This window comes from Nannobrachium achirus, assembly GCF_963921795.1.
Source record: "Nannobrachium achirus genome assembly, chromosome: 19".
Lineage (NCBI taxonomy): Eukaryota > Metazoa > Chordata > Actinopteri > Myctophiformes > Myctophidae > Nannobrachium > Nannobrachium achirus.
In genome coordinates, this window is record NC_137826.1 from 54,147,831 (window position 1) to 54,219,919 (window position 72,089).

Genomic DNA, 72,089 nt, shown 5'->3' on the forward strand with positions numbered 1-72,089 from the left:
TCAGCAGGGAGTGTCTGGCTCTGGCGGGAGGAGTAGGACGAAGGTTCTACACCATCCTGGTGGGGGCTCCTCACTGCCATGTGAGTCAGAGTCAGTAGGATACAACAGCAGTGACACAGAGAAATGTGTTTGGGTGGACATATGAATGGTTAGTGAGCCCACCTAGGACTCCGGAGGTCCCAGGTACGATTCCAGCTCAGTCAGCAATGTGTCGAAGTGTCCCTGAGCAAGACACCTCCGTGCTCCTCTGTGGGCAGCACTCAGCTGGGTTAAGCTGAAAACAGAAGTTCCCCCGTGGGATAAGCTAGGTGTGTAAACAAATGAATAAACCGACTTAAGGACTAAAGGTCACAGCATAAATGACATACAGACATTTGGTGGTTGCTCCAACAGTTACCGGTAAATATTTCTCACCACATTTTGAGAATGAGCCAATTAAGTTATTGTTTTACTCTCGTAATGATGACATAATATCCCATGTGATTGCTATTGACTACCTTGCTATAGATAAATGTGTACTGTACACATGGTTTTTACAAATGCCTTCAGCTCTGTAAAAGGCTGTTCACACCAATAACAACTATATAACAACAAATATAAATGTATTGTTTTAAAAATCATTCTAACTGAAGTGGATGGCAGAGTCCACATCACAACTATAAGAACAGTGAAATTAATCATGAAACACTGACAGCAAATTAAAATCCATCCCAATTTACAGGATGTCACATTCAACAGAACATTATAATGCTTGTCAGAATTCACACTGATGAATGATAGCTATAATTATACAGTACATATGAATGGTGTGATCAACCCTTGCCTTAACAACTTGAACACTAGTTTCCCTATTGTGGACATGTCATAATTGGCAAACATTCTGCCAAAATGTGTGAACGTTTGCCAAAGATATCCGATATAAGCTTCTAGATCGGCTATTATTGTCAAAGGGCCAAAGCCCATGTTGGACCTTGGTCAATGAAGTATATATGGGTTTAAGTGGTTATTGGAGTTCCGCTTCTTAAATCACTATACATTATGGTTTATGAACAGTTTGCATGGCAAATGTACCTGCAGTTATTTCCCCACAGGTTCACTGTATCAAGCAGAGTTTAGATCCCATAACCCAGAGGGACATTGAAATTGACTCAGTTGTCATAACAACCACTGACAATGGTGTAAAGGAGAAGTAACATTCAGTAAACGCTTAGATGACATGACAATGTTGTTGATCAAAGTGACACATGAGGTGTTGATGAAATGACTTTTTATGGTTCTCAGCAGCATTAGCTCTGCAGCTGTTCTACATGAAGATAGAATCTTAAGAGCTGTTCCTGCTAATAAATAGAGCATTCACCTCCACAGTACAGTATGTTGATTCAAGTGAAGTTTCAGCTGTCCATTTTTCATTATGAGGCTTGTATTGATCATAGATATTTGCGCCACCTCCTGGTAGCTGAATAAAGAGGTTGACTTGATCAGTTCATAAAGTTGAAAAAAAGAAAATAACAAGTAGGATTTCTCAAGTGGAAACATACAGTATGAAGCAGTCTACCTGTCTTTTCAGTATGTGGTATTTTCTCATTATGTTTCAATGGAACCAATACATCGTAGCATTCATTTATAAGTGTAAACTATATAATAAGCTACATTAAACAGTGGATGCTGGTATTAAAGTATTCACTGTCCACATATCCACACACAGACTGTGTCCAACCTCACTCAATAGTCTATAGAAACAGTCAGCATTCATTAGCGTTCGATGAAGGCCTGAGTAGCTGAACTGCGTGTTTGTCAGAGACTGCTGCTGTGGAATGAAATAAATTCACCTTGTGAGTGTGGACTGTTTCTATAGACTGTCCACTGAGAGTCTGCACTCCTCTATCCTTCTCTAAAACTATTGACAGTGACACTATAAGCTCAGACTTCTGACCCCTAGAATTGTATCTAACTAAACTCGCACATACAGTACGGTAGTCCACTGTACAAACGCTTTCTCACTGCCCAAAGTGTTGACTGGACTGTACTGTAAGTGTTTCCATTTGATGCTGCTATATACCAGTGGTGGAAAAAAGTAGCAATACTGCGATATATATTGAAATACTCTTGCAATTAAAAGTTGAACAACTAAATGATTTTGTAACCCATTTTTCAGCCCCAAACTAAGCTCATGCTTCCTTCCACATGCAAATTCCACACAGAAAGGAGGCCCTTTCACCAACACCGTCCCCAGAGAGTTGTGATATCACAACCCCAGCTGGGGACTGTAATGTTATTAAAGGACACATTTTCACCAATTTATATGACTCATCAAATCACTGTGTGGATACACTGAAAATTGTGAAAGTGTATATTGTGACTTCTTGTTGTCTTCTCTTCGCCATTATGTTTTCTTCATTTACCAACTTGGAATAAAACAACATCATACAACTTTAAAAAGTCAAACCCAAACACACTGTCACTGACTGACCAGTGGCGTCAGTTCAGAAAATGCTAAGGTATGGCAACATGACTGGTGTCTTGCACGCGGACCTTCGCGCGAGTGCAAGACACCAGTCATGTTGCCACCAGTCATGTTGCCATACCTTAGCAACAGGCATGATACATTTTTTTAAGAAGTTCATTTTATTTCATTTTTATTTTTTCGGTTGTTCAAGTGCAGCTAAACTTGGCATGTTAGTAAACTTGCCACAATTAACAATAATGCATTGCACCTGTGCAGCTGACCTGCGGAACCTGGGAATATACCCTATTGTCAAGATGGGGAGAATACAAGTGTGGAGAATATAATTATAATACCTTGTTAAAGTGACCATTTTGTTACATTTTTCATTTGTAGGTATATTTTACTGTAATTTAACAACATAATAACCAGCACAGATAGACACAGAGACATTCATGGATTTATATTTAAAAGTAACATTTATCTTCCCCCTTGGACCCAGGTTATGGCAGCTGCATACTGCCATAGCTGCCATACCCAATTGACGCCCCTGTGACTGACACCATAGCCGTGGGAACTCATTTGAGGCAGGAGGGGCTGTCGATCGTGTCACGCGCGCGTGCGTGACACGATCCCCGTGCGCGCGCGCAAAATTGCGGTTATTTGCGGATTTTAATTGTGTTTTATAACCTTTTTTGCAGGTTTTATTCGGGTTTCCGAGGTTTATTTTTTAGCTAAATGTAACAAAATTGGGAACTGCACACTAAACTTTCCCTTTGCCTCTCCAAACGGGCTGTGGACAGTGCGGAGACATATAAAAAATGCGCACACAGTGGCCATATGCCACTGATCTGATTGCAGCCAGCAGGATATTATTAGATGCTATATTGTCCGCCGCATCGGTCCAGACCCCAGTGTTAGGAAACAGCTGGTCAACTTCTGGTACACCATAGCCATTAGCCACTAGCTAGCCCAAACATTAGCCTAGCCAGGCAGCACAGCAGCATAACATAGCATTCATCATTACAAGTCTTTAGCCACGACTCACCAGTGAGGACGCCAGGGCTAGCAGAGGGCGATGTTTAATGCCTTCATAGCCTAGGTTGTGTTGTCTTGGTGTTCTGTATATTCCTTTTATGCCCGTATTGTTATAATTCACCGAGTCCATGACGCATATGTTACGCACGGAGAGACAGACGCTTAGACAAGTTAAAAGGGAAGTCCTTTGAAAGCCATTTCCTGTCTAAACATTGCCCAGAAGCACATTTCAAAACAAGAGCCTTTCTTTTTTTTTTTTGTCTATACAATCGATCATTCAACACATGTTTATTTTGAAATTGTACTGGAAATAGAAGTAGCCAATAGCTCCTACTTCACGCCACTGATGTCAGAGCCTCTACTTGCCGATCGGCAATATTTTTCCCCCAACCCCCCTTTAGGGGGTGCGGTGGGGGGTGCGGTGGGACGTGGGGGAGGGGGTGCGGCCGCATCCCCAGCACCCCTACTTCCCTCGGGCATGACTGACACTGACATTATTGTCTGGCACAAATATGTAAATTCCATAACTTCACACTATAGGCTACATTAGATAATGCGATTGTGTGGCTGCTCCCAGCAGTAACATTTCCAGAGATACCTAGAGACAACTCCCACTTTGAAAATCCTCATTTGCATACACATGTGTTATCATGAAGTACAGTATATGCTACTGTATCAGACACTTGAGAGCTTTTGATTAATAGATGGTGATGCCACCTGCTGGTAAAGGACACTATAGGTTGACTTAATCAGTTCAGTTCATGTTATTGTAAACTTTCCCTTTAAAATAACACTTTTGATCATGTTTTATTATGAGACAAACACCTATAATTGGTTAGTTGAATAAGTTAATTATGACAACAATCACACTATCAATTATTGTAAAATATGAGTTGTGGTATAACTACTGACTGTTCAAATGATGTTACATAAATGACACTGTTCTTGGTGGCATAAGAGATGTGGAAGGAGTTTACACAACATCAGTGTGAAAACAAGCTTGTTTATTGAACTGAAAATACAAACAGAGATCTGACACCTTGTTCACATTCAAAGATGATTCATACAGTAAGTATGACATGTTGTCAATTAATGAAAGCTAAATTAATTCTGAAAGTAAAAACGTAAACAAGACATCAATGTATTGACCACATATTATGTAAATAAAATAAGTACGCATAAAAACGTTATTTAAACATTATGTTGAAGAAAGGACGAGTAAAAACATTAGATTATTGGTTTGAGATGAATAGACAACCAAAATATATAGACACATTAATAGTTTAAAGCGGCACTTTGTCACTTTTTTTAATGAATAAAATGTAATTTGTCCAATCTGTAGAGTATGTTGTCTCCCTGCTCAAAGGTCATGTCTCACCTGGACACAGGATCTGACATGAACTTTGACCTGAATGTCAAGATCCAATTTATCCCCTGAGCAAGCAGGCAGGCTCTATTAGCTCAACGGTAAAACAATTCAGCACTTGAGCAGGAAAGTAAAGTTACACATAGTCCAGCTTTAATATCTTCTGTAAAATCAAATACCTTTTGATCATTTTGAAGCTAATCATCCTTTTTAGCCTATATACAGTTAACAAAACCTAGTTCTGTATGAAATCTGCAAATATTAAAGTTCAAAATAGATTTTAAAATCTTTCAACACAGAAAACATTTATTTTAAAATGAATATATATTACAAGTTGTTGATCTACAATGATCAATAATTTTCCAAGTGTGTGTGTGTGTGTGTGTGTGTGTGTGTGTGTGTGTGTGTGTGTGTGTGTGTGTGTGTGTGTGTGTGTGTGTGTGTGTGTGTGTGTGTGTGTGCTCGCGCGCATGAAAGAGAGAGAGAGAGAGAGAGAGAGAGAGCATGTGTGTGTGTGTTACAAATATCAACCCTGCATGCATTGGTGAAGGTCCATCTGGTCCACTTCATCCACAGGTGTCATGTCGGTTAGTCTTATACGTCTGTATAAAACACAGTTACAGTAAACATGTTGGTTAGTCTTATACGTCTGTATAAAACACAGTTACAGTAAACATTTAAAACATGTGAGGAAGGGGGTGAACACCTGATCAAAGTGCCCATGAGCAAGCCAGGCCCCAAACCCCCAACTGCTCAGTGGCCAACAGTATAAGACTGGGATTGGAGTATTGTACTGGTCAGTTCCAGGTTGCTACGTGCGTGCGTGCGTGCGTGGGAGAATGCTATCTTAAACATTCAGCAAAATTATATTTTTGTATAATCCTGTGCTCACACAGGAGTAGGCACTAAAACATTTAATTCATCTGAATCACTCCAAAATGACCAAATGAAGACTAAATTAGATATTTATAATGGTACTGTACTGTACCATTTTCATAGTCATCAGAGTCCTGGATAACTCCATGGACACTGGTGTCACCTAAAGGGCACACATAATCATTAATGTGGTGCTAAGGTACATTTACTTCATACATGTTTCACATTCATTATTCTGCTAATTATGGGGAACACAGACTGACTACCGAAATACATTCATTGATGAATGGATGAAGATTTATTTTACATTATTCATTTATTCAAATTAGAAGCAGTTGTCAGAAGTGTCCCTGACCGACATGATTGGTTCACAGACTGACCGTGTTGCAGTGGGCGGTGCACATCATCAGGAGCCCCACTTTGATTGGTCATCGCTGGTTCTGTAGCTGAGTCCTGATTGGTTCCCTGAACTGGTCTGTAATGAGAAGATAAATGTTTAATATAAATAAAGGATGAAACAAGGTGGAATGAAAGAACTGCTGTCATGTTGAGGAATAGACAGAGATATTAATATTGTACAGGCTGCTTACCTGACATCATTTGGATCTGTAAATGAAAATAAAATAAATACCATAAATAACAAATCAAATAATACTTCTGAACCTGAATTTTTCATTAGTGATCAACATAGGGAAGACTCCTACGGTCCACACATAAGACAAGACCTTCAGAAATACCAATAATAATAATAATATTGCACAATTAAAACCAAATGAAGTCAGAATAAAATCATTAGATCTTTAATACTCTACCATTTTCATAGTCATCGTGGTGGCTGATGTTGACGTAGATGTCTGTGTTGCCTAGAAGTAAAATATGCATCGGTGTTTATTCTTATTAATACAAACATGGGTTCACTTTGGGGGAGCGTGTCGCTGTTACTACATGTCATCTTTTCGACACCCGACTCTAACCCTCACCCTAACCTTAACCTCCGTGGAGTGAGTCTCTAACCCTCACCCTAACCTTAACCTCCGTGGAGTGAGTCGCTAACCCTCCGGTCGAAATGATGGGCGATCGCAAAAGTGAGATTTTCCCCACTTTGGTCCTTGGACCTGTGGCTTCTACCAGGGACAATAAGTGACATGACTCTTTGTTCTTTGCTCTTCCTCGTGGATCTACTTGTGGATTCTACCTTACATGGATTCTCTCATGTACTGAGCACTGATTGTTGTCTATCAAGTATATCAAGATAAGTATAGCATGCACAGTCTGCATCTGCTATTTGTTCACACACCTTTATACCTTATCTCAAGTCATGTATAAATATCCTACTAATAAACGTCTGAATGTCTGTCTGTCGGATTGTAGATAATTAGTTTCTTTTTCTTGTTTTTAATCTCCTTCCCCCCCCCCTCCCCTCCTCTTCTTCCCTTTTTTCAATGGGAATACCAATATGATGGAACTATGCACAAAGACACATTTCACCCACTTTTTTACTTCTGTAAACCTGTGATGGGACAATGAACTGATTTGGATTCTGGTCAACTTTGCTTAATTATTTTTGCCAATTAGGAGAAAAACACACAGGCCCTCATTTATCAATGGAGTGTAAAAAATGGTCTATTTTTTTCACCAAATTTTGTGTAGGGCAACGTGTGCACAGCATTTATCAATGCTTCCTAAACAGACACACCTGGCGTACATTTGATCCCAGCGTTGATAAATGCGCAGGCTGAAATTTAAATAACACGCCCTTAATTATTCTCGAAACGCCCCGATTTTACGACCAGAACAACCCGAATACGACCTAACAACCAAAGAAAAGCCATGTCCGAGTCCCACACAGACCACGCACACATGCACGCACACACCTACACACGCAACTAGGCTACTTGGAACAGCAGCATTTTGGTTTACACAGCAGTCTTTGACAGTGGAAACGTGGGATTAACCAACCGTACAATCTTTGACAAGGAGGCTATAGCACCGCAGCCGACATGAATGACACAAGTCACTGGTCACTGCCATGAATACTTTTGGATATTAATTTAAACCATTGCCTACCCGTGCCGTGCGTGCGCAGACAGAGCGCGTTCATTTGGTTACAAGCAATCATATTCCCCATGGCCATGATCTCAAGGCTCGCCACGTCGGGTTTCATCATTAACTCCAGCATAGTGTACAGTATCTACTGTATAAATTGAGAGACCCCACGGTTACGTTTTGGATATTAATTTAACCCAATTTCGGCGACGAGCGCAATGCACGTTAAAGTGCTTGAACTAGCGATCATGTACCGTTCCTGCGCGGGCTGGTCTTCTCCCAGGTGGGCCGTGGACCCCCAAATAAATCATCCGCAGCGTGCGTGCGCGGGGCTGGGCACAGCCAGGTTTGGAGCTTCGGGTTTTATCCATATTTAAAAGGACTCGCGTCACTGTATAAATTGGAGGCTCACGCCTCACGGTAGATCACAGCGGCGCCGCACTGGTCCCGAAAATGCTCTTGCATGCGTTCGTAGGCTATAATGTGCTTGTTCTGAGCCAGGTCTGCAATCTTAAAATATAGACTGTTAAAGCACTTAACAGTAGATTGCTTCCATGTTGCTAGATTTTGATTGCTTGTCATTGTAACTTGGAAATAAAATCGGCGTGCATGTGATGTAGCTGGCTATAATATATATATAATATTTTCACAGGATTATTTATTATTGTGTTGGATATACATTTTCGAGTGGATACATGTGTCCATTGCCTGTCAAATAGTTACACAATGCTGCTCCGCACGTCTACAATGGAACAAAGTGGTGTAGGATGAATCCTACACCACCTCTGGACTTGACGTGAGATTTGATCCTACCCTACGCCAACGTCAAAGTCAAGTTGAAATGATAAATGTCGAGACTTCCCTAAATTTCGGTGTACACCCAAATTTTGATCTGCACCACGTTGATAAATGAGGGCCACAAAGATCAGGCAGACTTTGGGCCTACTTCACTTCCGAAAAGTACATGCATTGTGTATTCAATGAAAGAGATGCATTTTTTATTTAACGTTATTCATTAATTTGGATTCAAATAAGACCAGTTGTCAGAATTGTCCTTAAAATGATTGGTTCACAGACTGACCGTGTTGCAGTGGGCAGTTACAGTACACATCATCAGGAGCATCACTCTGATTGGTCGGGTCGTCTTCAGCCGAGTCTTGATTGGTTCCCTGAGATTGAATTGGTCTGTAATTAAATTAGATTAATTAGAAATAAAAAATCAAACCTCGGTTCGAAGTGGAGCGTTGAATTTGAGCAGCTGTACCCTATGTGAGTGAGTGAGTGAGTGAGTGAGTGAGTGAGTGAGTGAGTGAGTGAGTGAGTGAGTGAGTAAACTGTGCCTGTGAGTGAGTGGTGAGTGGGCCTGGCCTGCACAAAACAGCGCCCCTCCTTTAACTAGTGTGTTGTGTGTGTCCACTCAAGGTATTGCCAGGCTACGGACATGGCCAGCCAGCCACCCAGCCAGCCAGCCAGCCACCCACCCACATACCCACGGACATACCTGTCTATTGGGAGCGCTTTCACCGCTCCAAAAAGAAAACAAGATTGTACTGCTGTGATGTTGAATAGTCATATATTAATACTGTACTTACCTGACATTACCTGGATCTGTAAATTAAAAACAATAAGTTGCACGGTAAATATTTGAACCAAATACAAAGGAATAAAGCATCACGTTTGGTCAGTTTGTACTCCATAAGTTAGTGTGTTCGGGGGGCACAAATATTTAACACATTTAATAATACGTCTGAACCTGAAAATAAATGGCAGTGCTATAATTATTGCTGTTGTTTATCGTTTATTATGGATCCTTATTAGTCATCACTGTAGACTCCTGTGGTCCTCACTAAAGACAAGACATTCAGTAATACAAACAATAATATTCCATGATAAAAAAATAAAAAAAAATAAACAACTAATGAAGTGAGATTAAAATCATTGGATTATATCTTTAAAAAGTTAATACTGCACCATTTTCATAGTCAGGGTGGCTGATTACGCTGTAGATGTTTGGGTCGACTAAAAAGGTAAACAAATAAGCGCTGTTAATACCAACATAGTTTCACTTTAGTTAATTATTCTGATAATTAGGAAACCAAAACGGTGAGACAGAACTTCTAAAAAGGACATTCATTGTTTAATCGACGAAAGAGCTTATTTTTAAAGTTCTACATTAATTTAGATTCAATTAAGAGTTAAGTGACCAGAATTGTCCTTAAAGGGCCACTTCACCTCTGGTACAACCAGATCTTATTTTATTGTTGTTTGGGACACAATCAACACAATCCTGATTTATTCTTTGTGTTCAATCTGTGTTTTAAGATATTTTAGTATTTCAGCTGTGCTAGTGATGTGTTTTGCATCATATGATGCAGCATGATGATGCTGCAAAATGCATCATATGATGCAAAATGCATCACTAGCACAGCTGAAATACTAAAATATCTCAAAACACAGATTGAATACAAAAAATAACTCAGGATTGTGTTGATTGTGTCCCAAACAACAATACAATTGTTTTCCCAGAGGTGAAGTGGCCCTTTAAATTGATTGGTTCATAGACTGACCGTGTTGCAGTGGGCAGTACACATCATCAGGAGCATCACTTTGATTGGTCCTCTGGTTTAGAACTGAGCCCTGATTGGTTCCCTGAGACTGAACCGTTCTGTAATTAAGTGGAATATACAGTATATTTAACAGACATAGAAAACAAGATGCTGATCTACTGCTATCATGTGTATGAATAGAGAGTTAATACTGTACTTACCTGGCACAACAAGGAGCTGTAAATAAAAGGCACATACAGTAAATGGTACTACAATCATTGATCCTGAATTCCTCAGAGATTGTAATCTGTTATACATCTAATGTAGTATTTCTCACCTTTAGATGTTGTGCATCGACACAGCAGGAGCAGAAGGATGGTCAGTAGAATCCCAGCAACAAGTCCTACAATAAACCCCCCTACGTGTGGAGAACTCTGTTCCACAGGTACAGTCACTGGAGGTTGAGGAGATCCAGTCACTGGAGGATGAGGAGATGCAGTCACTGGAGGTTGAGTAGATCCAGACACTGGAGGATGAGACAATATAACAACAATAGAAATATCATTCAACATTAATAGATTAGTATTATAACAATATTCATTTGAGCATTTATGCTGCAATGCTTTAAAACAAAATGTGTTTCAACTACTGCTATAAACCTGGGAGACCACTGCCTTTTATTGTGTGCAAGTTTACAAAAAAGCTTGATTTTGTGTTTCTTCCTCTAAGTAATTGAGATCTGTATAACTTACTAACTCTTACAGTCAAGAGATGAAACGTGCATTTGATACTAAGCGCCAATCAGCAGAAAGAGTGTTTTGTTTTCCTACCATAAATGTAAGAATGAATTATGACAAAGAAAAGTAAAACATGAATGTGTACTGTACCTCTCACTGTCATCCAGCTCTGTGGTGTCTCTCCTCCAGAATATGTACACTTGTAGAATCCCTCATCAGACTTAGATACAGCAGGTATGATCATCTCTCCATTGGTTTTAGTTTGGACCAGTTGTCCATTTCTATAAAAGTCCACGTTGGAGAGAGACGAGTCTGTTCTGTGTTTGCATTGCAGAGAGACAGAATGTCCCTCAGTCACAGGGTGAACAGGACTCACCAGGATGACAGGACCATCTGGAAAACAGTTAACAGAAAAAATAAAAAGTCATGTGATTCATCCTGAATAATACAAAAGCATGTTCTTAAGTGATGGAATGCTGCAGTATTGTTAGGATGTGAATAAAGTAACTGGACTCACCATGTACTGAGATGTTGACAGCATTGCTGTACTCTCCCTGTTCAGACTCACACCAGTACACTTTGGTAGTAGTAGTTAGTAGGCCTATGTATTGATTACCATAGATCCTCACTCTGCTAGAGGACTTTCCCTCACAGCTCACTGAGTAAGACTCAGAAAGATCCTCAGAGAGGAAGTGTTGAGTTCTGCTAGGACTCACTGTGAGAGAAACTGAAGAATGAACATCTAAAACACAACACAGGATCAGACGTCAAGCGAAGAGCAATGTTAAAATTATGTAGTGAACACTAAACAAAAAAAACAAAAAAAGATCATAGAATATATCTATATTCTATGATCTTTTTTTATGTAAGATACCTTTATTATCCCAAGGTGGGAAATCAGTTGCCCAGAGGCAGCACAGCAGTATAAGGTTATTTATAAAGTTACAGAGAAGTAAGAAGAAAAAAATAAAAGAAACAAGAACAGAGCTACAGTAAAGAGCAAGGTACATCAAGAGAGAGAACGAATAATATATAAAAATATATGTATACATAAAGTGAGAGAAAATAGACAATTAGACAAAGCATAGCCTACTGACTGAAGTGCAGCTGTCTAGAAACAAATCATTTTCTCAACAAATAAAACTGTCCTCAAATTGAAACATAAGTGCATATTTAACAATCATTAAAAAAAAAAAAATATATATATATATATATATATATATATATATATATATATATATATATATATATATATATTAAGGCTGGGACTTTAACTGATTAATTGCGATTAATTAATTACAGAAAATTAACGCGATTAAAAAAAATTACGCATTTTAATCACACTTAGTTTTTGCACCACAGAACCTTCAGTTTCGGGCATACCGATCATTAGCGATGCACCAACCAAAAAGAGACAACAAACGCAAATGGAGAAGTAGCCGATCAGAGCGCTTTGCTTGGCCCAGTGGATGCGAAATTTAGATTTAAAAAACTCACTCATTGATTCACTCGTAAGAAAATGTGTTTTACTTGAAAATAAATGCTTCTCAGGTCAAATATCGATGTGCGATTAAAATGCGATTAATTGCGATTAATTAATCACAGAGCCTGTAATTAATTAGACTAGAAGCTCGGCCGCCCTTCGGGCGGCCGAGCGTCTAGTCGGCGACCTGGCCAACTCGGGAACAATGTAAATAGGGAATGAATGCCCCGCCCTTTAATGCAAACCGCATTATATCTGTTGTCATAGGATCCGTTTTGACCATCTGTTTGGCCGTGTGTCCTTTTATGCCCATATATGGAGATACCTGTCTGTCTACGTCCATTTCATGCCCATATATGGAGATCTCTGTAGGACCCGTTTTGACCATCTGTTTGCCTGTGTCCATTTATACCCATATATGGAGTTATCTGTCTGTCAGCGTCCATTTTATGCCCATATATGGAGATCTCTGTAGGACCCGTTTTGACCATCTGTTTGCCTTTGTCCACTTATACCCATATATGGAGATCTCTGTAGACACAGTACCGGTTCCGGCCCTACCCTTTAATTCAAACCCCATTATACCTGTTGTCATAGGACCCGTTTTGACCATCAGTTTGCCTTTGTCCACTTATGCCCATATATGGAGATCTCTGCAGACACAGTACCGGTTCCGGCCCTACCCTTTAATGCAAACCCCATTATACCTGTTGTCATAGGACCCGTTTTGACCATCTGTTTGCCTTTGTCCACTTATGCCCATATATGGAGATCTCTGCAGACACAGCACCCCTTACTTTACTTACAGATTGCCCCGGAGTTCCCTAGCCTCTGGGCTCCTTATTCCTCTTTATTATTTAAGTTTAGCGTGAGATGAGAGGGAACTGCCCGGGCTTATCCACATTATTCACCTGGTTCTCTTAAAGGCACAGCCCGCTAATTCCCCTGAACCCAACCGCTCTGAAGAGCACCCTGAACTTTGCTCACCTCGAAGTGAGAGGAAGAAGGACTTTAGTTTATGCCACACTCAGAGAGATTATTAGTTGACTCATCTAGCGTATGTGATGTCAGAGCCTTTTATGAAGTGATGTCACAATGAGTCAGCGCTTGCTCCGGAACAGCTCGATGTCAGTCATCTCCGCATACGGAGATTCCAAATCTTTCGTGCCGGATCCGAAAAACTGTGTATCGGGTCAGGTCGAGGCCTAGCTAAGAACGTAGGCAAAGGTCTGAGCTGTCTGTGTGCTAAATTTGGAGTCTGTAGCACCAACCATGTGCTGTCAGGGCTCATCCATGCGATTCGGGCCATTCGGATTCGGCGTCCATTGGCTTCAATTAGTAGTCAGGACTCTGCATAATTATGGAGATTCCAAACCTTTAGCGTTGGTTCTGGAAAACCGCATATCGGGTCGGGTCGAGGCCTAGCTAAGAACGTAGGCAAAGGTCTGAGCTATCTGCGTGCGAAATTTTGAGTCTGTAGCACCAACCATGTGCTGTCAGGGCTCATCCATGCGATTCGGCCCAATTCGGCCTCGGCTTCAATTAGTAGTCACGATTAAAAATTTTAATCGCATCCCAGCCCTAATATATATATGTGTGTGTGTGTGTGTGTGTGTGTGTGTGTGTGTGTGTGTGTGTGTGTGTGTGTGTGTGTGTGTGTGTGTGTGTGTGTGTGGGTTAGGGTTAGGGTTAGGGTTAGGGTTAGGTTAGGGTTAGAATCAAATCAAATGTTGTGTAAAATCAAATCAAATGTGTAATTAACACTTCTGTAAAAATGTATACACACACGCATGAACACACTCGCAAGCACGCACATTTATTTATTTATGTATATAAACATCACACTCACCACCAGACCACACATATTCAGGTTGACTGAAAGTAGTAGTGTAGTAAACTGGGTCTCCTCTCCCAGCTGCACACACATATCCTGCTGTGCCTGCAGGATCATGAATGATGTAGGAACCTTCTACAGTTCCATGGAGGCTACCAGGTAAGAGCTCAGCAGTGTAGGAGTACTGTGATGAAGATGATGATGGTAGATCAGGAACAGCTCTGTACCAGTAGAACCTCCAGTCTGCAGATGATTCTTTAACCTCACAGCTCAGAGTCACTGAGGCTCCAGGACTCAACCATGGAGGAGACACTCGGAGAACAGGTTGTTGAGGAGTGTCTGTTTTATAAACACATTGATCTGGATTAAAAAACATTGTTTTTTGTACCAGCATGACATACTGTAAGATATTATTATTTCATGCAATGCCCGGCTCAAAATATAATGACTGCACTGCCATTCAAATTGTTCATTCGTTCTCTCTAGAAGATAAAGCCTACTGGTTTTGATGAAAGCTTGGCTGTGTTCACACTAGCTGACAAAAAGATAGGTAAAGAAGGTAAAAGCAACTTAGCATATCTGACACTGAGTCGCTAGTGCTAATCAACGTGTTTGTTGGCGTTCAAGAGCAAGAAAAATGTAAAAAGGAAAATATTAAGAAGAACACGGAACAAACTGATGGAAACAATACCTTGCTGAAAAGACGTTTGTGCCCTCAATTTATTGAGGGCACAAAGGCCAAATGCCAGGGCAGGATGCCATCAAATATAACCTTATCTGCAATAAACTAGATAAATTATGGTATTTACAATCTGATCCATGCTCAGCCATGCACCAATCAAAGTCACTGGATTGGTTTAAAGATGGGGACTCAGAGGAGTTAAGATTTCAGAATATCAACAAAATACACTGTCTACATGAAAAGAAAGAGACACCGGTGTCTACTGTTTACATATTGACAAGAAGGAGACAGAGGAGAAAGTGGTACAGTCAGCTGGGTCATTAAGGCCACTGTGGCCTCAGGTCATGCCATTGTTTTGGGGGGCACAAGGTCAAACTGAGGGGCAACGGAGGCCATGGTCTTCATGGCCTCCATGAAATTCCTGCCCTGCTTGCCATTACAAGGACAAATTGTACGAAGAGAGAAGGTGAGTGTAAATGGTTAAACAACACTTGGTTGGTGGTTTTGTTGCGTTTGTATTTGTAGCTACAGCCAGCTCAACAAGGATTGTAGCTTGGAAGGTTTTACATTGGCCATCACTTTGTATCTGACTTCCATTGATAATGAATGGTAGCCTGTACTGTATCTCTGTAGTTGGCAATGTGAACACCGCATTAGGCCAAAAGGTGCAGTTTCATCAAAGTTATCTCAAAGTGTAATTGACAAATTCCATGAAATCTCATGTTCCCTGAAATACTAATATTTTAGTGACAGCGTGGCTTATAATGCCAACCTTAGGCTAAAATATATCTAAAAATAAAGCACACAGATCATCACACAGACAAACATTATGAATTTGCATATTAAGGCCACAAGGTGGCAGCCAAAGACTTGTGATACTAAATCTAATATGATGAACTGTGTACATCATACTGTCATATAGGGAGAGTGTTTTCTGCTGTTGTTTCAGTCCGAGTGTATCAAAGGGTGCGTTCAGAAATGCACACCGGGTGTGGTTAGGGTTAATGGATAGGGTTAGGTTTAGGCATTTTACTAAGGTTAAGGTAGGGTTAGGGTTGAGTTTAGGCATAGTTTTACTGAGGTTAGGGTCAGGATTAGGGTTAGGTTTAGGACCTCACTACACTGAGCACACACCCGGTGCGCATTTCCCAACTCACCCTTTGATACACTCGGACTGAAACACCAGCAGAAAACACTCCCCTGTCATATACTCAACATAAAGTAGTAGGCATAGTATTATGACAGATATGTAAATAATGATAATTGACTGAGTGAATACAGAGAATAGATATTAAATGTATCTTCACCTTGACTGTGTCCATAGGAGAGGAAGATACTCAGCACTGAAACACATTTCATGAGACAATATATAAATATCTTAATTCTTACTTTTCAAAATAAACACAACATTAACATGTAGACACTTAAGTTCAATATAAACAAACTACAAAAAAATGTAAATGAGCTATTCTGCTTTTCTTTTAATGAATACAAATGATTACATGTGTCCACTCTGGTAGTAGAGGAGTAGTGGAGTATGTTGATACAAGAAACAACGTATACAATTAGGGTGGTTGTATTTGGTCTCCCTGCTCTTCTAGAGACATTTAGATCCTGTGTCTAGGTGAGACATGACCTTTGACACCATCCTGTTCATTAAATAAAATAAACAATAAAAACGTTGACATGGAAAAATCATATAGCATACCAGTATGTAAAAAGTAAGGTGGCTAAAAGTATTTTTATTTTGAATAAGGTAAAATAGACCGGACTATATTGAGGATATTGTATTGCACACTGGTTTTACCATATTTTGTTTATTGCCTTGAAGTATGGGGCAATACATATAGGAGTAATATCATTCCCTTGATAATGTTACAAAAAAGAGCTTTAAGAATTGTTCACAAAGAAGATTTCAGAGCGCATACTAATAGACTCTTTATGTTATCAGGGTTGTTGAAAATTATGGATTTGGTTGAACTTTGGACATTATTAGATGTGTATAAAGCGAAAAATAGAGAAATTACCAAAACAGCTGCAACCATTATTTGAGTTTAGTTCAGAAGATGAGGACCATAGAAGAAGATATGATTTCAAACACTTGTTTGCGCGGACAACATTAAAACAAATGTGTATTTCTGTTACAGGTATAAATTTGAAGGAGTTGAAGAGTTGTACATCAATGTTTCAGTTTAAGAAAGTGTTTAAGGGGGAAAATGAGAAATTATGAATTAGATGGTTATTATGCTTCTTGCCTTGTTTTCTTTTTTAATTGTGTGTGTGTGTGTGTGTGTGTGTGTGTGTGTGTGTGTGTGTGTGTGTGTGTGTGTGTGTGTGTGTGTGTGTGTGTGTGTGTGTGTGTGTGTGTGTGTATATATATATTTATATATTTATATTTATATTCATATTTTCTTTTGGTTTTTGTTTGTTAGTCCTTGATTGTGTTTGGTTTTCTTATTCCTTGTACTGTACATCCTTGATGTACTGTATAATGCAGAGGCCATAATAAGGGTGTTAAAATGTTTTTAACTTGACGACAGGGGCAGGCTTAGATTAGATTAATCTTTTGCCTGCTCCCTTTCAGTTCATTTATGGATAATGTATGAATAAAATAAAAATAAAAAGTAAATTGTATATAATGTAAAAAAAAACATGAATGAAATGAAATAAATAAAATGAAATGAAAATGAAATTAAATGGTTTGACAAAAATATGGACCACCGGTCAAGATTCAATTTATCCTCTGAGCAAGCAGACTGGCTCAGTGTCAAAATGTCAGCACTTAACGTCTATTGGCTTTGGTGAGCACCCTGGACAGTTTGTTTATTAGCTTGATTCAGTATTTATTTAGATATTTGATATTCATTTTGAGTATCTCACAAAGTGTTCACAAAAGGCAGAGTAGACTTTAAAATGACACCAAACAAGTTTGAAAGTGAAATATAAATTTAAGACCTCCAATTTCTCTCCAAATCACCATAATAAACTCTAAAAAAAAATAAAAAGGATGTTGCAGGTAAGATCCCCAGACCTGCTATATCGGTTGTGCTCAGAAAATTTCACGTCAAGGATCCCAAAAAGATATGCTATTTATATATTAAAATTCTCTGATATATGCTTTTTGGCTGCGGACCCCATCTCAAATTATCTTCCAGGGACACCAAGAAGCAAAGTTTTGAGTTAAAAATGTTAGCTTTAGGACCGAACATAGCTGGCGCAGTGGTCCGTGCACCTGACAGCCTTTGCTACGTGTCACCCCCATCGCTCTCCCTGTTTCTACCTACTGTACTATCAATAAAGGCATAAAGAAATAATACAATGACAATAAAATAATGCTAAATATAATAATATAAAAATGTATAATAATAATACTCACAGAGGAGAGCATGAGCCATCCTATCCTGTGATGAACGACCCCAAAAGACCCTCTAGTTTCTATTAACTACTGATGAGACACAGAGAGAGAGAGAGAGAGAGAGAGAGAGAGAGAGAGAGAGAGAGAGAGAGAGAGAGAGGAGAGAGGAGAGAGACAGAGACAGAGAGACAGAGAGACAGAGAGAGACAGACAGAGAGAGAGAGAGAGAGAGAGAGAGAGAGAGAGAGATAGAGAGCTGACAATGAGCTCAGCATTGTTTCTTTGCATGTTTTTCTTTTTTTTTCATGTGGTCTTCCTCTTTTTTGAATAAAAGCTTAGATACAGATTATGATCTCATTCAATGCAGGTCTAAATAGTTTGATCTTGTTTGATTCTTTTTTGAAAGACAGTAAACAATATTATGAGTGAAAACAGCAATGTAAACTATATACTACATAAAACAGTGAAGAAAGACTGGCTGGCATTAAAGTCCACAAAGGAAACCGTTTGTGGGTCAAACCACACTCACACAAACATCCTCCATCACAGTGGAGCTTCCGTTGTCATGTTTCCATTTGATGCTATTCTGGCACAAGTTTCATGTTTATAGGTGTTTATCAGGGGTGTAGTAACCATAACTCTATGGTAGTAATAGTGACATGTTCTGTTTCTGTATTAATCCTGTTCACCCTAAACCTACCTTTTACTCATAGACTATATTGGGATGTACACTATTACCATAATCAGTGGCCTGCTGAGGTTAACTGCAGTAAATGTTTCACCAGTGATAGATGTTATATTGCTCATTACATTCACTCTAGATTGGACTGTACATTGTACACTGTATTTATTCTTATCCCAACTTTATAGTTGGCTGACACTTCATACAGTATCAGCCACAATTTACAATGTGACTTCCTATATGAAAGGGCCGGTTTGGGACCCGAGGATTCTGATTGGACTGTGGGCGGGGCGGGACCAGTGCCATCAAGTCACTTAATTCCTTTCCTACTGTGATTCGTTGAGCACTATCCAATCATAAAGGACGGGTCTATACGTAATAGGTGACGTGCAGAAATCAGGTTCAAATAGATGCCCAACGTCCGTCTGTCTGTCTGTCTGTCTGTCTGTCTGTCTGTCTGTCTGTCTGTCTGTCTGTCTGTCTGTCTGTCTGTCTGTCTGTCTGTCTGTCTGGGTGTTTGCGTGTGCATTACCAGGGGCGTCACAAGGGGTAGGAAAGTGGGACTGAGTTACCAGGGCCCCATGGTGGAGGGGCCCTAGTAACTTTAGCTATTGAAAAATAGCAGATATACAAGCTCACAGCGCGGCACCGAGTGCCGCGCTGCGAGCTTGTAGATCTGCTATTTTTGAAGTTGTGAAAATGTGCGCAAATCTTTGAATATATGTATTTTTTAAGTGAACATTTGTAACTCAAATTTTGCTTCTGGGGGTCCCTGGAACTAAATATTTTGAGATGCGGGTCTGTGACCAAATACATGTCATTTTGGGGGTCCTTCACATGAAAACGTTTGAGCACCACTGACATAGAAACATAAGTTTCTTGCGCACATTTTCGATTTACGATTTTTCCAAAAATAGCAGATCTACAAGCTTGCAGCGCGGCACTCGGTGCCGCGCTGTGAGCTTGTATATCTGCTATTTTTCAATAGTTAACATTCATGGGGGGCCCACAGTGAATCCTTGTACCCAGGGCCCAGAATTTGGTGTGACGCCCCTGTGCATTACTACCAGCCACAGAGTGGATGGCACAGGAAATGTATCTCTTTGAAACCACATGACACAGGAAACTGCCTTTCTACTCAGTCCTGCACACATTTTAACCAGTAAGACTCCCTACTAGTAAGACACCTCAGGGTGACTTGCGACCTCAGGGTGACTTGCGACCTCAGGGTGACATGCGACCTCGAGGTCGTGCCAATTCTTGGCCATCTGGCCAACCACAGCGTTTCTCTGACGATTCTAGTTGTTGTCATTCTGGGGGGAGTTTGTTCATGTTTTTGTGAGGGTATCAACCCTAGGAGTCACGGGGAGAACACTGCAAACTCCACACAGAAAGGCCCTATCGCCAACCCCACCTAGGTTGGGTTAGGAGGGAGGAACACGCCGCCCATATATGTCCTTAATATTGATAACATAATATCCTTAACTCACTAAATGCCCACGTGGTGTCAACGCGTCAAACTCACGACGCGTTTGACGCGTTAACTGTATTTACAGTAACAATATTAAATCTTACCGTAAGGTCGGGGGAACCCGTGGATATTGCAAACAATTGCTAATAGGCTACACTAGCCCATACAGGGTGGAAGACAACAACATCCTGACTACGGCCCTAAAACTGCTCACACAGCTCCAGTTTAATTATGCAATATTACACAAGAGGGTGTGCTGTACCTTCATTATTGGCTCATCACCGTAGTTCCAATAATCGCTGGTTTTGACGACATTAGGGATCTGTACGATGATGACAACAAGTATAGGCTACAACAGGTACAGTATTGCATATTGCAACGGTGGAGCATGCATTCCAACTTGCATCATTCCAGAATATGTCAGTGCCCATTTATAAATAACCCACTGATTGTAATATCTTACACATTATTAGTACTGCAACAGGTAGGCAGGTAGGCCTACTGCACTCTGTAAAAGGTACAATGGGTATTGCATAACTGGGCGGTGCATGCATTCCCAATTTGCATATTTGCGTGGTACCCGTTGTACCCCAAGTCATGGTCCCATTTAGACCTAGACAACTGAGAGATTATGATTACAACAATAACAATAAGTAAAATGTGAAAGATGAGTTGTATGATACAATGTAGTCTACTGTAGCTATAACCAGTGCATGAGGAAGAACATGCTCATCCAATCCAAACAAGGCAGGTGCTGAGCTGAAGAAAACAAACTGTAGAATGAATAAAAAAACTTGCTCACACACTGATGGGTTCCAGTTTAATCAATAGTTTATTGAAGTTTGGAGCTGCATGCTCCTCATCTTCATTACACCATACATGAAAGCCAGAAGCCACCATCGTAAATACAGAGAATCACAGAACAACACACATTGCACCTGTTGACATTTTGACATGAATCAGATAATCAATCACATCTAATACATTTGATATGTGCAATACAACTGGTGATGTGAAAATACCAGGGTAAATAGCTCTATATTCTGATAGTAGTCATTGTTATTATAACAACTCTGACGGTGTTATGTAAAGAACGAGGCACCATGCATGTGCGGGTAAAAACTTTTTACTGTTCATTCAAAGTCAGGCATGTGTACAGAACGGCCACCGGCTAGAACAGTGTAATAACAATCACAACTAAAACTATTTCCTTTTTCCCTCTCTCTCTCTCTTCTCCTCCTCTTCCCCTTTCTCTCGCTCTACTGCTCCCCCTGACTCCCAGGCAGACCCAGCTTTTCCCTCTTACATTCACTCCCCCTCCCCGAAAGGAAATGTCCACATTTCAAAAAAAATAAATAATCTTAGCCGTGCAAACACAATCAAATGCAAAAACAATTTCCTTTTTCCCTCTCTCTCTCTCTCTCTCTCTCTCTCTTTCTCTTCTCCTCCTCTTCCCCTTTCTCTCGCTCTACTGCTCCCCCTGGCTCCCAGGCAGACCCAGCTTTTCCCTCTTACATTATGAAGTGTATTTTTAGTAACAGGGGTCTCCCTGTCCAAACCTGCTATTTAGCTATAGAAAAAGCATTTCAGGTCAGGATACCGATTTCATCCAATCAGGAGAGAGACAGGATGCAGATTAAACAAGTGAAATTGAAAGTGATGACACAAATACGTTTGGAGACATAAATGGAGGCCTACTCTCCTTGTTTGGCTGAACTTGGCAACCCACCTGAACATGTATGATCTGTTAACTAGAGAGCAGGAGAGACAGGGAGACCCCTGTTACTAGGAGGAGGCACTCTATAACAATGATTACTATCACGAGCATACACTTTCTATCAAGACTTGTTGTTTTAAACCACAAATATTACTTACCCTACTTTTAATGCACACATCATCACGACCACAAGTGAGAGATAGTGACAGTGAATGGTTTATACACAATTTTCACATTAATATATGTTAGGAGACACCTAAAAAAAGCAGCGCAAGCAATAGAAAAACTCAAAATAATAAAACTGTACACATGAGAAATCTCATTATCTCAATAGTGTGACACACCACCATCAGGGTTTAAAGCCATCATTAAGAGTGAACACAGACTAAAGAGGACCTCTAATCATCTACAAAAGGTTCAATATTAAAAGAGAGACAGAGAGCCCATAAAGACAACAGAATAAGGGACCAAAAATGAACAAGTGTCACAGAAAGGGGTGAATGTGCCTTTCCTCATTGATGCCTTTTAGTCACATGGTGTTAAGTGTAGATCCTGTCAGCAGGCCTGTTTGTATGACAATAACATTGATATGAATATCATTGTGAAAGCGAGAATGACCTCTGTTGTCTCTGCTTCTCTTCTCCATGTGTCCCTGACATCTTCATTTATCTACCGGGAATAAAACAACACACAACTTTTAAAAAGTAAAACCCAAACACACTTACTGGCATTGAATAAGATATTACAGTCTGGCGATTTCTATTTAACTGCCACAAGGTCAAGGTATATGCATACTGTACATAATATACAGAGATTATGTGGCTGCTGCCGACAGTTAAAATACTCAAAGTTTAACACACTTTAAGAGTCAAGATATTGTTCTAATAACAGCCTGACTATAAACTCTTTCACCTTCACTTCATCAAAGCATCTCTCACTGCTCCTCTCCCTTGCTAAAGGTCACACACGTGGACACAATATGTGTGTACTTTCAGCTCTGTGTAATAATAATACATATTAATATATTGTTTTAAAAATCATAGTGGATAGCCGAGTTCACAACACAATGACAGTGATGAATGATAGCGTTGGGATCAAATTCACAACGATTGATCAATAGAAAACCTGACAGCCAATCAAAAAAAAAAAACCTCACTGCTTAACTCTTCATTCTGGCTTCTCTCCTGGCTCTGCTGCTGCTACCCGCTGTCTGCTGCTGCTGATGTTTTGCAATCCTACCACCTCCCTGGCATCCTCCTGTAGGCTTTGTTTCTACATCTCCTTTGGGGGTCTTAATTCATTCCCTGTAATTCTATTTGGTATATAACTTAACTAAAATGTTGATGCTTGCAGGGAACGAATAGAGACAGAGCCCTGATGCCAAACTATGCTTCATATATCTATGCTCAATAAATATGTATTCTAATTTCAATCCAAGAGTTGTCTGACTGAAATCAAATATGACAGTTTATGTACAGATTGCCTGATAGATGTATCTGCATTTTACAAGCATCAATGCCACTGCTAAACTGAGTTTAGATCCCATAACACAGAGGGACAGTGAAATTGACTTTTTAGTTGTCATAAATATCACTGTAACATGAGGTGTTGATGAAATGACCATGTATGGTCATCAGCAGCATTAGCTCTGCAGCTGTTCTACATGAAGATAGAATCTTACCAAGAGATGTTCCTGCTTTGACCTGAGAATAAACTGGATCTTCACTTTGCTCTGGAGCTGCTGATTCTGTCAATGGAAAACACACAGAACATGTTAACAGAAATTATAAGTAGGCTAGGCTCTAGAGCAGGGGTCTTCTTCAACGTTTTCAGGCCAAGGACCCCTTAGTTGAGAGAGAGATGAAGCAGGGACCCCCTAAACCTTTTCAGAGATTACCATTTAATTGTTTGACAGCACAATCATCAGTTTATTTTGGATTCATGACAATTTGTATTTTCAGATATGTAACCACTTGAAACGTCAATACTTACTAAACTTGACCTTTCACTCTACTTCTGTACTTAGTCTGCTCTTTTTTCCCCTCCACACTAAACCTCTTTGTTGAAAATAGCCGATCTACAGGCTGCAATGTGTTGTGAGCTTGTAGATCTGCTACTTTTAGCTAAAGTTCTCAGAATATGGACAGTAGGGTTTAAGTGGTTAATATAAAAAAGGAGAACAAGGAAGATCACACAAAGATTTGCAGGACCCCCTGTAGTAACTCTTAGGACCCCCTAGGGGTCCCGCCGTCCCGGACCCTCTGTTGAAGACCCTTGCTCTAGAGCATTTTAAATTAAAATGAAAAAGACTGAAACTTCACTTGAATCAACATACTGTGGATGGTCGTTAACCATTATGAAGCTGTCTTCATGTCTTTTCTGAATCTAGTGGCATTTTCTCATTATGTCTATAGCATATTGTGTATTGATTGTGTACATACTGTATACAGTAGGTGGATTATACATTTCACCTACCTTTAGTATTCTTTGTTTTGTTTTGGTAGTTAACCTGGGCGTAGGTCACATCTGCTTCTACAACACAACACACAAGTCAGAGCAAAATAGTCTTTATAAAGTATTTTTAGAACTTTAAGTTGATCACCTGAATCAGTCAGCTTCATTATCCTTACAGTTTGGCTAAAAATATAAATGTAGTTCTAATTTCTGCTGTTATTCGAGTTAAGTAATGAACTTGAACAAAGAGGAGCAATAATAAATGACACCTTCAGATGAATAATTTAAAGAGAAAATATTAAACCTTGTTCACCTGTGTGTGATCCAGTGTTCACTTGAGAATACAAAGAACTCTCAGATGGATCAGCAGCTTTCTCTGTGGAGGAAACTCTCTGTTAGGAACTCTTGTGTTCATGTTTAACTGATACTTAATGATTATACACTGTTATGAACACATGTATTATTTGATTGGGTTGAAGGTGAAGTCCATAAACTTCACCATAAACATATTTCATGCACATTTGATTTTTCTCACCCTTCCTTTTCTTGCCAAGATGTTTCAGTTCAATCTGTGAATATGTCACATCACTGGAGTCAGCTGCAGGATCATCTGAAAGAAGGAACCATAGACACACACAAATATACAAACAAAAACAGACAAACAAATAAACACATAAATACTAAATTAATAGGCCTACATGAATTAATAAAATAATTAATTAATACATGCAGCATGTATGACAAATCTGTATTTCTGGATCTCCCTCTTTGAAACCCAACATTTGATGAATTATAGTATTATGCTAATCTAGCATTTTCAGTTTTGAGAGTCTTGGATTTATTCATTGATGTTGGCACCACCTGCTGGTAATGCAAAACAGATATGTTGACATGATCACTTCATGTTACTGTGAATCAGAAGTGTTGGTTAAATCTGTAAAAATGTCCTTTTGATTGATTGATTGCTTGATTGATTGATTGATTGATTGATTGATTGATTGATTGATTGGTTGATTGATTGATTGATTGATTGGCTGACCATGCTGAAGTGGGGAGTGGCCATCATCTGGACGTCCTCTCTGGTTGTTCCTCTGGTCTGCTGCTGAGTCCTGATTGGTTCCCTGGTCCTCGACAGATCTATTTCAAGATAAATATTCAGCATCATAAAGTAGTGAATAAGATCTACTGGGATTGTGTGTGGGACTATAAAAATGGGACCCAATGCCTCCCTGCTTGGCACTCAGCATCAAAGGCTGGACTCGGGTAAAGTTCCTAAACTTCCTATGACATGACATATGCATCATGTCCAGGAAGGCTCAGAAAGGCTACTTAAATATCACCTGCAAATGTAAGCTTCCAATTGACTAAGGAATGACATTTATTATCAGGAATAGTCCTAGAAACATAGATCAGTACATACCTGATACAACATAGAGCTGTAATAAAAAGAGTAAAATATGTTAGTGTTTTACACTGCAAGTCATTCCTCTGTGTTCAGTGTGACAACATACTGTAGGAGGGAGTTATAAACCATTGAGTGGTTCTTACCTTTAGATGTTGTGTATCGACACAACAGGAGCAGAAGGATGGTCAGTAGAATCACAGCAACAAGTCCTACAATCAACCACACTACATGTGGAGAACTCTGTTCCACAGGTACAGTCACTGGAGGTTGAGTAGATCCAGACACTGAAGGTTGGGACACTATAACAACAATAAAAATATAATTCGACATGAATAGATCAGTATTCATTTGACCATTTATGCTGCAGTGCTTAAAAATGTGATTCAACTACTGCTATAAACCTGGGAGACCACTGCCTTTTATTGTGTGCAAGTTTACAAAAAAGCTTGATTGTGTTGTTCTTCCTCTAGGTCTAAGTAATTGAGATTCGTATAACTTATTATCTACAGTCAAGAGATGAAAACTTGCATGAATTTGATAATAAGTGCCGTTCAGCAGAAAGACCCCTCTTTCTGTAACAGTGAATTTAATATGACTAAGAAAGTAAAACATGAATGGGTTCACAGTACCTCTCACTGCCATCCAGCTCTGTGGTGTCTCACCTCCAGCATATGTACACTTGTAGAATCCCTCATCAGACTTAGATACAGCAGGTATGATCATCTCTCCATTGGTTTGAGTTTGGACCAGTTGTTCATTTCTATAAAAGTCCACGTTGGAGAGAGACGAGTCTGTTTCGTGTTTGCATTGCAGAGAGACAGAATGTCCCTCAGTCACAGGGTGGACAGGACTCACCAGGATGACAGGACCATCTGGAAAACAGTCCACATGTGATTCACACTGAACTAATACAAAAGTATGTTTTTAATGAAGTGATGGAATGCTGCCGTATTGTTAGTGAATGAAGTAACTGTGTGGACTCACTATGTACTGTGATGTTGACAGCATTGCTGTACTCTCCTAATCCAGACACACACCAGTACACTCTGGTGACACTTTCACCTCGTTTCAAGTATACATTGTCGTAGAAACTCATTCTCAAAGTAGTAGATGTTCCCTCACAGCTCAGTGGGAGAGGATACAACTCAGAGAGGAAGAGTTGAGTTCTGTTAGAACTCACTGTGAGAGAAACTGAAGAATGAACATCTAAAACACAACACAGGATCAGAGGACAAACAAAGAGCAGTGTTATAATGACATAGTGAACTAAACTCAAGAACAGAGAGAAGTAGCTGTCTAAAAACAACCTCAAACATATTCTATTAAGACTGGAGTAACACTCACCACCAGACCACACATATTGACGTTGACTGTATCCAGTGTAGTAAACCGGGTCTGCTCTCACAGCTAAACACACATATCCTCCTGTGCCTCTAGGATCATGAATGATGTAGGAACCTTCTGCAGTTCCATTGATGCTAGCAGGTAAGAGCTCATACGTGTAGAAGTTGTGTGGTTTAGGAACAGCTCTGAACCAGTAGAACCTCCAGTCTGCAGATGATGCTTCAAACTCCAACACAAACTCACAGCTCAGAGTCACAGAGGCTCCAGGACTCAACCATTTTGGCAACACACTGAGAGCAAGTCTGTTGTCTATTGGTAAACACATATCTATGCATTTAAAACATTGTTTATTGTACTGGCATGACATAGGCCTACTGTTATTTCTTTTTCATACAATGCCTGTTATTTCAAAATATAATGACCACACTACCATGACAATTGAATTCATTCATGCTCTCTAGATAGTAGATGATAATTAATCAGACAGGAAAGATGAACTAGAAATGCACACTCCTTTATTAGCTGAACATCATGTAGTTGTATATTAAAGCCAAGGTGGCAGCCAAAGACAACTCTACTTTATGCAAGCTGAACAAAATGTGACTTAATAAATACTAATAATGAATAATTGAGAGCATAAAGTAAAGTATCTAAGGTGTAAATAATGATGCTGACTGAGTGAATACAGAGAATAGATCAAATTAATCTTCACCTTGACTGTGTCCATAGTAGAGGAAGATACTCAGCACTGAAACGCATTGGATGAGACAATATTAAGCTGAGCATATGTCTACATATCTACCTAACACCAACATACTGTAGACACGTACCTTAAGTGCAAACATGCAAATTACAAAGAACGGTAACTTAACCATTATGCTCATTGAATCAGCACTTTGTAAATTACAAAAAAATAAAATAAAAGATAATGAATACAGTGTGCATATGGGACTATTTTAATGCAAGAAAGCAAGCAAGCAAGCAAGCAAGCAAGAAAGAAAGAAAGAAAGAAAGAAAGAAATACATCTTTACTGTATTTGATTAAACTATAGGTGTTACTGTGTTTACTACATGTTTGGGGTCATTTTAACGTCTTGGGCTTTTGTGAACACATGTTTTCATTATGTTTATCTTTCCCAAAGAATTATATATAAAAAAAGATATATATATATATATATATATATATATATATATATATATATATATATATATATATATATATATATATATGATGTTTAAAATTGAGTTTGAAGTTATGTATAGGAAGGAGCATGTCTGTTCAAATAAATATCAAAAATCTAAATACTGAATCAAACAACTTAAAAAATTGTCTGGTGTGCTCACAAACGCCTGAGTAGACATTAAAATGACACCAAACATGTCTGAAAGTGAAATATCCATTTAAATATTTAATTGGAGAATAAGCTACCTGTATATAAGCTATAGACAGCTCCAGTTGACTTATAGGCATACTGGGCAAGCAATTGATTATTTGCCCATTACGCTAATGTTTTGATGCCTGACAAAACAGACGAGAACTGTGTTAATCAGAAATCTTTAAGCTTTTATAACAATAATAACAATCTTAGAATCTGTTAGAATTAATTTCAGACTTGATGTTGAAGAAACATAGGCCTATGTCAATTATATATTGTTGAAATGTACAGAAAGTTGAAAACATTGATCAAGATCAAGATAAAAAATAACTACTAGCCTACTTTATTAAAAATGTTTGTACAGCCATTGAGATAATTCAAATAGTTCAGAAGACCCACACTTATTAATAATTCAAAGAAAAACTCACAGAGAAGCAAGATACGAGCCATCCTCTCCTGTAAGGAACAATTCTGAAATAACATCTACTTCCTGAACTACTGAGAGAGAGAGAGAGAGAGAGAGAGAGAGAGAGAGAGAGAGAGAGAGAGAGAGAGAGAGAGAGAGAGAGAGAGAAGGGGTGGTTACACATCATGATGAAGACAAATAGTGCATTTATATAGCACTTTTATCCAAGGCGCTTTACATAGATTGTGCTTTACATTCACCCATTCACACACACATTCATACACCGATGGCAGAGGAAACCATGCAAGGCACCAACCTGCTCACCGGGAGCAACTAGGAGTTCAGAGTCTTGCTCAAGGACTCTTCAACACTAACTCTGGGGGAGCCCAGATTCGATCTCTTTCACTGCAGGTCTAAATAGACAATGTCTTATATATTATGTGGGGTGTACAGTACTGTATATACAATCCTGTACAGTATGAGTACAATCCTGAGCTAAGTGGCCTTCTGATCAACCATCAGATATTTGGCCTGTTGTGGTGTGTTGAGGGGGGCTTGCATGTCTGAGCAGGTGCTGCAAGATGTTGTGTAAGTTCCTCTTCTCTGCTGTGGTCTATGGGGGGTAGTGGGAGAAATATGTGAAAATGGTGTTCACTTCCGGCAGAAAGTGTAAAAATCTGCACCTAGGGGTATTTTTGTGCGCTGAATTCAAAAATTGACGGTCCCAAGCACTTTTCTGAAATTCACTTTTCTCTAATTCACTTAGAATGGAGAGAGCCTCCCGGATAAAAGACCCCCCAAAAATCTTCTTTAAGTAGCATGTGAGGGGTCTATCTAGGGGGTTTTCATGATTCTGAATCCATTGCAAGCATTTGTTTTGCACAAAAAACATTCCTTGGGCTAGAAATGGACCCCACAAACTATGGTTTAGTGATGAGTCATCACTTTTCACAGGTTTGTAGGGTCCATATTGAGCCCAAGGAATGTTTTTTGTGCAAAACAAATGCTTGTAATGGATTCAGAATCATGAAAACCCCCTAGACCCTCACATGCTACTTAAAGAAGATTTTTTGGGGGGTCTTTTTTCCCTAGTATGGTAAGTGAATTAGAGCCACCAGATCCCATGGGAAAAGTGCTTGGGACCGTCAATTTTTGAATTCAGCGCACAAAAATACCCCTAGGTGCAAATATTCACGCTTTCTACCGGAAGTGAACACATTCACCTTTTTTTGTTACATATTTCTCCCACTAGGGGGGGAGGCAACATCAAGAATAAAGGCTGTAAAGTGATCAAGCTGTGCAGTAGCTGTAGTTATTATTAATACTATTAATAATAATGTGAGGATGAGGGGCACCTTCATCACACACTCATCATCACTCTGTAAAAGACAGAGACTGTGTAGATGGCATCATAATCAGAGGCGAGGGGTGTGTGTGTGTGTGTGTGTGTGTGTGTGAGTGTGTGTGTGTGTGTGTGTGTGTGTGTGTGTGTGTGTGTGTGTGTGTGTGTGTGTGTGTGTGTGTGGACGGACTAGTTTTGAGAGTGCAAATAGGTTTTTCTATGGTTTTGTTAAACCAAATTAGAACCTTGATTTAAAGACGGGGACGTAGTGACACCAAACGGCCACTAGGGGCACCAAGAGGAATATAATATACTTTAGGGGACTTTTAAATTCTAATTGCCCCAATAAAGTAAGACACTGAAATATTGTAGTTTGATAATATAATGTACTGTAACATCCACTGTAACAACCAATCCAAAACAAGGCAGGTGCTGAGCTGAATACAAATAAACTGTAGAATGAAAGAAACCTGCTCACACACTGCTGGGTTCCAGTTTAATCATTATTTTATTGCATCCACTGAGTTCCAGTTGTTTGGAGCAGCATGCTCTTCATCACTGAAATGACCATGAAAGCCAGAAGCCACCATTGTAAATACAGAGAATCCCAGAAAACACATTTCACCTGTTGTCATTTTGACATGAATCAGTTTCCAATCAGATAATCAATCACGTCCAATACATAAATAGAATAGGCAACAGGTTGTGTGAAAGAACAAATGTTAAATAGCTCTATATTCTGATAGTAGTCATCACTCTCTCCTGATTGGCTATAATTTGCAACACACCTGAAAATGAATTTTCTGTTTTCTCCCGTTTTTTTTAGCACACTATTAATATAGCAATGATTACTATCACAATATAGAGCTTAAACCTATCAACAAAACACTTTGTGTGTGTTTTAACCAAAATAAATCACCCTATGCACAAATGAGGGTGTCAACAAGTAAAGTGCTCTCCATACTTCGACCGAAACCGAAGATTTCGGTCAAAAGGTCCTTTTCGACCATACAATTATATTCCTCGTGACTTCTGAAAAGCATTAGACCGAATGAGAGTTCGGAAATTTGCACGTCGGAAAACACAACTCACCGAACATTTCGGTCGAAGTATAGACAGGCCTTTAGGGTGAAACAGTGAACAAATGGTGTAAACCCAGTTCTCACATTAATACATTGTAGGATTCCTGATTCTCATGAATATGTTGTAGGATAAACCTACATTATAAAAGCAGCGCAAGCAACATAAAAACTGAGAATATTTGAACTGTACACATGAGAAAACTCAATAGTGTAACACACCACCATCAGGGTTTAAGGCCATCATTAAGTGTGAACACAGACTATAGAGACACCTCTAATCATCTACTAAAGGTTCAATATTAAAAGAGAGAGAACATAATTACATTGGAACAAAAATAAACAAGTGTCACAGAAAGGGATGAATGTGCCTTTCTTCATTGATGCCCTTTAGTGACATGATGTTAAGTGCAGATCCTGTCGGCAGGCCTGTTTGTATGACAATAACATTGATATGAATATCATTGTGAAAGTGTGAATGACCTCTGTTGTCTCTGCTTCTCTTCTCCATGTGTCCCTGACATCTTCATTTATCTACCGGGAATAAAACAACACGCAACTTTAAAAAAGTGAAACCCAAACACACTTACACACTTAACTTACATAAGGTCAAGGTATTTATAAATAATATACATCGATTATGTGGCTGCTGCTAACAGTTAAAATACTCCCACTACAGTTTGAGAATGAGTCAAGACATTGTTCTAATAATAGCCTGACTACATACTCTATATGCTTTCACATTCACTTCATCAGAGCATCTTTCACTGCTCTTACCTTGCTAAAGGTCACACACATGGACACAATATGTGTGTACTTTCAGCTCTATAATGATAAATAGCAATGTATTGTCTTTAAAATATACTGGATAGCAGAGTTAACACCACAACTATAACAATGATAGTGATGAATGATACCGTGGGGATCAATTTCACAGCGAAAATTGATCACTAGAAACACTGACAGCCAATCAAAAACTATCTCAAATTACATTATGTCACATTCAACACGTGTCTCACGTGTCTCGTGTTCAAATTTTTTACAGAATGTAATTGTTCATCACTGTGGCGTGGACTAGATGTTGATCAACGTGACACATGAGAGTTGATGAAATGACTACCGGTATTTATGGTTCTCAGCAGCATTAGCTCTGCAGCTGTTCTACATGAAGATAGAATCTTACCAAGAGATGTTCCTGCTTTGACCTGAGAATAAACTGGATCTTCACTTTGCTCTGGAGCTGCTGATTCTGTCAATGGAAAACACACAGGAAATGTTAACAGAGATTATAAGTACAGTTGTGTATTCACATCCAGTGTTTAACCATATGAAGCTGTTTTACATGTCTTTTTAGTATATACTGTACTGTAGTGGCATTTTCTTGTGATGTTTCAATGGAACAGATGCATATAGGAAAAATGCATGATATTGCCAACACATGATAGTGTACATACTGTGTAGGCGGATATACATTGTTTATACCTTTCTTATTCTTTGTTTTTTTGTGGTAGTTAACCTGGGCGTAGGTCACATCTGCTTCTACAACACACAAACACAAGTCAGAGCAAAATAGAGGCCTATTAATGTAAAGACAGTTTAGAACTGTGAGCTGATCACCTGAATCAGTCAGCTTAATTATCCTTACAGTTTAGTTAAAAATATAATTGCATTTAAAATTTCTGCTGCTATATTGGAGGTAAGTAATATAATAAATAAAGAGGAGCCATGATAAATTACACCTAACAGTCGTTCAGATGAACAATTAACAGAGAGCAAACATTAGACCTTGTTGACCTGTGTGTGATCCAGTGTTCACTGCAGAATACAAAGAACTCTCAGATGGATCAGCAGCTTTCTCTGTGGAGGAAACTCTGTTAGGAACTCTTTATGTTTAACTGATACAAATGAGTATACACTGTTATGAACACATGTATTATTTTATTGGGTTGACTATGAACACTTTAATGAATACATATAGGCATAGTAATGTCACTATAGTGTAATGTAGCACAATTTGTTGTCCATGTCTCTTGCATGGATGACAACACGCATGCCACACGCACACGCACACGCACGCGCACGCACGCACACGCACACGCACACGCACACGCACACGCACACGCACACGCACACACACACACACACACACACACACACACACACACACACACACACACACACACATGTTGTTTGCTCACCCTTCCTTTTCTTGCCCAAATGTTTCAGTTCAATCTGTGAATATGTCACATCACTGGAGTCAGCTGCAGGCTCATCTGAAAGAGAGAACCATAGACATACACAAACAAACAAACACACAAACAAACAAACAAATAAATACATTAATAAATAAAATAATTAATACTGTACATGCATCATGCATATACACATAGTCATACATAATTATTATACACATGAACATTGTGAATTTTTGCATCTATCTCTTTGAAACCCAACATTTAAATGTGTTATCATGAATTAAATGCTACTCTAGTATTTTCAGTTTTGAGAGCCTTTGATTTATTCATTGATGTTGGCACCACCTGCTGGTAATGTAAAACAGATATGTTGACTTGATGTGTCATGCTTGATTGATTGATTGATTGATTGATTGATTGATTGATTGATTGATTGATTGATTGATTGATTGATTGGCTGACCATGCTGAAGTGGGGAGTGGCCATCATCTGGACGTCCTCCCTGGTTGGTCATCTGGTCTGCTGCTGAGTCCTGATTGGTTCCCTGGTTCTCGACAGATCTATTTCAAGATAAATATTTTGCATAATAGCATCATAGAGTAGTGAATGATCTTGTGATCATGTTTAATATGACTAAAACTAGGAGCCAGCTTGGCACCTTGGTACAGGTAAGTTCCTACTTCCTATGACATGCATCATGTCCAGAAGATGAAAGACAGGCTAAGTGTACATGAAGCCACCTCACACTATGGACATGCACAGGAGATTGGCTCCTGACCTCTGGGCTCAGGCTACTTAAATATGACCTGCAATAGTTGACTCTCTAGAAATTGCAAGCTTCCAATTGACTAAGAAAGGATATTTATTATCAGGAACAGTAGAAACATAGATCAGTACATACCTGATACAACATAGAGCTGTAATAAAAAAAGAGTAAAATATTTTAGTGTTTTACACTGCAAGCCTTTCCTCTGTGTTCAGTGTGTCATCATACTGTAGGAGGGAATTTATTTAAAGATATAAACCCTGTTTGACTGGTTTTTACCTTTAGATGTTCTGTATCGACACAGCAGGAGCAGAAGGATGGTCAGTAGAATCACAGCAACAAGTCCTACAATCAACCACACTACATGTGGAGAACTCTGTTCCACAGGTACAGTCACTGGAGGATGAGGAGATCCAGACACTGGAGGTTGAGAAATAAAAATATAATTTTAACATAATAGATTTGGATTACAACAACTCACTTCAGCATTTAGACTGTGTGTACAAGTTCACAAAAACAAAGCAAGTTTTTCTTTTATTATTATTTTCCCAATATTTGAGATTATTATTACTTTCCAAAGTCACACTGAATTACAAGAAAGAAAAGTAAAACATAAATGTTACAGTACCTCTCATGGTCATCCAGCTCTGTGGTGTCTCTCCTCCAGCATATGTACACTTGTATAATCCCTCATCAGACTTAGATACAGCAGGTATGGTCATCTCTCCATTGGTTTGAGTTTGGACCAGTTGTTCATTTCTATAAAAGTCCACGTTGGAGAGAGACCAGCCTAATCTGTGTTTGCATTGCAGAGAGACAGAATGTCCCTCAGTCACAGGGTGAACAGGACTCACCAGGATGACAGGACCATCTAAAAAAAAAAAAGAAAAAAAAAAAAGAAAATAAATCCATGTTAGGATTCACACTGTACTAATACAAAAGCATGTTTGGGTCGATAGATTTATGTGGTATTGATAGGTAGTGAAGTAACTGGACTCACAATGTACTGTGATATTGACAGCATTGTTGTATTCTCCCAGTCCAGACTCACACCAGTACACTCTGGTGACACTTTCACCTCGATGCAGTGCGGTATTTTGATCGGGGTACCTCTTCAGCCTCCATTCAGTAGATTTCCCCTCACAGCTCACTGAGTAAGACTTAGACTTAAACTCATAGAGGAAGTGTTGAGTTCTGTTAGAACTCACTGTGAGAGAAACTGAAGAATCAACATCTAAAACACACAGTAGCAGAGGAAAAACTAAAAGAAGGGTTACAATGACATACTGTAGTGTCTACAGAAAAGTCATGATAGTACATACAAGACCAGCTAATGCAACCACATACATAATAAAAAAGTAAGGATGTCTAGAAACCAAACTAGAAGAATGTAAGAATGATGGATTATGAGTCACACTCACCACCAGACCACACAAACTGAGGTTCACTGTATTCAGTGTAATGAACTGGGTCTCCTCTCCCAGCTCTACACACATATCCTGCTGTGCCTGTAGGATCATGAATGATGTAGGAACCTTCTACAGTTCCATGGAGGCTACCAGGTAAGAGCTCATAAGTGTAGTTGTTGTGTGATGGTTTAGGAACAGCTCTGTACCAGTAGAACCTCCAGTCTGCAGATGATTCTTTAAGCTCACAGCTCAGAGTCACTGAGGCTCCAGGACTCAACCATGGAGGAGACACACTGAGAACAGGTTGGGGTTTGTCTGTAGGTAAACACATTTATCTGGACATTTATTTGGATCAAAAACAGCTCAGGGTCAATCTTTTTAACGCACACACGCACACTCACGCACGCACGCACGCACGCATGCATGCATGCACGCACACGTGCGCACGCACGCACGCACGCACACACGCACGCACGCACGCACGCACGCACGCACGCACACGCACACACACACACACACACACACGTGTGTATTTTGTATGTGTATATTATATACAGTAGGCAATTTACCTTCACAAACAACACCAGCATCTTCCCAGTGATGACAGTTGTTCTTTCCAAACCCTGGATGGCTGCACTGTGAGAGACTGGATTCATTGCCTGAACATCTGACCTCATCCAACCAGATCTTCCCACGACCTTCTCCAAACTCTGCCGACCCCTTTGCCTCCAGAGCCTTTCCACAGCCTAACTCTCTACACACTACCTGGGCATCGTCCAGATTCCACTCATCATCACACACTGTCCCCCATTTGCCATTGTTGTAGATCTCTACTCTGCCAGAACAGGAGTGTTGTCCGTTGACCAGCCTCACTGGATGATCAACTGAGTGAGAAGAAAACATAAAAAAGATGAAACTTAAATCCACTGTGTTATGTAAAATGTCATAATGCCTGAAAAGCAGCATAAAGAATGTATTAAGTGCTGTTTGTTTTCTCCCCTAGTTTTTAAAACATGTCACATTTATTTGCATATATTGCACACTAGCTGGACACACATTATGCCTTTGCATATTAAAGCCACAAGGTGGCAGCCAAAAACCACTCTACTGTGTGCAAGCTGAACAAAATGTGACTTTACTACATACTAGTAAACATGCTAATAAGTAAGAGTAATACTTTATATTTTTTAGCATAAATTGGAGTATGTGACAGACAGTAAATATGATATAGACTGAGTGAATACAGAAAAAAGATATTAAACTAATCTTCACCTTGACTGTGTCCATAGGAGTGGAAGCCAACCAGCACTGAAACATATTTGATGAGACAATATAATCAAATATCATATATATTTTTTTACTTTTCATAATAAACACAACACCTACAGGTGACATATACAAATTACAAAGAACAGTAAATTAACCATTCTGCTCATGTTGTATTAAAGCGACACTATGTAACCTTTTTTAATGAATATAAAAATGGTGTCCAATCTGTAAGGTAGAGTATGTTACAATATAACACATTATACACGTGAGGTGGTTGTATTTTGTCTCCCTGCTCTCCCTGACTTTTAGATCTATGTGAGACATGACCTTTGACACCATCCTGTTTCTGGTTTGACATGAATTTAAACCTGAAGGTCAATAATCATTTCATCCCCTGAGCAAGCAGACAGGCTCTATTAGCTCAATGGTAAAAATGTAAGCACTTGCTCAGGAGCCCGGTTTCAAATTCGGGGAAAAAGTGGAACGTTTGTTTTAATATCAATGACTATTTATGCTTGATAACAATGTACAAGAATGTAAAAAAATCCTGATATCCAACAAATGTTTTGAGGCTTGAATGTAGCTATCATTAAATGTCAATGTTAATGAAACAAATAAATAAAACATTGTTCTAAGACTAGAGACTGGTTGATCATGATCATACTGGGTTGATTTGGCTGTGGAGCTGCTTTGATTAAACTAGACAGGTGTTACTGTGTTAACCCATTCCTATACAAAGTCAGATTGAAAACACATGCCCTTGGTTCTAGTGACACACATTGTCCTACTATGTGTGAGGAAATATCCCTAAGACCTGAGGCCTGAAGAAAAAGTTTGTTGCTTTATCAGTGGTGCTCAAACTTTCTCAAAATATTTTGTTCCAGGGATTCCCAGAAAAAAGGTTTTAAGGTAAAAAATAAAATATTCGCTTTAGGCTTGAACATAATAATAATAATAATAATAATAATAATAGCTGGAATTTATATAGCGCTTTTCTAAGTACTCAAAGTCGCTTTACAAAATGTGTAAGTGTGTGTGTGTGTGTGGCAGATAAAAACAACAATAACATAGCTGACCTAGCGGTCCGGGCACACAATGGCCACTGCTGCTTGTCACTCCCATCTCTCTCCCCGTTTCCTGTCTAGTGTCTACCTACTGTACTAAAGATATATAAAAAAATAATGCAAAATATAATAATATAAACGTATAATAATACTCACGGAGGAGAACACAAAGCGAGACATGAGCCATCCTCTGCTGTGATGAACGATCCAAATGACCTTCTAGTTTCTATTTCTATTACAATTACTGATGAGACACACTGTGAGAGAGAGAGAGAGAGAGAGAGAGAGAGAGAGAGAGCTGTCCATGAGCTCAGCATTGTGGTTTGCTTGTCTTTTACTTTCTTTTTTTCATGTGGTCTTCCTCTTTTTTGAATAGAAGTTTAGATACAGATTATGCCTAAATATAGTTTGAGCTCTTTTGAAAGACAGTAAACAATATTATGAGTGTAAACATACTAATATGCTACATTAAAACAGCAGTATGAATGTAGACTATATACTAAACAGTGAAGACTTAAGGTTGGTACTAAAGTCAACAAAGGAAACAGGCTGTGTGTCAAACCACACTCACACATCAGTACATCCTCCATCACAGTGGAGCTTCCGTTGTCATGTTTCCATTTGATGCTATGCTGACACTACTCTCATGTTTGTGTGTGTTTATCAGAGGTGGGTAGTAAACATAACTCTATGGTAGTACTATAGTGACGTGTTCTGTTTCTGCATAATGACCACCATAACTCTAGCCCTTTTACTCATAGACTACTTCAGGCGTGTCCAACGGGTGGCCCGGGGGCCAAATGCAGCCCGATGACAAATTGTATACGGCCTGCAGCTTCATTAATAAATTGTACTATAAACGGACCACCAGCACCGTCAAACAAGAATATTTGTTTTAGAATATTGTTCCCTGTTGTCTCATTGTTGTCTGCTAAATGCCTAAACTGTCTCATTCTAAAGGGGTCAAAGAAAGCCTTTTTTCTTTTGTATAATTATACCTTGCACGGCTGGTTAGATTTGTGATGTGAGTTATTTATGTTTTGTTCAGAGCACACACCTGACAAAAGATCATTGATATTCAATATGGATGATGATAGTTAAATGAAATATTGTAATTGCGATGCATACGTATGTGACTTTGTTTTGGTTCGATAGAAAATACATTTTGTCAGGAGATATAGTCGGCCCTTTGGTGTTTTAATATGTTCCAATGCAGCCCCCCTTTTTAAAAAAGTTTGGATATCCCGGGACTACTGGGATTAACACTGGTAACATAATCAGAGGCCTGCTGAGGTTAACTGCTGTAAATGCTTCACCAGTTATAGATGTTATATTGCTCATTATATTCACAGCAGATAGACTATACATATGTGGCGGAGAGAGTCGCAGCCCCAGCCTCGAAGCCTCAAAAGTCTAGTATCTCCCTCATTCCATGGGGATGTCCCTTTGGAGTGATGGTCAAGATATTGGACTTTCACGTGGGAGGCCCGGGTTCGAAGCCCGGGTGGGGAGGTCTGATTCACCTCTGTTACAATGGTGCTGTGACCCGGATCAGGCTTCCCCTGTAGGAGGAGGTCTAAAGGGGGGTGAGTGTGGCGGAGAGAGTCGCAGCCCCAGCCTGAAGCCTCAAAAGTCTTGTATCTCCCTCGTACCATGGCCATGGGGATGTCCCTTTGGAGCAATGGTTAAGATATTCGACTTTCACGTGGGAGGCCTGGGTTCGAAGCCCGGGTGGGGAGGTCCGATTCACCTCCGTTACACATACATTTATTCATATCCTTACTTTATTGCTGGCTGACACTGGACACATATCAGCTGCAATGTACAATTTGACTTCACGTCTCAGTCTGCCAGTCTTCCTATATGAAAGAGCCGGTTTGGGACGCCAGGGAGCCGAGGATTCTGATTGGGCTGTGGGCGAGGCAGGACCAGAGCATAGTCTGTAAACAAATATGGACGGTGGAAAGCCATTGGTTTATCTGCTGCGCAAATGATGCTTTTTTGGCCGTTGTATGGGTGACGCAATCATTGTAGTACCATCTCGAATGCTATTGGCTGCCAACGGTCACGTGCAACCGCAGGGATACATTGTCTTGAGCTTGCCGAAAATAAAGCACACGAAGAAGAATCATCACAAGCCTATGATCACAAGCCTCTCCTACAGCATACCCTGCTTTAACATCAAATATAACATAAATATGATTGAAACGAGGCTTTAAACTAGCGACAGGAACCATAAAGTATGTATGACAATATTATTAAGGTAAGAAAATCAAATGTAAACATTCTGTGGAAATAGAATCCTATGGAGAATCGTATGTTGCTTCTGGTGCCAGAACAGCCAATCATAGGAACTTTCAGTCCTGTGTTGCTTCATTTTAAATCGGGACAACTACAGCCCTGGACCACAGCCATCAAATGTAAAACTCAAGTCACTTCCTTTCTGTGATTCGTTGAGCATATTATCCAATCAGAAATGATGTGTCTGCGCAACAGGTGACGTTCAGAAATCAGGCTCAAATAGAAGACTGCCAGACTTGGCATATTCAACTGGAACCAGGAAGACAGACTGAGAAGCTAAGTGAAAAACAAAAGTCTGTCTGTCTGTCTGTCTGTCTGTCTGTCTGTCTGTCTGTCTGTCTGTCTGTCTGTCTGTCTGGGTGTTTATGTGTGCGTTACTACCAACTGACACAGATGGAATTCACTGTGTAAAAAAGTAAGAAAGAACTATAAACCACAATTAAAGTGGTTCATTAAACACTAATAAACAGTATTATGAGAATGATGAGAATTATATATATAAAATCACACCTGTGTGAACTGAGCGGTGGTCGTGGAGGCTGCGCAACAGCAAAACAAATATATATATATATATATATATATATATATGTCACGGTTTGTTAGAGAAACAGGACGGTCGAGAAACGGAGCACTCGTCGTGCAGCACGGGGCGGAACGGAGCCGCTCGATTGTCCACGACATTGCAAGCGGCGCAGGTGCGAGTGGCCGCGAAGAGCGGGCCAGGGCCGCGCGGCCGGCAGAGCGCCGCGCGAGTTACGAAGCCGTGGTGAATGCAATCGTTATATTTATGCCCAGGCCGTAAGGCCTGGGCAAGCCCACGATAAACGCCCTGTCCAAGTGACTACAATGGAGCTAATGGCTAGGCTAGGCTAGGCTAGTAAATAAAGAAAGAGTCGCAAACGAGTGACGTCAGCGCCTTCACTAGTGAATGGCTGTCGCATTATAACTCTATGGGCTGTCGTCGCCACCTGGTGGTGATTGGTGTGTGGTGAACGACAAAACAAGCGCTCTTACATAGAACGTCCTGAGTTACCCAAACATCCGGTAACATATATATATATTGTGTGTGTGTGTGTGTGTGTGGGTGCGTGGGTGTCTGGCCTGGCCTGAACAACAGCGCCCCTCCCTTAACATGTGTGGTCACAAAAGGTACTGTAGGCTACATACAGACACGCATACAGACAGACAGACAGACAGACAGACAGACCCACACACACGGCCACGTATAGGAGCGTTGTGACCACCGCTCAAAAAAGCTACAGTATACTTTAAACAGCATCATGTATCTGTAACAGACTGTAAGGCTTCATTAAACAGTGATATAGCCTAGGGTGTTAACGTTGACAAAGGAAACAGCCTCTGTGCCTGTCAAAACCACACTCATACATCCTCCATCTCAATGGAGCCTCTGTGGTCATGTTTCCATTTGATGCTATTCTGTCATGTTTGTCAGGGCCCAGGGTAGGTAGTAACCATAACTCTATGGTAGTAAGTGGTGAGGTGGTTGAGCTCGTGGATAACTACAAATTCCTACAAATACACCTGAATAGTTCACTGGACTGGTCGGACAACGCGCAGGCGATTCACAGCAAGGGGAAAAGCAGGCTGTTCCTCCTGAGAAGACTGAGATCGTTTGGGGTGTGCAATAGGATGCTACAGATGTTCTATCAGTCTGTCATGGCAAGTGTCCTCTTTTTTGGCATAACATGCTGGGGTGGCAACAACAGAGCAGGTGACACGTTTAACCTAAACAGACTGGTGAAGAAAGCAGGCTCTGTCGTTGGGTCCTCTCTGCAGGGGGTGGAGGAAGTAACCAGGGTGCGCACTGCGAAGAAGCTAGATTCCATCTTGGAGAACTCCTCCCACCCCCTCCATCTAGAGATCACCAGTTACTGGAGTAAGAGAGGAAATGACCGCTTTACCTACCCAGTACGGAGATGTGAGAGATTAGGAAAATCTTTTGTACCGGCTGCCCTTAAGCTGTACAACGAGACACATAACGGACGCTTGAAAAGGTCTCCCTTCCTAACTTAGACTTACGGAACCATTGCTGTATTGACTTTGACCTCTAAGGAACAATTTGCTGTATTGACTTTGACCTCTAAGGACCTTCCAGGAAGAGTGCTCATGTGCGCCTTGCGGTGACACGCTTCCTAGTTTCTTCGTTTTTCGCACTGATTTTTGACACTGCACTATTAGGTTGTTAGTGTTGGTAGTTTCTGAGTATTTTTGCTTTGTTTAACAATGACAGTGAGATACTTGTTTGCACTAACTAGCATTGACTGCTATGGTCTCTTTTGCAAGACACTTTATGTGTATATACTTATATATTATTCGCCCCCTCTATTGATGCACCTTCTCCTTATTGGTACTGTACTGCTCTTGTCTTTGTTTTGTTTTTTTCCCTCTTATCTATCTTTCTTACGTCTCTGTAACTTTGTAAATAACTGTATACTGCTGTGCTACTACTGGACAACTAAATTTCCCCCTTGGGATAATAAAGGTATCTATCTATCTATCTATCTATCTATCTAAGTGTTGCAAGTTCTTTTTGATATATTCTGTTCTGTTTCTGCATTAATGGATCCTGTGCTCACCCTAACTCTAGTCATTTTACCCATAGACTATATTGGGATTGGGATACACTAGTACCATAATCAGGCCTGCTGAGGTTAACTGCTGCATGTCACCCGTGATAGAAGCTATATTGATAGATCATTTTGGATGTATGAGGCTCATAATATGACCATGAAGTTATATTCTGTGAGAAACTGTTTTGACTTACAGGTTACTGCAACTCACTTACTTATCAAGCGTGCTGCGGCATTCAGGATGGCTTATACGAACTGAGTTACAGTAGTCAAGTTTTGATATGACATCATATTCACTATAGATAATCTGTATAGTACACATGTATACAGTATATTAGCCTGGAACACAGACATTGTTCAGTGGTCATCCAGCTTCTTTAATTTATATGTTTTATTTATTTCATGTTTTACTTCACTTCTCAGTCTGGCAGTCTTATATGAAAGGAGGGACAGCGAGTGCATTTTCCGGCAGCGGCACGTGCCCCGACGTCGCCGGACCTGCCGACAATAGCCGCGGTAATGATTCCTATTCCGCGGCAATTGTGCCTAATCCGTGGCACAGGAATTGCCGCAGCATAGGAATCATTGCCGCAGCATAGGAATCATTGCCGCGGCTGTTGTCGGCAAGTCCGGCAACGCCGCGGCAGACGCCGGTGCCGGGAAGTGTATTTGCTCCTTCTGGATGAAAGAGATGGTTTCAGACACCAGGAAGCAGAGGACTCTGAATGTTATGTGGGCAGTGTTCTGATGTCGTTTGTGTGCTTATTGAGCCGGGCTTTTATCGAGCCTACTATTGCACGTTTTCTAATATTTTGATATGAGACGACAAATTCAGAAAATAACTGGTATATTTTTTTATTGACAAGTAATCATTAAATAGCATTAAAACAATCATTCATTATTGTGCAATAAGTGTTAAATGGCTTTATATTATGGATAGTACTGTAATAATTTCTTGACATCATATACTCAATAACAAGCTTGATAAGCCAAAAGCTTATTGATACCGGGTACTCAATAAATCGCTTATGGGGTTATCAAGCTACACTTGTTTAGTGCTCCATCCCTAGTTTTGACTGCTGTCATTGTCATGGTAACTGAAATCAATCAATCAATCAAACAGTCAGTCAGTCAGTCAGTCAGTCAGTCAGTCAGTCAGTCAGTCAGTCAGTCAGTCAGCCAGCCAGCCAGCCAGCCAGCCAGTCAGTCAGTCAGTCAGTCAGTCAGTCAGCCTGCCTGTTAGTGTGTGCATCACTACATATAGACACAGAGTGGGCAACGCAGTGTAAAGAAGAGAACTATAAACCACAACATGGTGCAGAGAATGACAGGAAATCACTCTATGAAACCACATGACACAGGAAACTGTCTTTCTACTCAGTCCTGCACACATTTGAATCATTTCAGCTAGGCCTACTAGTTTCAATGATATAAAGGCAAAATAATGCAAAACTTAAATTATTTGAAAGATGAATTGTGTGGTCTAATTTATGACATACTGACAGAAGGCCTTTTGTTTTGTTATTTATGGGAGATATCATTCAAAACTAGCAAGACTAATACAAAACTAGCGATTGATGTTGCCTTATAATGTTTATTCATTTTGAAAGTGAGCTGCTATGGAACAATTTATACTCTTATTAAAGAAAAGAGAGCACAGTCAAGAAGGCTGTCCCATCATTATATAATAAATTGAATAGTTTTGAGAATGAAATTATTATGTTCTTCTCATTTCTGTGTTTAACCAATTGAAGTTAATGTAGTGACACCAAAGTGCCTCTAGGGGCGCCAAGAGGAACCTGTAGAGTTTAATGACAACAACCATAAAGTAAAACATGAAAGATGAGTGTTATGATAATGTAGTGTAACTAGTGAGGAAGAACATGCTCATCCAAAACAAGGCAGGTGCTGAGCTGAATAAAAACAAACTGTAGAATGAAAAGAAACACACACTGCTGGGGTCCAGTTTAATCATTATTTTATTGCATCCAGTGAGTTCCACAGTGATGTTTAGAGCTTCATCTCTTCATCACTGCAGTGACCATGAGAGACACCATTAAATACACAACCTGATGAAGACAAGCACAGAGAACACATTGCACCTGTTGACATGAATAAAACATGTAGGCTAAATCCAATTCCCCCTCTCCAAAAACACAATAAAAACAACTTCAGGAAGGGGCACGGTGGTGCAGTGGTTAGCACTTCGCCTCACAGCTAGAAGGTCCTGGGTTCGATTCCTGCCAGGGGAAGCTGTGGGCGCTGGGGGCGTGTTCCTCCACCCGTGTCATCAGCACCCACACCCTAGGTGGGGTTGGCGATAGGGCCTTTCTGTGGTGAGTTTGCATGTTCTCCCTGTGTTTCCTTGGGCATAGGCCCTCACACAAAAACATGCAGTAGTCCTGGTTTCTATACTACCCCTAGCCAGCCGGGTGCTCCCCAATGTCCCCTTGTGCGGCAGGGGCAGAGCGGAAGCCAGGACTACAGGTTTGGTAGTCAAAATGGGTTGCAAAAACCGTGGGATAAAAAAAAAAAAACAGGGGACACAAGAGGTGCAACAGCGTTAAAACGGTACACCACCATGACATTATTAAGTGCGAACATGGTGCAATATTAAAAGTGGGCTAGAAGTGGGCCATGTGAGAAATCAGGGGCGGAGGTTGTGATTTGCCATCCAAGGAGTGTGTGTGCAAAGATTATTATTATTATTATTACTAGAAGCTCGGCCGGCTGAGCATCTAGTCGGAGACCGGCAAACTCGGGAATGATGTAAATAGGGAATGAATGTCCCGCCCTTTAATGCAAACCCCATTATACTTGTTGTCATAGGACCTGTTTTGACCTGTTTGCCTGTGTCCATTTATGCCCATATATGGAGATATCTTTAGTTGTCTGTCTGTGTCAATTTTATGCCCATATGGAGATTTCTGTGTCTGTCGGGCGGCCAAGTGTCTCGGGGACCGGCCTACTCGGGAACGATGTAAATAGGGAATGAATGCCCCGCCCTTTAATGCAAACCCCATTATACCTGGTGTCACAGGACCCGTTTTGACCATCTGTTTGCCTGTGTCCATTTATGCCCATATATGGAGATCTCTGCAGACACAGTGCCGGTTCCGGAAAACTCTGATGTCAGACATCAGCTCCGCATACGGGCGTCCATTTTATGCCCATATATGGAGATCTCTGTGAATGCCCTGGCCTATACTCTTTAACCCTGCAAGGCCCAGCATTGCTTTTTGGCAACATTTTTTAAATATTTTTTTAAAAAATGTTATAGTTAGTTTTCCTGTTCTTTTTTTACATTAACATCACCATGTTAATGTTATGTTTATGTTAACAACATAAATCCTATTGTTTAGTATTACAATGCCATTGGCCACGATATTTGCATAAATACCCCCCACAGGGGCTGACACCATGTTTCCATAAACTTGTTCGAATTAGGGAAGCGAATTATCAGAAATACGCATAAGACAAAGCGAATTTAGCATGTTTCCATTTGCGGGTGTCATTCGAATTAGCGACGGTCGCAAGAGTTTTTTCAGAACGAACCTGAGCACTGCACCGTCTGCACGTCTGACTGCTGTGACTCGGTCGCTGTCTAGTAGTGGGAAGAAGGGGTTATCAGTCATCATCATGGCCCCAAATAACTTTTAAATATCTTACAATTGGCGACGAGTCTCTTACGAAATTGGCAAGAGTTCCTCTCAATACATAAAGCTATTGGTTCACCGGGAAAACCGCGGTCGCGTCGCTGCACAGTGCTCATCTTGCAAGTTTCAGCATCCTCTGACTGGAAGGTCAGGTGGCCGATCTGCAAGCTCACAACGCGGCGCAGAGACGTGGAAGCGAGCTGCTGCGAGCTTGTAGATTGGGCATGGGCACTTCAGGCACGCAACACCGTGTGATGAGGAAGGGTTCGCCACCGATGGCTTGAGGTGAAAACGGGAGGAATTTACACACAGTCCGTGTCACTTCGTGTGTAACAAACAACCGGTTTGCTTTGTGGGCTAACGCTATACCATGGACGTAAAGCGGCAGGGGAAATGGACCTAGAACGTCATAATCTATTCGCATTTATCGGCTGAACCGTTTCCATTTACTTATGCGCATTTAGTTTATTCGATAAAGGCTCAAAATCCTCCTCCTCCTCCTCCCAGAGAAGTTGAAATTCCAGCGTCTGGACGAACAACATCTCACTTTTTAAATGAAGCTATTCCTCACTAAAACATAAGTAAAATGCCTGTAATATATTTTTTCGTGATCATTAGAATGTCTAGAACATGTACATATGTTATTATTGTGAAAAATATCCCTAAAATGCAAATTAAATTATTATTTATGATTTATGGCTATAAAACCTTACAAAAACATTATAAATGTTTTAACCTTAACTTTTTCTGTGATTAGGACTCCTACAACAGCATCTGATTTTTTTTTATTATTTATTTTGGCCAGTAGAAATTAATTCGGGTCTTGCAGGGTTAATGCAATAAATTAATTTGATTGGCTAATATGGGAGTTGGGGCAGAGTTGAGTGTTGAGCATTATATTATAAACTAGGAACTGAGAACTGTCCACAGTGAAAATGCGACTTTCAAAAACAAAACTTCAAACTAGCAGTTGTAGGTACCCAAACTAGTGAAAGAAAGAACTATTGCAATTTGTAAATTCAAAATATCCCCCACCTGATCTCTATAATTAGGTATAATCTACTGTAACAGCTAAATACTCATTTTCATAAGCATGTGTTATCATGAAGTACAGTATGCTGTATCACATACTTGATAGTCTTTGATTAATAGATGCTGGCGCCACCTGCTGGTAAAGGAAAATAGAGGTTGACATCTGTTCAGTTCATGTTAGTGTAAACTTTCCCTTTAAAATAACATTTGATCATGTTTTATTATGAGACACACACAGATGAACCGTAACGTAAACAAGACATCAATTTATTGACATCACATATTTAAAAAAAAAAATAAGAAAAGACATGTAAGCATAAAGCACTTTATTGAAACGTTGTGTTGAAGAAAGGATGAATAAAAACATTATTGGTTAGAGATGTATAGACAACCAACATATGTACATTATAAGAGTTTAAAGCAGCACTATGTCACTTGTTTAATGAATAAACTGTAATTTGTCCAATCTGTATGGTAGATTATGTTAATATAATATAACGTTACAGTTGGGGTGGTTGTATTCTGTCTCCCTGCTCTTGGATTGTGTCAAAGGTCATGTCTCACCACAGCATCTGACACAGATGTTGACCTGAAGGTGAAGATTCAATTAATTTATCCCCTGAGCAAGCAGGCAGGCTCTATTAGCTCAACGGTAAAACAATTCAGCACCGGAGCAGGAAAGTTCAAATCCAGGAAGAGTTATGAAGTTATGTGTTATGTGTATTGAAAAGTATAGCCTATACATTAAATTGAATTAAATTATTTCCATGGACAAAATCATTATTTTATTTGATGGCCTTCCTGCCCTGGCATTTGGGCATTGTGCCCTCAAAACATTTATAGAATATCGAAGGCCAAGTGGCCTTGACCCTAAAATGACGAAATTCCAGTTCCAATTCTCGAATGTAAAAAATGCCATGCAATAAATAAATAAAAAACAGTTAAATAAATTCCATAGAGGCAAAAATCTGCCAAAAATGTGTGTGTAACTGTGTGTGTTAATTAAATTATATAATGCTGTTTTATTATCAATCCGAACAGTGATTACATGTATGTTAACAACTTAACATATACAGTAGCCTACATGTTCATGTTTTTGACACATTGAGTACAAAAGAGTCCAATGGTCATAGGCTTTCTTGGATGTGAAATCCTTGTACTGAACTGTGCTTTTTTCCTCCTAATAAAGTATTCAATATTCAGTTCAATCAATCAAGCAGGTCTATGTGGTTACATATATAACTGCTGCCCTGTATTTTACTGTAGGAGAGTTGTCTATACTGTATAACTGGCACACTATATTTACTGTACATCATGTGTTCTATAGAACTGTTACACTATATTTACTGTATCATGTTAACTATAGCCTAGAACTGTTACACTATATTTACTGTATCATGTTAACTATAGCGATAGCCTAGAACTGTTACACTATATTTACTGTATCATGTTAACTATAGCCTAGAACTGTTACACTATATTTACTGTATCATGTTAACTATAGCCTAGAACTGTTACACTATATTTACTGTAGGAGAATACATGAAGGAAGGAATACATGTGTCTTTAATAAACTTTATTTTTAAGCGCAGTTTTAAACAGGGTTAAAAGGTGCGACAGTATACAAAAAAGTAAAAATTGGAAGATACATCAATTCAAAACAAATTAATAATAATAAAACACGCAAATAAATGGCAATACAATATACAGGATGAAAAGGAGTGTGTGACAGAAGTTATTTAAAAGATTAAATCAGCTGTTCTCTTGTGTGGATTTAAATCACTTTGAAACTGTTTTTGAAAAGGTGCCTCATCAGTAAAATTCCATCTGAAACAGTGGTCTGTGTTCACACTGGTTTTAAATAGATAATTCATTAAAATATTAAATATTAAAAGGTTGGACCCCCAAAAAATAGTCCAATTTAAAACAAATGCCACGCTGTTGTCTATGTTTACCAATGTAAAAAACAAACTAACAAACAATTAAGATAAAAAATATATATAAATAATCTCTTGTAAAAAATGCATACAAAATGTATTATATTTTAAATATAATGCCATGCTACATGCTAAACTATGTTGTCCAATGTATAAAACATTTTTTGTAAATTATCCAGGATGTACAGGATAGACTGTCATTGAACATGAAGCACAATGAACTTGATCTATATGATAACGCTTTACATCAGGGGTCTTCAACAGGGGGTCCGGGACCCCTAGGGGGTCCTCAGAGTTACTACAGGGGGTCCTCCAAATCTTTGCATGATAGAAACTTCATTTCTCCTTTTTATATTAACCACTTGAACCCTAGCATCCATATTCTGAGAACTTTAGCCAAACATAGCTGATCTAAAAGCTCACAACGCCTTTGTGAGCTTGTAGATCGGCTATTTTGGGCAAAGAGGTTTGGTGTAGAGGGGAAAAAGAGCAGCCTAAGTAGAGAGCGAAAGGTCAAGTTTATTAAGTATTGACGGTTCAAGTGGATAAATATCTGAAAACACAAATTGACATGAATCCAAAATACACTGATGGTCATGCTGTCAAACAATGAAACTATATGGAATCTCTGGAAAGGTTGTGGGGGTCCCAGATTCATCTCTCTCTTAGCTAAGGGGTCCTAGCTTGGCCTGAAAACGTTGAAGACCCCTGCTTTACATTACATGGGTGTCAAACTCATTTTGGGTCAGGGGCTGTGATTGGGCAACTAGGCTTCATGCAGACTGAACCAGTTAAATGCTCGGCTGCATGCAAACATACAGTATGTCATGCACACGTGTGTGCACACTGCCTTTGAAGACGCACATGTTGTCTTCAGTCTTTTTCCACATTTTCTCATGTGTCAGACAGCTACGTATACAATGTTTCAGTTGACTTTTTTTCTTTCTTTTTTTTTTTTTTTTTTTACATTTCCTTGCAAGCATTACTTTCATCATCAACATTAACTTACAGACAAACAAACAAAAAAAAATCTAAAATACACCTCCAACCAATATGCCCATACAGTATATGGGCATGCCAATATACAAGGTATGGGAATTACATCAGGGATCTCCATAAAAAGCCCTGATACAATGACATACACTGTAGAAGGAAATTAAATTCAATGAAAAAAGAAGGGGGAAAAAATAGATATTTACACACAACCCATACATTTTTTTCTGTGGCACAAAATTGTGTCCCACTCTTGACCCACTGTTTGGGAAACACTGAGCTATACCGGTTCTCAAAGTGGGGCCTGGGGAAGAATGTGGGTCAGATTTGAGGAATATTGTGGTGAAGTTAACAATCAGTTGGTTGGTTTTGTCGTTCACTACCTTCAATATTTTATTTATTTTAGAAATAGTTTATCTTAAGTTAATCTTTCACTCAATAGGGAAAGCTGACACAAGTTGATATGTAATGTCATACAGTCCAATGGGTTGGACCTAGGAACAACACACAAGGAAAAGACGCAAAGTGACCACAACGATGCACCATGACACTTTTTGCACCATGACACTTTTGGTGGCAAAACTCGCACCAGAAGTTCGATGAATACATGGCAGTGAATGGAGCCAGCTGGATCAGCTCATGAACAAACACCAGTAAGACTCCCTAATCGGGAGATAAGCGACCGTCAGGTCGCAGCGTGATTTTAGGACAAAATGTGTAGGAGTAGTGTCCAAAAATGTGTTTGAAGAAATTGGCCTGATGGTGGCGCTATATGGGACAGATTCATATTGATGAAATAAATGTAGACATACTGTGTACCGATTTGCGTGATTTTAGGGCAAAATCTGTAGGAGCAGTGTCCAAAAATGTGTTTTAAAAAATCGGTGGTGAAGGTGGTGCTATATGGGACAGATCCATGTTCATGACATGAGTGTAGACATACTGTGTAGCGATTTGCGTGATTTTAGGGCAAAATGTGTAGGAGCAGTGTGCAAAAATGTGTTTTGAAAGATTAACTATTTAAAATGAAAAGATATCAAATATTAAGGTGTTTTTAATTTCTAATTTTAGTTATATATACTGTAGGGCAATTATAATGTATTAAGGCACACAAGGCCTTTTAATAAAGCAGATAGATATCTCTGCTTACTGGACATTTACTAAACAACCACTTGACCTCAAAACATGACCACAAAACTCTGAACAACAGCATGAGAACATTTAAACAGTATACTGACTAATTTTCATAGTCTTCATCTGGTCCATCCAATCCAGGGGCGCCTGGGTTGACTAAAGGTGAACACAACAAATTGGACATATTGATTAGTGTGTAATTTTGAACGTGGTTTCAATCGTTAATTCCTCTGCCAATCAGTAGGAAAAACAAACCTAGATTTGTGCACTTATGTTCGACTATAACATTTGAATTCTCATTTTGATTCAAGGGGGGCATATAGTCATTCCACGAAACCGGTACGATTTGAGGTCCCTCTAATCCTTTTAGCTGTGTTTTATCTATTTGGTCACCAAAATTGTTTTTAAAAGCTTTTATCATTAATTGAAATGTTCCCTTTAATATTGTGTAAAACTTACATACATTTTATCTTAATTCCAGAAATTATCTTCCCTTTTTTTTGTAGACACCACCTATTTTGTCCATTTTCTCATGTCCCCAGAATGGCTGCTAAGGAAAGTGGACTTGAGATATAACTAATAAAAATGTAAAATAATCCATAAATTATGCTATTCACATAAAACCAGCAATGTACTCTATTGCTGGTCATGTTTAGTATTTTAATAGATAGATGATTTATCATTAAAATCACATAATATAGCTCCGTCCCCCAATCGCACTCAACCCCGTTACAAAGTCATTCTCCTCTCTGTAAAAAGTATGAACTGCTCCTTTAGTGACATCAACAACATGCAATGGCATTCTACAAGTCTTCTGAGCAAGATGCTGCAGAAAGAGGACATTTCCCAACTTTTTACACCTATTTATAGTCATTTATACTTTCATAGTGTGGTCGTAAAGCTTAACAACTCAACCCCGTTACATGAAATAAAGATAGAAAACAATTATTTGTGAAAACTATCTTTGTTATTTCAACAATGTATCTGATTTCCTAATGTCATGCATGCCATGTGGTCTCCTCTTAATCACCAATGGTAGAGTAATTGCCATCTTGAGTAAAAAATCTCAACCCTGTTCCATTCAACCCCGTTATCAATGTCAACCCTGTTGAATGGATTATTCCACATAAAAATATTAATTTAATGCCTGAGATGGGAAAATATGTTTTTCTGCATGTTAAATATGTCCTTAATGGTGTGGGCTATTCAGAAAAGTAATTCATTTCGATCAAATTTTCCCGAAAAAAATGTCCAAATCGTACCGGTTTCGTGGAATGACTCGTTTACATTAATTGCTTGAACCCTAGCATCCCTATTCTGAGGATAACTTTATCGGGGGAAAAAAAGAAAAAATAGCAGATCTACAAGCTAACAACACCTCGTGAGGCGTTGTGAGCTTGTAGATCTATTTTCAGCAAAGAAGGTGGTGTAGAGGGGGAAAAAGAGGGGACCAACTACAGAGCCACATACAGGGGAACTTTACTAAGTAGGTTATTGACGGTGTAAGTGGTTAAATGACAGACATTGCACATTGACATGAAACCAGTAGATGCATAAAGCAAGTTTACAAAGCTATCCATGAACTCTAGGAAAAAGTTTAATCTTCGATACAATTTTATACAATATGTAGTTGGGGGTCTGCTTTTAATTCGGCCAGAACAAATAGACTGCTAGGGTTAGAATCTCCCGTTATATGACATGATTCTCACTTCCGAATAGTACTAGAGTGACTTCATGGGACCCCCAGTTCAGGAACCAATGTGTTAAAGAGTGTGAACAAAGTAGTGTCACTGTCACACTGTAAACTAAACATTTAACAGAGGACCACACACTGTCACACTGTAAACTAAACATTTAACAGAGGACCACACACTGTCACACTGTAAACTAAACATTTAACAGAGGACCACACACTGTCACACTGTAAACTAAACATTTAACAGAGAACCAACAGACTGTGTTCAGCAGGAGCACTAAAACATTTACAACAAATCAAGTGATACATCTGAACCTGAAGCACAACATTATTGGCATTACAACATTACTCCTAATAAAAGCATACGTATTTACTGTACCATTTTCATAGTCATCATCAGAGTGCTGGATTACACCATAGACGTTCGCGTCGCCTACAGGGAAACAAATAAATAATCATTAATGCTGTGATTACTTTGTTAATTCAAACGGTTAGATTTTGCTAATTAGTCTGCTTATTAGGGAAAACAAACTCAAAATGTGTCTGCCAGACTTTAATGTGCTTCCAAAAAGAATATTCATTGTTTAATGAATCAATATTTATGTTTTATTTGAAGTTATAAAAGTTATAAGTTGTCAGAAGCGTCCTTAACGGACACCATTGGTTGAAAGACTGACTGTGCTGCAGTGGGCAGTACAGATCATCAGGAGCCCCAGTTTGATTGGTCATCTGGCCTAAAGCAATTCCTTGAGACTGACCGGGTCTGTAATGAATGAATGAATGAATGAATGAATGAATGAATTAATTAATTAATTAATTAATGAGAACACAATATGGAATGTACTGCTGTCATGTTGATGAGTAGACAGAGATAAATACTGTACTTACCGGACACAACATGGATCTGTAAAAAAAAACAAAAAAAAATAAAAAATGAAAGGGTCTACCATCAATTTAAATTACTGTACTGAGTATGTTTATGTACAATTGTAGAGGCTTCATATAATATTTCACCAGAGTTCTTCTTATTTACTTAGATCAGGGGTTTTCAAAGTGGGTGACAGGGCAATGCATTTCTCAATCTCTTAAAGGGATATTTCACTTTCAAAAAAAGGTTTGGTCATTTATCTAATCAGGCTTTTGTGAGCACCCCAGACAGTTTTTAAGTTGCTTGATTCAATATTTAGATGTTTGATATTCATTTTATCAGACGCCCCCTTCCTATACAAACCCATTGTAACTTCAAACTCCATTTTAACCAAAACTCATGACTCATACTGTCCTCCTAATATGTGAGCTTGCCGTGTTTTTAAATTATTGTTATTTTTGATCGTTTGTTAAAACTTTCCAAGAGTATTATTAACAATAAATGAAAAAGTAATTGAAAAAACACGCCCAGTTCACGTATTAGGAAGACAGTATGAGTCACCACTCACCAGAACCAAGGACAGGTGTTTTTGATTCATCTATCATGGTTAAAATGGCGTTTGAAGTTACACTGGGTTTGTATAGGAAGGGTCAGGGTGCGTGTCTGATAAAATGAATATATATCTAAATATCTTAATACTGAATCAAGCATCTTAAAGCTATACTATGTAACTTTTTTAATAAAACAAATCTTGAAATTGTCCTAACTATTAAATCGCTAAAGTTTCAGAACACCCACTCTGTTAATTTCAGCCCCAAAAGCCTTTTCTTGTGTTCTACTGAGCCTGTGTGGCCGTGACTATTTTTCCAGGCAAAATTACGTCATCTGCATCATTCTGTATACGTGTCTCCCTACCGGCCAATCACAGCGCAGATCATACACTGCCGGCCAATCAGCGCGTCTTGCCGTCTTCTCAGGGAGTAGCTTGCCTCAACATAACAACAGCATTAACAGGATTACTCTGGTCTGGTGTAGGAGAATGCCTGGTCGGAGAGGGATGCAAGACCCCTCTAAAGATTCATCTCGGCGAACTGCAGGCACACGCGGTGGTCTGAGGCCCGGTCCGCAGCGAAAAACGTCCGAAAAATGCAGACGCGACCGCGGTTTGCTATACCGCTATTGACCACTAGTTGAGCAACTTACACAGTATAGCTTTTAACTGTCTGGGCCTGTTCCAAAAAGCCTGATTAGACGATAAAATGACCAAAAGCTTTTTTGAAAGTGAAATATCCCTTTTATCTCAAAACCCCACACCATCAAGACAATTTGACAATTAATAACTATCCACTTCTCACTGTGTTCGTATTGAATATGCAAAACACTAAACAGCTGTAAGATGCAATCGCAGATGCAAAACAGATTTGTCCTCAATTGGCTGTGTACTGTATACAATTCCCATTCAGTGTTTTAATTTTTATATTACAAAAATGGAGGAACTTGCAGTTCTCAATCGTGATTGTGAAAGAGTTGTGAGGTGTGAGGTGAGTGTGTAGTAGGACAGGCACGCAGTATGCAGGGTGGAGAGAATACATATATATAAAATATGAAAAAAATGTAAAGATAATCGTTGGGTATACTATAAGTTAAATGGTGGCCTAGTGTTATGAGAAAGGATTTTTTTTAAATGTTGGGAATGTGCTGCAGTTTGGGGAATGAGGTTAGAGTTTCAGGAAATACTTCAAGCAATTGAGAAAACCTAGTGTTGAGCTCCAAATTGTACAGAACACTACTACTCCTACAGATGTTGTGTGTGTGTGTGCGTGCGTGCATGCGTGCGTGTGTGTATCATTGACGTACCTCTGCATTTCTTCCAGAGACACAGACCCAGGATCAGCAGAAAGATGGAGACTCCAGCACCCAGCAGAGGGTAGAAATATGGAGGCAGGGAGACAGAGTCTGGTTCCAGAACAGAATGAGAAATTTAAGAGTGAATCTCCAATTACCAAAAATTTCAATTCTTAGCTGGTATTTACAGTCACATTTTGAAGGACCAATACAAATCAGATTGGGCTTATATTTAGCGACACTAGCGACAGTGACTCAATCAGACATTTCTTTTTTTAACTATAAATAAAGGCAAGAACAATAGCTATCAATAACCTAAAGGAGCATGAAAGCCTCCTTTTCCTTTCCTATATCCTATATAGATTTAGATCCTATAGATTTTTATATCTCAGGATATAAAACAACACCTCAGTTTAGGCGTGGCCAGCTTTCAATATCAACAGTTGAAGGTGTAACATGACTAAAGAGTGACCAATTATATGGAATGTTTACTGCTTAAAATGTATACTTTCCTTTACAAACAATTAAAGCTATGAGAGATGAAGCCCACTGTGTCTTTACTTCTCTTCCCTGTGTGTTGTGCTGTCCTCCCAACCACAGAAACCAGAGGCTCTGCGTCAAAGTGGAGCAGTGGACACATTGTTCTTTTGCTGGAGCCGGTGGAGGCAAAAGCATTTTGTACCTCCTTTTTCTCCCTAATTTAGTTGTTACGCACATTACACACATTTCTTCATGCCAAGAAAAACAACAAATAAATAAATCACTAAATAAATACAAATATATGTTGTCAGTACAAACCACTTTGATATCATGTGGGGTGTAGCAGAGCAATATTGCTTCTAGGGGTCTAGTCTATTTATTCAGTATTATTGCTAGCCCTAGAATGTCTAAAATTTTCGGTCGATTGACACTTTGTGTAATCCCTCAAATAGAGCCATAGAACGCCCCCATAGCGTGGCGGTTAGCAACTAATCTGCGCGGCACAAAAGTGCTGCGCGTTACTTGTGTACTCACCCAATAATTAATTCCTCAGCCTGGGAGAAAGACATTGTCCTATAGTGTCATATCCATTTGAAAGTTCTGGCTGAAAACGTGTACTTTGTAAAATATCTCCACTTATCACGAGCCAACACGGACGACTTACACAACCGGGCGAGGGCCCCGGAATGACTTAACTTCCTTTGGGAAGCACAAAACGTACCGGGCACACAATTGACAGGTGCTTGTGATTGACGTGGGGTGACTAATCACACCACCTGCGTGATTGTGTGCCCGGTACGTTTTGTGCTTCCCAAGGGAAGTTATGATATATTCAGTCCAGCAGTCATTCAGGGCCCCTCGCCCGGTCGTGTACTGTAAGTCGTCCGTGTTGGCTCGTGATAAGTGGAGATATTTTACAAAGTACACGTTTTCAGCCAGAACTTTCAAATGGATATGACACTATAGGACAATGTCTTTCTCCCAGGATGAGGAATACATTATTGGGTGAGACGGTGAGTACACAAGTAGCGTGCAGCACTTTAGGGCCGCGCAGATTAGCTGCTAACCGCCGCGCAATGGGGGCATTCTATGGCTGTGTATACATGAAATATTGACAAAGTCTATATGAATGATCACAGACATTCTCGGGCTATATTATTGCATACATATCTCACCAATCACATCCATCCTGCTCTCATAAGACTCTCCGAGGCCAGGGATCTTACACTTGTAGAATCCTTCATCAGACTTGTAAACCCAGTGGATGGTCATCTGTCCTGTAGACTCGGTTCTGATGAGGGAGCCGTCTTTATAGAAATCAGCTGGGAGGTCAGAGGATGGTTCACCAGTTGTCCTGCTTCTGGACAGGCAGCGGAGTGTGACATCACTTCCCTCCAACACAGGAAGTGCAGGACTATCCAGGATCACTTCTCCACCTAGAACAAAGCCACCATCTATAGAACCAACAGCAGGTTCCCTTAGCAAAAAATAGTATACTTCAAGTACATTTTGTAAGTATACTTAAGTATAAGTATAAGCATAGCAAGTATACTAATAACAATGTACTTGTAGTACACTAGAAAGTATACTTGAAAGTATACTATTTAATACTTCTATGTACTAAATTGGAACAACTTTTAGTTTACTTGAGTATACTCATTACTATACTAGTTCTACACTTCTAGTACATTTGAAGTATATGTAGAGTAAACTACTAGTTTACTTGTTGTTATACTTTTGTATACTCATCTATATACTGCTAGTTTACTAGTTATATACTTCTAACCCACTTATTTAGTTCATTTTAGTATACTTAAAGTATATCTTTAGTAAACTACTTTCTATACTCAAGTATGCCATGTATATACTTCCAAGTTTACTTAGCACTTTACTTATAGCACACTTGTAGTACATTTCGGTTTACTTCTAGTATACTATTCATATAGTCATCAGTTTACTACTTATATACTATGTTTATACTTGACATAAACATTTGGCTATACTTAAAGTACACTTGAAATTTTACTGAGTTTACACTACAATCAAGAAACACCAAGACAGTATTAAGCACATGGTACATTTACTGTATTGAACTTGAATGTTACAATAACATTTTCAAAGTTGCTCAAAACAGCTCAACATCAACTCACCAAAACCACAGGATACTAGACAAATGAACACATCTCTCAGTGAGGCAAACATACTTTTTTTTTTTAACAGATGGATGAGAATATGTGATAAGCATGTAATCTGACAAAATTGCATCATGTAATGAAAATACCTAATGAATCACTCGCTTAACATATAAGGGTACACATTTCAAAAAACAAATATGTTGCATTATAGACAATTTCTAAAGGCATAAAATAATAAAAGTTAAGGAGAATTCCAGACCAAAACACATATGGCCTGAATCTGCCTGTCGGAAGAATGGAATACTGGACAACTATGACACAAATCAAATGTATCAGGTAGTTTGGGACATTACTAAATTACATGGAGATTCAGGCCATATGTGTTTTGGTTTGGAATTGTCCTTCAAGTATGGCAATCAAATGTCAAAATCAGCACAAACTCAAACACATGACACTTAACCCCAGCATTGGAATTGTGAGGAACTCTTTTGCTGACAATAATAGTCTGAGAACAGAGACAATTAGAAACCTGGCCAAAAAGTCGATGAAAAGACAGCAACTGACAATTAAGCAACACCAGGACAAATAGAAAAATATCCGAGTGGCTCTAGAAAACAAATTGGAAGCCAATTCTTACACATCCTTCTTTTCAGTCGCTTTCTTGGACAGAGTTGAAAGGTTGTTGCATTTCTTTCGTATCACAGAGCGTATGGCTTGAAGGGACTGGTCAGGGTATTTCTCCTGGACACGCCCTGTGAGAGAAACACATAGAAAACAAAAAACATAACTTTGTTTGCTGTCATCTACCATCCCCAAGTCAAAAAAGCATGTAGATATCTTTCTGAGTTCTCAACATCCACTGGATGTTACATATCCGACTAAGTTGAGTCCTCCACTATTGTATGAAGTCTGTAAATGTTTTATTGCTTCATAGTATTTTGTATATATGTGTCTCTAAATTTCAATGAGTTGAATCCCAGGCCATCCATCAGGCATTTCTCTGACACTGATGCAATTGGCAAAATTACTATAGTTAACAGTTAGCAGCTGAAAACATTTACAGTTTACCATAACATAAACCAGGGTTTCTCAAAGTGGATTCCAGGGACTCTCTGGGTTCCTTTAGGGAGGGTCTAAATTGACACTTAAAAGTCTGTAGCTCAGACGACGAACAAATGCACCCCGACACGTCCATTTGCACGCCGTCAGAGTTAAGGGAACCTTGGAATTGAAAAGTTTGAGAACCACTGACAAAACAATAGGTTCTGGTCAAGCCAGTCAGTTGGCTTGTCAGTTTAAGCAAAGCAATAACATGGTCAGTACACCAATTACATAGTTTTGTCTCTGGGCAAGTACCATGATGGTTGTGTCAACTCTGGACTTGACCAACACCAGTAGATGACATTGCACACCCAATCATCACTGCCAATGGAAACATCACACTGAAGTATTTTTTTTTAAGATGACTTTGGTAAGAGGCGGGGTGCTCACCATTATGGCTTGTCCACATTGAATGTGACATTGATTTAACTCAATAAGTATCACCTCCAAAGTTAATCACAATGAATGCAGTAATAAAAAGCACAATATGTAGGATTTGATTTGAAAATCAGTTTTGTCTTCATAGACAGTGACACTCACCAATTAAAGCCTCAAGCTTGGCATTGTCCAGGGGTGGCTTGGACTCCAAGTCCTTGTGTGCCCCTGACTGCTTCCCTGTCAGACAAGAGTTGGCCAGCGTTTCCCTGCCAAAAACCAGGACAGCAAGCTCCCCCGTGTACACTGACCAATTTGAAGTCCTCAGAGAGTTCAGTTTGCGTTTTTGGACTGTGATATCAGACCCAGGCATAAGAGGCACCTTAAAAAAAATAAAAAAATAAAAAAAGAGAGGGGCAGGGTTACTCAACAAATAATCACATTAGATCTGTGCAATGGCTATTCATAGACTAACTTAACACTCAATTATCATTACCCAACCACTGGAGAAATCTGAGGCATCATCCTATTTCCCAAACAAACTATTAAGGAGATTGCAAATACTTTCTGTCCAGGTAATGGGTAAAACCAGAGTTTATACAAGTCACAGATCTACTGGTAAATTGTGTTACATTTTCTCACATAAAATGACATCTATGTGTAGTGATGTACACTCTCTGGGAATGGTACAGTGTGCAGGTAGGTGGGCTTGAACCCACGTACTCCTACTTGCCAATCCAGTGCGCAACCAACTGATCTAATAGGGCTGAGCCCGATTAGCTGGGCTGTTGCGGGCTAGATATCTGGATTGGGGCTACATATGCATATTGGGGTACTTACCATCTCATCTGGATCAGACACCACTTGATTGCTGGATGCAGACTGCATGGAAGTAGATGGTGTGGGAAACATGAGGGTGGCTGCAGACGGTGTGGGTGACATGCAGGTAGAAGCAGGAGAGGCAGGAGTTGATGACCGTGTCACTTTCTGGATCACTTGCTTCAGCTGTGCTACCACTATTGGAAGCTCTACACAGGGTCAGGGAATGAAGATTAAAGGGGGGACAGGGGGAGGAAAACATTAAACAGAGCAACTTACAGTAAGCAAGGAAAACGATGGATCAAATGCATAGAAATAGTAATCTAGGATAAGCCAAGAACCTAACCTACCAGCCAACCCACACCCCCCCCCCACACAAAGAATATTAGGTTTTAATTAAATACCTGTCATAGCATCTAAGATTTCTGTGACGTTTTTCTCCTTCAGGATCCGGTTTTCTTTCTGAAGCCGTTTTATTTTCTTTTGTGCTGCACCCCAGCTCCTGGGCAGCTCCTCCTCCTCCTCATCAGAATATTCGTCATTTGAGTTGGTGAACTAAATCAAAACACACACAAAAAAAAAGTCAAATAATTAGTCTCCACGGTTGCAGCAAAATTCACAGGAAAACTACTACATTAATTCTAACACTTCAAAACTACATTAACTCAAAATAAAACATCAACTCTAAAGTTTGTAAATAGTCAAATACATTTTTACCTCTGAAGATGATTTGCTTGCCATCTGCTGCTTCAGCTCTTCAATCATCATGTTAGACGCCTCTTTTTCTGCACTAGCTTGTTTGACCTTTTTCTGTGAAAATAATATACGTTTTAAACAGGGCATTCCAATACATTAAACTACACACCACATGACAGTGAAGATGACATTAAAGTGATAATATAGGGACTTGTTAAGACCCTCAAAGAAAAAGACCATTACTGCATCAAAAGTAAGCAACAAACCATGCTAAAAGAAAAAGGTATGTTACCTTTTTCTTGAATCTAACAATAAGGCCAAAATTGTGAAAATAGCCGATCTACAGGCTCACAATGCCCAACAGCCCGCAATGGGCGTTGTGAGCCTGTAAATCTGCTACTTTCACTAATGGGGGGGGGGATCCTCAGTTCAAATGTGATTCTTTTTGGGGTCATGGCCTTAAAAGATTGAGAACCCACTGATCTAGATAATACCCTTTATGCACAAAAGCCATTTTGCCCTACTCCTGGGCCCCTTACTTACTTCACAGGTGTTACTGATGATACTAATTAAGGAAGAGAGGGGTCCAGGAGTAGAGCAAAATGGCTTCTGTTCATAGCCCATTACCTTTTTTGGTGGAACTTCCTCCTCCTCCTGTTCTACTTCCATCCACTTGCTGTTCGGCTTAACCTTCCTCTTGGCAGCTTCTTCCCAGATGTTGTCACCATTAATGAAAGCCTGTCGCTTCTTGCAAAGATCACTGTAGTTGTCTGTGAGAAATATGAAATCAAATTAAAATTTTAACAATGGAATATTGAAATCACAATGTTAAAATAGACCCTTATGGGCCAGTAACTGTGTACAAATGGAACCAACTTTGATACTATGCAAAATTATTAATATACACGTTTCATTAGTCAGAATCTCAAAGTGCTAAAAACAAGTCCTCAAAAGACATCACAGAATGATGAATAATAACAAAACAAACTTGAGGGACTAAAGTCTAGAGTGAAAACAAGTGAAGCTAGAAAATGCTATTAAATGGCCATGGCTGTAACACAGTGGTTCTCAAAGTGGATTCCAGGGACTCTGTGGGTTCCTTTAGGCCTTAAAGCAACCCACAGAGTCCCTGGAATCCACTTTGAGAACCACTGTGGTAACTGGCTTTAACTGTGAGAGCATACAAATGTCCCATTTGGTTCCATGTGCATGTCAGAGTTAAGGGGAGACCTTGAAAAGTAAACGTTTGAGAAGCACTGGCCTAAAGGCCCATTCCCACTGGGCCAGATAACAGATATCTGGAGATATTTCTCCAGATATTTCTCCATGCAAAGTGGATGGTAGATACAGATAAAAAAATGTTTTGCCACAGATAAAAGTATCTGTGGCAAATATCTGTGGTATATATATTTTTTATCTTGTGGTATATATATTTTTTATCTGTATCTACCATCCACTTTGAATGGAAAAATATCTGGAGAAATATCTCCAGATATCTGTTATCTGGCCCAGTGGGAATGGGCCTTAACTCTTATGGGTGGGTGGGTGGGGGGGGGGGGGGGGGGGGGGGGGGGGTCTGCAATAAGTGCCAATTTGGGGGTCCTTGGAAACGTTTGAAGAATCTCAAACGTGTTCATAAAGGACACCCAAGTTAATATACATTTGTTGTAAAAAAAAAAAAAAAAAATGCAGATCTACAAGCTCACAGCTTAGCTTAGATGTGCCATTTTCAAATTGCTGATTTGTTAACCATTACACATATGCTAACTCGTTTTGCTGGGGACTCCTTGAAACCCTTTTGTGAATGATTCAATCTAGTAGACAGATTAAACAAATTTCAAGGAACTACTTACCACCAAACAGTAGAACCTTGGCTGCAAAAAATGTCGGATCACCCTTCTTCTTTTTGCCTTTCTCCCACTTCACACGGAGCCATCCCTTTTCATCCTCCAGGTTTGGGCACTGGGTGATTATTTTTGGAGTTGTTTGCAGGTCTTCAGAATTCATCCAAGTTATTTTACCAACTTCCACAGCCTTGTCCTTGAAGTAATATAAGGCAAACGCCATTGTGAAATCCACATGTGTCTTTCTGTGTCCTTGTTGACAGCAATGCGTGCCCATAAACTGCGCAGGGTGGAGAATATTGTGCTAATTAACGAGCAGCTGCAGCGCACGCTGTTTGAATATGAGCGCTGCTCTCATTGGCTCTCTTCTATGCAGGGAGGGGGGTGGGGGGAGCAATGCACACGATACCTGCGCGAGATCTGGGAAGCCACCACCAGTGATTAGTCTCATCAGAGCCACCTGGCTTGTAGCTTGCAGCTGCTTGTTGTGTTCAGAACTCAAGGAGGATAGAAGAGAAGGCTCTATCAAACATGGCCAAACGGCGTGGTCCTTATAAAAGATATTTGGAGGATGACACAGAGAAGATTCCAAGGACTACCAAGTACAGATGGAAAGTTAAAGTAAGTAACACCCAATCCTCCTTATTTAGGCTATTAGACTGCTTTGCTTCCATGTTTGATGTCAATGAGCTTGTGGATCTGCAATTTTTACAATATCTGTGTTGAACAGTGTCAAATTAAATGTAATGCAACAATTCCAAGTGCTTGGGTGGGGGTCCCACAGTTCAGATGATTATTTCCCAGATCAAATATGATTACTGTGGGTGGTCTCTTGGTCTCTGTGTGTGTGTGTGTGTGTGTGTGTGTGTGTGTGTGTGTGTGTGTGTGTGTGTGTGTGTGTGTGTGTGGGGTGGGGGTTGTGGGGGGGGGGGTTATTGTGGGTGTTCCTAGTTCAAATTATTATTTCGGGGGGTCCCCAGTTAAAACATGATTATTTTGGGGGTCCCCAGACTAGTTCAATTGATTTTTTTGGGGGGGTCCTCACTTCAAATAATTAATTTTGGGGGTTTACCAGTTAAAATGTAATTTAGGGGTGGGGTCTCAGTTCAAATATGATTGTTTGAGCACCACTGGATTAGACTGTATCTGGCTAAGGAACTGGTAGAAAGGTAGAAATTGTGTTCTGAGACATATCCACATGGTGAAAGCCTGGTGATATGAGGAATATATTAATAGCAGTTATTCATTACATCTTTCCTTGTTTAACAGGACAACACAGAAGATCACAGGAGCTCTGCTTCCAACAAAGAAGTTAAAGCTGATGTCAACAATGGGAACTCATCCACATCTATGCATTTGGACATTCAACAGGTAAATGATACACAATGGCACAGTTTTAGCTTCTTTGGCATTGTTTTTGTCCAAGTTATTGGACTTTATTATCAAAGCTCTCCCCAAGTGGCTATTGTTTAATTCATGTCATCTTCCTAATGGGCTGTACAAAATGTGCATAGCAATTACAGAAATAATTATAGAATGAACATCTTCTGACTGACTTGAGAAGATTCAAATAATCCCAAATTAATTAATGCACAATCAAGTGTATAAAAAGGAAACAATACCTGCTGTATATTTTAAGTTTTGTGATTTGGCACAAAAAGACTTGAAATACGGCAAAATGACAAACTTTATTCTCTGCACATGGCATCAACAAACCAAGTAGCAGAACCAGACACAATAATTAATTAAATGTTTTATTGTCTTTCTCTTATTAACCTGTAGAATGATGATGATGGCCACATCAACACTGAAGGTCACATGAGTAACGCTAGTGAAGATGAAGTCATCAATTCCAGCTGTGAAGAAGAACTCGATGCTGAGAACTCTTCTGACACACAAGAGGTGACAGTTTCCAGCTCATTGAAAGGCAAAACCTTGAAATACGATGGGCCAATTTCCATTCAACTTTGAACACAATTTACAGTAGCTACATGTAGTTATATGTTTGCTGTAAAAGTTGACTGCATTCTTACTCCCTTAACAAAGGAATATGCAACTTAATTGTTGTACATTTCTTGTCCAACTGGAGTTTAGATTAATTCACCAAACGTGTAGTATTGTGCGCAAGTAGATGGATTTGAACCCGGTCCTCCCACTCGCCAGTCGCAATCCATTATTCCAATAGAGCTGAGCTCGATTGTTAGGGTGGTTGCGGGTTGGTTAGTGGCTCGGGGCTACTCATGCATCAAGACATTGAATGCATTTTGCAGGTTAGCTTCAGCCAGTCACTAAATGTTTCATCATCCCTTCTCATTGTAGAATGACGATAAAGATGACCAAATCAACACAGGAATCGATCACATGATTAACCCTTCCAACGAAGATAATGAACTCAACACAAGCCGGTTGGATACTGACACTGAACAGGTAAATATCCTATTGATCCTTTGCCCGTGGCGTGAACTTTGAACCTTATGAGCCACATGCCCTGGTGCTACTTCCTTCCGCTTTCCTTTCCTATAGAAATGAATAGGGCTCCCATAGCAATATTAGCTTCCAGAAACACGGTAGCATCCACGCTTCAAAAACACAATAACAAAAGTGATACAACAAACGCACGCCAGTACATGAAGGACACGGACGCATGTTGCAACCGCAAGTTAATGAGATCGACCAAAGGATGATGAGAAAGTGGTGTATTTACCAAGAGGAAAATGCCTTTAGCCCTATTCATTTCTAAAGGAAAGTGGAAGGAAGTAGCACCAGGGCATGTGGCTCATAAGGTTCAAAGTTCACGCCACGGGCAAAGGATCAATTAAAGGAACTTTGGGGCATTTGTGGCTCAGGAGGTAAAGCAGGTCGTTCAATGATCTGTGGACCAGAGGTTTGAATCCTGGCTCCTCCTGTCCACATGTGGAAGTGTCCTTGGGCAAGACACTGAACCCCACATTGCCTGTTTGCCGCTTTAATCCCATGAATGGACCATTGTGATTTTGTGTAAGCACCATGTGCGTATAAAAGTGCTATAAAAATACATTTAGTGTTATTGTATGTATGTTTACATATAATTATTTTACATTGATATTTTTTTTTTACCTTGTTTTATATACGTGTCACCCTTTTAATTATTTTACCTTGTTGACCTGTAGAATGAAGACCTGGCAGGGGACAGGAGAGAACATGAAGACGTGATGGAGGGCAACAGTGACGATGATGAACTCAACCCAAGCTGGTTGGATACTGACATTGAACAGGTAATTGCACTATAGGTTTGCATATAATGTTTTTACCATGTTTATGTAATGGTCTACCCTTTTAACTAATTATTTCCCTTAACCTGTAGAATGAAGACCTGTCAGATTCTGAATGGGAAAGGAGTGAACATGAAGACGTGATGGAGGGGAGTAGTAGTGGAGAAAAGGCATCTGAATTTCCAGAGGTATGTAGACAATATTTCAATGACAAATTGATATATACTGTAAGCCCATTACCTAAAATGAGTAGCTACATTTGTGTACAATCTAGGTGATCTATGGGTGAACTGTACTGTAGCTGCTGTTTCCACCTGGTCAGCAGACACATGTGATGTGCCTAGATCACCTGAGGAAGCTGCAGTGTGTTGCCCAAGAATATTTTTATCTTCTCAAGTCAGTCAGAAGATGTACATTCTATAATTATTTCTGTAATAGCTATGCACATTTTGTACAGCCCATTAGGAAGATGACATGAATTAAACAATAGCGTTTTCTTGCAACAATGTATATATGCCAAACACCAGTAGGAACAAATGGTTCCAAAATTTGGCAGGGAGTATGCCTTTCAATACTGGCAGAGCATAGAATAGGAGAAATGCTCGCCACTCTGAAGCTTTCCAGAACCTCCTATCACTTGACAGTGACCTTGGTGTCCTGGTGATCTCAACGGGTGGTTTGATTTGTGCAAGTCGCCTATCAACTTCATCAATCTCTTTGCCAATGTACCAGGGAGATCTATTGTTATTAGTATCAAACCACAATGTGGAGAGTTGCCTGGTGACTCCAAGGCAAACATTGTGTTGATATTCTGGAATGAAGCCGTTTATAATTTGGAAATATTTAAGCTTCATTAAAGGAGAGGGTCCTTTAACTCCATACACTGGCTCATCAGTTGTACCTGACATGGCATGTCTGAAATGATCTCTCTCATTTCGAAGTGGGGGTTCAGGTTGTTCATATGGGTATGATCTCCCACCTTTGTGTAAACAAAAGTCACAGCCATAAAAACCATTAAACTGTTTAGTGTTACGAAGCAATGGACGAGCAACAGAGTCAGAGCTACAAATCAGCACAAACACTTTAGAAACATGACCGTTTCCCTGTCTGTCTTGCCACTTAATACCTTCAGTCTCCAATAATGAGGTTTCTTTAACAAATGGTGTTAGCAATGTAAACATGGATGGTTTGGATGGCCCAAACCATAATGCTGACATCAAAACATGCCTCTTCCTCATTTCCGGTTCCAGTTCAATTATCTGACACTGAATCGGCCAAATGCTGCATTTTGAACTTTTGAACACTGGTGCGCCATCATCATTTTTTGTCATTGATATTTTATGATGATATGATGTGGAGTTGAGAGTGCACATACTGTAGTAGTGCAGAAGTCGGACTGTTTAAAAATGAAAGCATCTGTAAAACAAATTTTCTATTACTAACTCCCACATTTATTTATCTTAAGTGTTGTTAAATATACAATAAAATGTGCTAAAAAAATATGATGGGTTAAATTTGGACTACCAAAGACTGACACATTGCCAGACACACAGACACTCTTTCTAAGCCATGTGGCAATTATGTGAATATCTCTTTATGTTTATGTGATATTGCTTAACTGATATACGTACTTTCTCTCTTTTTGTCTTTTATCTATAGGGCCGTAAGGACGGAGCAGATGGTGACAAGCCCCTGTATCCTGGTGCAGCTGTTTCAAAAGGAGAAAGTGTGTTGATGCTGATGACCTATGTGTTGCGGAACAATATCACTGGCAAAGCACTTACTCAGTTACTGGAATTGTTTAATATAATGTTCCCAGGTCTGATTCCACCCTCACATTACCTTTTCCACAAAGAGTTTGGAAGTTCATCTCAATTTGAGGTTCACTTTTATTGTGAGAAGTGTTTAACATACCTTGGTATTGCTGCACACTGCCCCTCTCATTGTGGCTTTTGCAACACTGTATTTGATGCGAACACAAGTTTGAAAAGGGGTATCTATTTTCTTGTCATTCCCCTGTATGAACAGATAAAACAACTTCTGCAGGAGCATGATGTCAGTCTGACTGAAAAAAGTAGATCCCGTGGTGTTCTATCTGACATAAAATCTGGTGCAGAGTATCAAAAGATGTGTGAGAGTGGAATCCTTGGAGAAGATGACTTGTCGCTAATTTGGAATTGTGATGGCGCACCAGTGTTCAAAAGTTCAAAATGCAGCATTTGGCCGATTCAGTGTCAGATAATTGAACTGGAACCGGAAATGAGGAAGAGGCATGTTTTGATGTCAGCATTATGGTTTGGGCCATCCAAACCATCCATGTTTACATTGCTAACACCATTTGTTAAAGAAACCTCATTATTGGAGACTGAAGGTATTAAGTGGCAAGACAGACAGGGAAACGGTCATGTTTCTAAAGTGTTTGTGCTGATTTGTAGCTCTGACTCTGTTGCTCGTCCATTGCTTCGTAACACTAAACAGTTTAATGGTTTTTATGGCTGTGACTTTTGTTTACACAAAGGTGGGAGATCATACCCATATGAACAACCTGAACCCCCACTTCGAAATGAGAGAGATCATTTCAGACATGCCATGTCAGGTACAACTGATGAGCCAGTGTATGGAGTTAAAGGACCCTCTCCTTTAATGAAGCTTAAATATTTCCAAATTATAAACGGCTTCATTCCAGAATATCAACACAATGTTTGCCTTGGAGTCACCAGGCAACTCTCCAAATTGTGGTTTGATACTAATAACAATAGATCTCCCTGGTACATTGGCAAAGAGATTGATGAAGTTGATAGGCGACTTGCACAAATCAAACCACCCGTTGAGATCACCAGGACACCAAGGTCACTGTCAAGTGATAGGAGGTTCTGGAAAGCCTCTGAGTGGCGAGCATTTCTCCTATTCTATGCTCTGCCAGTATTGAAAGGCATTCTCCCTGCCAAATTTTGGAACCATTTGTTCCTACTGGTGTTTGGCATATATACATTGTTGCAAGAAAACATAAAGACTGGGAGCATCTTGATAGCAGAGCTAGCTCTTAAAAAGTTTGTGATTGAGTTCCAAAGACTGTATGGGAAGAACAACATGACTTTTAATGTACACTTGCTCACACACACTGCTCAGTGTCAAACAATGGGGGCCATTATGGGCTACATCAACCTTTCCGTTTGAATCCAATATGGGAACTCTAATGAAGTATTTTCATGGAACACAGTATGTCCCCTCACAAATAGTTAGAACATTTATGTTGTGGAGGGAATTGCCAGAAAAGGCCAAGCGCACTATCAACCCACAACATGAAAAAGTTCAATCTTATGTTGAAGAACTTTACTTTAATAAGAAAAATACAGAAAATTGTGAACTATTAAATGAAAGTGTCAGGGGTTTTGGTCATCCACTAGTGCAAACCAATATAACTTCATATAGGCTTGCCATTGCAAGTTTATGTGGGAATCTAAGCAATTGCTTCTGGTCTTATAAACGTTTTTTGATTGATGGAGTTCTTTATCACAGTCAAAACTATGACAGACTAAAGAAGAGGTACAACAGTGGTGTGTACTTGAAAGATGATACATTTTGTTTAATTAATGACTTGGTGGTTTTTAAACTAGAGTGTTCACATCAAATTGCTGCATTGTGTTCATGTGCCAAACTGTGTTGTCTCTTAGTTGAGGTACTTACTAAATCTAGCAGACCCATTTGTAAAGATTCACAGATAGATGTAAAGAGTACTTTCATACATGAGGTTAGAAAGACTGGAACGGTTAAAGCTATCTGGCCTGACATGATACAAATGAAATGTGTTGTTTTTGAAACAGTTGGCAGTTTGTACATATCACCGTTGCCAAATAGATATGAACGAGACTAAACCCTGGTCAATAAAGTCAAGCAAAAATGTTTGTGTCTCTACATGTTTTTAAGGTAGATAAAAATTATGCAAATCAACGCATACTATTTACTCTAGTATAAGCTATTAAACTCTCATACTTTTTATTATAAACTTGAACATGGTGTGTAACAAATAAGCTAATATGTGTGGGGGGAAAAAACTGTCAAATCAATTGAAAGATCCTATACTTAGATCAAGATATATTGTATACTTGGCTATATACTGTATGTTTCCTCAGGAAGTATAAGTAAAGCTTCAAGAAGTATAAGTATAAGCCTTAGAACTATAGTACTTAAGTATACTAGTCTTAAGTATATATCTGTTGAGCATACAAAAAAGTAAACTTAAATATACTAATCTTAAGTATATCTGTTGAGTATACAAAAAAGTAAACTTAAAGCATACTAGTCTTAAGTATATATCTGCCGAGTATATAAAAAGTAAACTTAAAGTATGCTTTTTCATTTTAAGTATAAACTAAGCATACTTATAGTATACTTTTATATACTGTTTTTTGGTAAGGGTTGAGTTAATATGAACATCTATAGAACCAACAGCAGTGAGTTATGAACATGTGCTGGTTGGTGACTCCAGTCCTCAACCTAGATGATGAGCCAATAAAAAACATTTGCATTCACTGATTGGTTGTCAAACTATATATTATTTAAGACCCCCTTAATAACTTTCCCACTGCCAGATTATTTATTTATTTATTGGGTCTGGTGCCATCAAAAAGCGGCTTACCTTTGCGACGTTATAGTAGATAGACAGACAGACATTTATTTATTTATTTTTATTTTTTTGGGTTGTGCAATAGTGCACTTTGGTCTGCCAGGCAGCAGAGGGCGGCGTCATGCGAGAATGAATGTGAATTTGCCTGTTATGTGTTGAAGAAGAAGAAGACCAGTCACTGGCCATAGAGCCTTACAGCCGGAGGAAATCAACAAGGAAGTGAATTGTTCTCCGTTGATCTAACGCATAATGGATTTTTTACACCATCACCGCGGAAAATGTGTTTACAGTAGACGGCCGCGCGACCCCTCATCAGCTTACAG